General features: G+C 45.9%; 1 protein-coding gene across 4 annotated transcripts; it reads left to right on the forward strand.

The window, feature by feature from the left end:
• Positions 1 to 5,484: 5,484 nt before the first annotated feature.
• On the forward strand, positions 5,485 to 43,973 carry CCDC50 (coiled-coil domain containing 50). Of its 4 annotated transcripts, none has more exons than XM_083868653.1 (12): positions 5,485 to 5,610; positions 23,255 to 23,317; positions 24,646 to 24,775; positions 29,189 to 29,279; positions 31,983 to 32,100; positions 35,766 to 36,464; positions 37,915 to 38,021; positions 38,612 to 38,656; positions 39,206 to 39,310; positions 40,219 to 40,298; positions 41,350 to 41,447; positions 42,449 to 43,973. In XM_083868653.1, the coding sequence occupies exons 1-12, from the start codon at positions 5,562 to 5,564 to the stop codon at positions 42,466 to 42,468; spliced, it is 1,605 nt and encodes a 534-aa protein (XP_083724779.1). In that variant the 5' UTR covers positions 5,485 to 5,561; the 3' UTR covers positions 42,469 to 43,973. The 4 variants fall into 4 exon arrangements, with proteins under 4 accessions (XP_083724779.1, XP_083724782.1, XP_083724781.1 ...); XM_083868655.1 differs by lacking the exon at positions 5,485 to 5,610 and adding an exon at positions 10,203 to 10,303; XM_083868654.1 differs by lacking the exon at positions 5,485 to 5,610 and adding an exon at positions 22,314 to 22,378.
• The last annotated feature ends 26,491 nt before the right edge of the window (positions 43,974 to 70,464 follow it).

The raw sequence follows: 70,464 nt of genomic DNA on the forward strand, positions 1-70,464 counted from the left end.
CCTCACCACCCTGCAGCTTGGGAAGCAAGCTGGCATAAGTGATAACATAGGGATTTTTTTATTTTTATTATATATATATATATATATATATAAATCCAGAAGAATACAGGCAGCTGCAATCATATTAGATGACTTTTTTTAGGTAGATCTAGAAATTTTTTTCTGAGTCAAATATAGCAGTCATGGCTAGGCAAGAACTGCACTTACTTCAGCCCCCACCAAATTCCCTCTTACAAAATCAGTGTGTTGAGGTTTTATCCAGGTGACAGTGGCTGTTAATATCTGAGAATAACCAAGGTGCTCCATCACTAGCTGCCACATTTGTTTTGCTTTTTATGTCTCGATTGCCTGGGTTTGCAGGCAGGTCCCTGCAGTGCACTAAGTGAATAACTTCTTATTCTGGTGGGTTCTGTTCGTCTGACATAAGAGTAAGGAATGACACATTTAGCTACTTTTTCCTTCCCTCATCTAGTATGTAACACTTTCAATAATACTTTCCTCTAAGAGAGATTATTGGAGGGCATACTTCACTTCAGATTGCACGTGTTTACTCTCCAACATGACAGTCAAAAAGCCCTTGTTCTGTTGTGGCATGGCTCATGATTTTCCTAGTGCTCCTCGTTATGTTACATGTAAGCACAAGCTATGTTTCCTCTGCTCATTCTTTGCAATCACCCCATTCATTACCCCTGGTGAGCTTTATAATACCTTAATCCTCGCAGGCTTCTGCTCTCCTTGTTCTTCAGGGAGCCTGAATTCCCACAGGCACCATTGAGCTACCTACGGAAATTACACACCTGCTTCTTGGCGCTCTTTGCCAATGCTGTAATGTTTGCTTCCTCTCATCCACCCCTTCTGGCACAGGACTTCGAATCTCTCTTCAAGTGTCTTAGCTCAGAAATGCAGGGAGGTTGATGTCTGAAGTGTTATTTCTTTGCTCCTGTCTGTTTTTCCCCTGCATCACTACATCACCTGCCTCCCTCCCTGGGAGGCCCTGCAGCATCCTTGCCCTGGGCTGGGGACAGGTCCTGTTTGAGTCCCCAAACCTTGATTTTTATTTTTTACAGGGGGGAAATAATACACTCACATCCTTCAGGCTTACTGCAGATTGAATGGAGTCCTGCACTGCGTTTTACAGTTTTATACAGGAATTTGACTTTGGAGAGAAAAACCACAGCCCATGGGGTGGTTTTGTCTCTGCCACCCCCAGAAGGGTCAGTTCCCTGGCATCAGTCGCCACTGACATACAGGTTTTAGAAATGGCCTTATGCAGCACCTGATAGCATGAGAGACCCAGAGCCATTTTTCCCATCCCTTTGCATTAATCATTAATGGATGCACAAGTTCCTGCCTCTGTGTCTCTTTGGACAGCAGTCTCATCAGTTGGAAGTGAGCTTTGCCGTCATTAAGGAGACTTTAACAAAGGCTGGTTTGTCAAAAGTGAACATCTTGATGAGACTTAATTTATTTCACAGTTGTTGTTATGCTGTTGACCTAAAATGACAGCAAGAGACTTGGAGAGGTGCCCAGCTTATTTAAGAAGCAAGCACAAAACAGTCTCTCCCTGCCTGGAGAAATATCTTAGCAGCATAAAGCAATCGTAGCTCCTAGTCTTAATGCTCTGTCTGGCACCTCCTGCTCATCAAAGCTCACTGTGGCTTTTCTAAGGGCCAGTCCAGATTGTGATGCTTTTTTTTTTTTTTTTTTTTTTTTTTTCCTGTTTTTAAGTATCCCAGTTTTAAAGTTTTAAAGTATCCCAGCCTTTCCTTTGTGCATCCTCTCAGGAGTGTTTTCAGTACTGTGAAAGCTGGGAAAGTGTTGTGTGGTGTACCAGCATAAGAGTCTGGGTTTACTCCAGTGCATAGGGACAGATGCCTGGATGCAGGCAGCCAAATTGCCCAGTGCTGGAGCTCCCTGGTGTTTAATACTTGTGTGGTGGCACAGTCCAGCTGCAGTGCCATGTCTGAGCCTCTGCCCCAGCTGTCTGGTGGAGCACACCCCTCACAGATGTGCCTGGTATGTGTGGTCTGACATGGGGAGGGGCAGCTGCAAAGCAGAGCCAAACTGGGCACACAGTGCAAGGACAAGGGTCCAGATTTGCAGGCTGCAGCCAGGAGAAGTGCACAAAGACACAAGGAGAAAAATCACAGTGGGAGGTGATCTTTAGGCTTGGAGAAGCCTAAAGGGGAAGGCGCTGAGCCACCTCATTAGATTTTGAAGCCAGTCCTGATTTGAGCAGGGGGTTGAACTAGTTCCCTGCAAAATCTCTTCTGAATGAAATTACTCCATGAGAGAAGAGTTAAATCAGATCGAATTATGCTTTTTTCATGGGAAACAATATGGACTTTTCTTCCAACAGAAGGTCCTGTCAGAATAAGTACCTTCTTTTATAAAAGATTGGAGTGTCATTGTCTTGTTATCTTCAGTAAAAGAAGTGCTAACTTTTCCCAGCTTTTTTGGGATTCTACTACCCATTGCAACACAAACTACTTGTCAAGTAAGGGGCTGTACAATTTGCACAGGAAAAGCTGATGACAGTTTCTCAGAACAAACACCTTTCATGCTTTTTGCCTAGAAGCTGCAGCTTGTAGACACAAGTGAGAGTTTGGAGGGTTATTTGAGATCACCACACTGAGGAGCCCTTTGGGGGAGCCTAAGATGTGACTTTGCTGCAGTGCTAACATTACATCAGTAACTCATTCCCTGGTTGCTATTTAATTCCTTCTCATCCTCAGTCCTGCTGGGGTCATTTTTGGATCTTCTATAATCAAGTGATTCATGCCATCTCCCAATTTCAGAGACTTCATCTGAATAATCTCTCAAAACTCAAGCTAAAATGAGAGAGAAATCTGATGTCACAAAAGCAAAGAAAATACTTTGGTGTGTAATACTCTGCCTTAGGGAACAGGTTGACAGTGTTGACAGGGTTTTGCCTGTGTTACCCTTCCCAGGAGCCTGCTCCAGCCTTTTTGTGCTCTGACAACTGGAGAGGTTCCCTGCATTTCCAGCAGCAAGAACAAAGTGTCACTGACTTTGTGGTTCTGTAGTTTCCTTAGGTCCTAGCGGAGCTCACCATCCAATGGCTATCATTGAGCTTCAGCAGACCTTGCATGATAAATAAATATAGCTACAGGAAGGCATGAGGAGCCCATAATTTGTGTATTAGGAACCTGAAATCAGGAACTGCTCTGCTGTGGCTTTGAGCACTGAGTACCAGATCTCACTTTAGTGAAGTTATACACATCCAGGAAGACAGTTCACTCATAACAGCAGCCAAAGCCACATCAGCCCAACACGGAACCTCTTGAATGCAGTGCACATTTATGACTAATTTATGTTGCTGATTTTGGCCCTAGACAGACAACTTAATATGATATCAATTCATTACTGAAGACTAGAGCAAAGAGCTGTGCATGTGGAGTAAAGTGCATGACCATTGGGATGGACAGCTTTAAAGCTTTATTCATAAAAGTAGGATCATAAAGTGGATCTGTTGCATTGAAGCTGCTGTGTAAATGTGAATGCTCCAGGATTTCAGCTTCTGCTGCTCTGACTTGAATACTTTATAATGAGAGAAGGACTGGAGAAAACCATACTCTGGGTTTGGAAAGCTGTGACCTGTGTCAGATCAGTACTTTCATTGCCACTTCTCCTGTATAGTCCTGGTTGCTTGGCCTCTTCTTTTGTCCCTGTTTTTTTCCAATAAAAAATCTTATTAAGTGGTCAAAAAGCTTGGTTATGAAGAAGGTGAAAGATGTCCAGAGGAATACACTGAGTTCAGAAAAGCTCTAATTTAGGAGAAACTAGAAATGGATTTTAGACTTATCATTAGCTTGGAGCTGGCTGAAACCACAGGAATCATTTGCAAGAAGTCCAGTTGTACTGCTTGTGTGGATGGCAGAGGGATTAGAAGGAGGAGCTGGGCAGAGCTGGGACTGTGACAGGGGATAATCTATGTGAGCTGCCCCTTGGAGGAGCAAGACCCTGTGACTAATCCCCATCTGTGTGATCATATGGAGAACCTGTGGAGTGGGGCTCAGCTGTGCACAGCTCACCTCCCTGTAAGTGGTTACTACATCCCTCTAGGCAGGAGGCCCATCAGCTCTCAGTGTGCCAGCACACAGGAGAGGTGTACTAGGTGAGAAGGGATCACAAATACAGACAATTCCATGGCTTTTTCTGTGCAGGAGGCTAAGAAGTTAAAGGGAAGGTGAAGGCAGTCAGATTGAAGACAGTCTGTGCACACCCACACTGGGATTGGTGAAGTATCATTTGAAAGGGGCAGAATTCAGGACAGACAGTTCTTGAGTTTCAGGAAACAGGACTAGAAAATTCAGGAGTAGCATGAGGCTAACCTTCTGGAAATAATTTTTTGTCATCTTCTTTAATGTTTTTGCTTTTTAATGAAATTGAAATATTATTCCCTTTGATGTTTTTTTCTGACATCTGACATCCTACTCTATCTCCTTCTCAGCTCCCATCCCAGTCACCTCCAGTGCAGAGCTTCCCAGAGCCTGTTGGAGAGGAGGAAATGGGCTCAGTCTCTGTATCTGCCTGCCACCAGTGGCATGGAGACCATGGGCCACTGGAATAGACACTGGGAGCAACTCATTTCGAATGTGGCAATATCAACTTCTTCTTCTGCTTGCATATTTCTCAGCGTCATGCATTTATGATCAAACATAACAGCTGACACGAGTGACTGTGCTGAGCACAGCCCAGAGAAGCTCAGACATCCCTAAACCCCAAATCCTCTTTCTCTTATCTTCTCCCCTTTGCCCACGGAAAACCATCTCGTTCTGTTTCTCTTCTGCTGGCAAACCAAGGTGGGAGCAGCTGTGAGTCTTCCCGTCTCATCGAGAGCTGGCACCAACCCGTGTGCGGCGGAGCATTGCTGGGGTTCAAAGGCCTCTCACACTTCTCCGTGCCCGGGAATCTCTCGCCCGCACTTCCCTCCTCCAGAGGAGCCTGTCCCAGCCCTGTCACCGCCCCCGCCCGAGGGACAAGGTGCGGGCCCGTGACCGCTGGGCGGTGGCTCTGAGGTCCCACTGGGACACGTCTGCTGTTCCCAGCCGGCAGAACAGAGCGAGCAGGGGCTGGGATGGTCTGGGGATGGAGGGCAGAGGCAGCCGGGCAGAGCTCCAGGGGTGTCCGGGCGGTCTGACAGCCGCCCCGGCGGTGGGAGAGGATCCCCGGCCGCGGCCTCAGAGCGGCCGACACAACCACCGCCCCGCCAAACAATAAAACATTAATTAAAAACCCCACAAAAACCCCCCAAATGTACCAATAACTGCCCCGAGAAGCTGCCGGTCCCGCTGAGCCGTGCCCGAGCCCGGCGGGGAAGGGGAGGGGGCAGCACCCGGGACGCCCCCGGCCGCCTCCCCGGAAGGGGGGCGAGGGGCGGCGAGCGGCCCCGCTCCGCCCCGCCCGGCGCTTTCTGTCCGCTCTCCCGCGCCGTACGGCCCGGCCGCGCCGGCTCCATCCGCTCACAACTTTGTGCTGCGGGGCGCGGGCGGCACCGCCGCGCTGCCCTCAGTGGGCTGCCCTCGGCGGGCCCGGCCATGGCCGGCATCGGCATCGACCACTCCAAGCTGCCCAGGGTCAAGGAAGGTGCGGCTCGCCCCGCGCGGGGAGGAGGGGGCGCCGGACGGGACGGGGCGGTGTGGGGGGAATGGGAGCGAGGCAGGGGAGAAACTGTTGGTTTGGGGTGGGTTTTTTTTTAAAATACATTATTATTTTACGATTTCCAGGCGCCGCGGCGGTTCGCGGCGCTGGCGGTAGCCGGGCCAGCGGGAGGGGACGCTCCGTGCTCCGGCCCTGGCGCGGGGGCTCCCGGGGCTGTCCCGGTGCGGGGTGTCCGGCGGGGGGACGGGAGGCGGAGGCCGGCGGCGGCACTCGCTGGGCGGACTGAGAGCCGCGGGCGCTGTGCTGGCCCCGCTCCCGGCTCCCCTCCCCGGGCCAGCGGCGGGGGGCGGGCTGGCAGCGCCGCTTCTCCCCGGGAGAAGGCGAGGAGCGGCGCTGGGGGAGGGCGCAGCCCTTTGTCTGCGCCGGGGCCGAGGCCGCCGCCTCCGCCGCGCTCCCCCCGCTGGGCTGGGGGCACCGGGCTGGGGCCGCGATCCCGCGGGGGATCCAGCCAGGGCACCCTGCGGGAGATGGACGAGCAGGGATGTCTGTCTGTCTGTCCCCCTGTCTGTCCCTCGCAGTGAAGGCTCGGCCGGGTTCCGAGTCTCCGCTCGGAAAAATGGGAGCAGAACTACGAATGTCCGCAGATTTGGCTGTTTGAGGGGGTCTGGTATTTTTGAGGCCCCGGTTATAAACACTTAGGCGTGCCGGTTTTTATGGAGAGTGGCCTGCACTGAGCTCGGGAGCGCCGAGCAGCCGCTCCCGCCCCGCAGACCCCCCGTGCCCCCCTCGCGTTCGGGTCCCGCCGGCCTGGCCTGGGCTCAGGATTCACCTTCCCTTGGCCGGGCCGGGCTCGGCTCCTGTTAGCGGCTCTGCCTCACACGTGTGCCTTGGAGCCCGGTTAAACCTGCCCTGCAGCTGCCTTGGCTTTAGAAAGCTTTGTAGGAGATAGTTTCTTCTTCCTGACAGTGATTTGTGCTACAAACCAGTAGAAGCTCTGTCATAATAGAGTTAGTTTAGATTTACTCTCTAGTAATAGAGAGCAATGGTTTCCTGCCTGAAAGAAACAAAACTTCCTTAAACTTGTTTCCCTTGCCGCTGGTCATTTTTTTTTTTTTTTCAAATTTCAGTTCTTACAAAATAGCAGTTGTGAATTTGATGATTTAGCCAGCCAAGAGTGGAAAACATGTTTCTGTGCAGACAGCTGGAGATTCCTTTTGACCCCCTGTCATCCTTTAATACTTCACTTGGTGTTACTGGAACAAAAGCTGAAGTTTTAGGAGTTAATGTTTGTCCTTTTAAGTCATTAGCAAAACTGTTATTGGCCATTTTAGTGTGGTCAGGATCTCATCCTTAGACTCTGTCCATACATGCTTGGCTACTCAAGAAAATGAATCCAATTAACCTTTCCAGTGGGTTGGTTAAAGTGAATTAAATCCCTGTGTAGATGCTTATATTCACAATTTAAATAAGCTGGATTTGATTTGCCCTTATTAATTTTTTTGAATTGAACTAACTGGACTGAGCTAAGGTTGCTTACATTCTGAATGAAAGTACATTTACAGCGTTATAGTGTAACTCAACCAGTCCATGGGAAATGTGCACCGATGGTATAGTGCGGATTAAGCTTCAAGGGTGTCCTGTTACTACGATCTGTTGTTACTTGATAGCAATGGGATTAAAGTAGTGTCCCAGAGCAACGTGCAAAGTACATGAGGTTTGAGCCATGTTCTGCAAAGCCTCAGGCATGTGTCACGCTTTTAGTTTAATGCAATCATTTGTTTTTGTTTTGGAAAGTGTTGAGAGTGAGCTATGATTTGGATTAGGTCTTTTCGTACTCTGTGTCAATGACAGCCAAGTTAAGAAATGCATTGCCTGCCATTCCGAGGGAAGTATTTATTGTTCCTGATAGAGAAATCACTGTTGATCCTTCTGGAAAAAGCGTTCCCTTTCTTTGTCCGGGGTAAAGGTAGGCTTAGTCATTCATTAACAATGAAGAACTGCATTTTGGTTTGAGTACTTTGTTCTTCACCAGCTCTGCTTTGGGAGAGGAGGTGTGGTGTGTGGATTCTCCCTGTCTGCAGGTAGCCAGGACTGCTGAGAGACAGTGTCATCCTCTCTTCTGGAGTGATCTCAAAAGCTCTTCTGAAAGTGGGATCATTTCAGTGCAGCAATGGCAGTGAAAATCTGGTCACTGTAGCCAGGTGCTGCAGGAAGTCTTGCTTCTTGTGTTTACTTTCCTCTTTTATCTCTAAAGGCATTTATATCAGCCAAAGGCCTGATATGGGTGGCATTTTGCTGGTAAAACCACTTCAGCTGGTCCAGTTTATTTTGTGGGCAGGGGTTTACTGATGTAAAATACACCCTCAAAACACATTTTTCCTAATTTAAACTACACCTTGCTGCTGCAGCCTGATGATACAGACCCATTTTTCCATGAGTAGTAAGTGGATCTGACCTCTGTGATCAGTAAACCTCTTGTAAGTTACTAGTTGAAGGTTTTGGTGTTAGTTGCAATCTGTGGCCTGTGCTTCTCTGCCTGCATTTCTGTTTGTCTCCCAAGTGTCTCTGACATATTTGCTTTTCATAAAACAGCCTTTGCTGTTTGCTCTTTTGACCTGCCTCAGGAGATTGCTCAGCTTTGTGTGTGTAGATCTTTTTTACTAGAGGTCTCATTTATGAGCCTTTTTGTGATAATCCTAGAAACGTTATTCTGATTAGCTACTTATAAAGCCAATAAAACTGTCTTGGGCTCTGCTTGATCTCTGACTTCCTCTCATCTCTGGTGACCTGATGCATTACTAAAAACTGTGTTTGGGAAGGGCCCCACCCTCTTTTGGCTGCCTGCTGGGAGTGAGCCCTTGGACTTGAGAGGCATTTCTGGCTGTGCAGGCAGGCTGAGCTGCACGGGAGGTGTTTTGGTGTGCAAACCATACCCCTTTCTGGAGGATATACCTGTGGTCCTGTCTGCTGTTGCCTTTCCAAAGGTCTGAGGCAAAGTCTTTGTGGAGGGAATGCCTGTCTGCTCAGGCTGAGGCTCAGTCTCTCATCCACTGCAGTCTCCAAGAGCCATCAGTTGTTGGCAGCAGGAGAAAAAACCCAGCTTTGGGCATTCTCCCAGGGGCTCCTCATCTTCCTGCCAGTTTGAATCCTCTGTGAGGATAGAGAAAAGGGAGAGGTGGGATGGGGGGGACTCTAAACTCTGCCCCAGCAGTGTGCAGCTCTGGAGAACTGTGGAAATTTGCAGTGGGTGAAGTGTTTTTATTGAATTTTATTTTTAGTAGTATTGTAAAGAAGTGCAAATGTCTGGGCTGATGATTAGAACTGACCCTGCCACTGCTGTCTGAAGCTCCAGCCTTGACAAAGGCTGATTGTGGCACCTGTGCTAGGAGAGACACAGCAATGCTCACACTATGCTTTCTACTCTTTGTTAAGCACCTGATTTGACTTTTGGGAGCTCCTGAGCTGTACATTCAAATGCTGCTGGTTGTAACCTGCTGCCTGAGAGGCCAGGATCCCAAACGTAGTAATAAAAGATACAGCTCTGACTGCAACCTTGGGGAAACAGGAAGAGTTTGAATATTTTCTGTCTTGGCAAAGCATTCTCTGGGCCAGGCAGTCTGGCTGGCTCTCTTTTGCCTTAGCATAAATTGAATAGAAGTTAGCTGTTAGCATCAGTCTTCCTCTTCCTCCCAGCTACAGACCTTTCTGCTGACCTCTGCAGTTTAACATGACCTGTGCTGAGACTCTTGCAATAAAAACCTCCTGGCTGCTGACCCTCCGAGTGACTGGGGAGGGGCCTGAGCTCTGAGGTGTAATGTGTCAGGCTCCCATAGAGCAGACTGAGGCTTTTGGCTTATAATGAGGACTTTGGTGCTCAGCAACTTGACAGTGGACAAGAGAAGTTTGATGTCTGTCAGAGGTGGAAGAGGATTGAGGAAGTGTGGATGGCTGGCCTGGTGTCTGATGAGGAAAGATTCTGCTTGGGGGTTTTTCAGGGGAAAGGTTTTGAGGGATGAACTGTCAGCTGTATTAATCTGAAGGAAGCATTGGCCTTTAACTGGATTAATATAATCAGGGCAACAATTCTGAGAGCAGCTGAGGGTCAACTGGGTCATTGTGAAGCCACCTGCCCCATGCCCTTAGGCTCCAGCTGGGATTTTTCCTTGCAGCATCATGATTTTCTGCTTTGTGACTTCCTTTTTTAAGGGCTCTGAGAAATTCAGGCAAGATGAATGATTTGAGGGCAGTGGGGAGGTGGAGAGTGATGGGATATAGACACAGGTCACTGGTTCACATCCAGCTCTTCTGGGCGATAGGAGATCTGTTTTTCCAGTGTGCATGAATTCAGTAGCTGAGGCTGTAGCACTCATTTCACTTCTGGGTAAAGCTGGGTGAAAGTTTCATTATGCATTCAGTGGTTCTGGGTCTGCTGTGCTTGGCAGAGATGAGCAGGATTAGCATATTTCATGCTCTTGGCTCTGAAAGGTAACTGAGCAAGCAGGTCTGCCTCCTTCCATCCCTAAATCTTTAACACTTGTCCTCTCTGAGCTGCTGTGGAGGTTGTACTGAGGCAAAAAAATTGCTTGAAAAGCACTCTTTGGCAGAAAGACACTCCAAGACTCCTGTTGATGCTTTTTGCAGAGATGTTTCCTTGGCTCCTGACAGATTTTTGGATGGGGTAAGAGGGGATGCAGCCTATTTTTGCACTGATTCCTGGGGATGCAGGGATAGCAGCAGGGAGGTTTTCTCCCATTACATCGTCCGTCACCCGTAGCTGGTCTCCGAGTAATGCTCCCAGCTGAGCTGTGTGTTTACGGTCACCACGGGCCTCTGTTTAATCTTTCATTTCCTGTGGCCATGGGAAATGTCGGAGGATGCCAGGCAGAAGTTGGAGATGGCTGATCCAAGGAGCAGGAAAGGCTGATTCTGCTCTCTCTGGTGCAAGAAAAGCCCCACTTGGAAAAGCAATGGGATATGGCTTGAGGCTGTGTGAAACTTCTGTTTTGCTGGAATAGGCTTTCTTTTTCTTGCTCAGAGTCATCCAGTTCACATGAATGTGCTGATTTGTAGGACAAAGTAACAAGTTCCCTGCCTGCTTCCTTCTCCCCTTTCCAGAGTGTCCCCAGCTGGTTCCTGCTCCTTCACTGCTGCTCCTGTGTAGTGCTGGTTTGAAGGCTGAAGGACTGAGGAAGGAGGTTGGTCTGTTGGTGAAACTGCCTTAAAACTTGAGAAGCTTTAGGTCCATTTTCTGGCATGGCACTCGCTGCTGGTTTGACCTTCAGCTGTTGTCCGAAAGGTGATAACGACAGCTGCTGTTGTGTGCTGGTTGGCTGCATTGCAGGGAGCAAAGGGCATGTTTGCTGGACATTTCCAGCGGGAAGGCTGCTGTCTCCCTGGAGGCTGACGTGTGTCAGCGATGCTCTCTGTTCACCTTGCAGCACTGGCTTTTCCACAGAACATGTACAGGACTTTGTGAAGGTCCCTTGACACTTCATTTATACTTCCTTTATAACGAGTAGAAATTGGAGCCTTCCTGCTGTTTTCATTCTCAGTACTTGAAAAGATACCACACAGCTCACTGAGTGCTGTGTGGCCTTGACACTGTATGGCTGCTGGGAGAGGCTTTTAGCAGGGCTGGAAAGAGAACGAGAGAGTGCAGCATTAGGCTGTCTATGTAAGGGATGCAAAGCAGTGCTGTTGTGAACCTTGCCTTGAGCAAAGGGGATCAGTTAGGCCTTAGTGCTCATAAAATTTACCCTGTAACCCCAGGCACTCTGTGAATTAAGCTTGCCAGAAGTGTTACTCTTCCTAGGGAGAAAGGTGTAGATGAAAGCCTGCTCAGAGCCTAGCACAGCCCATCTACACCTGCCCAATTATTTTGTGTCAGGCTCCTGAAGCTCAACTGATGATTATTTTATTTGCACAGCAACCCATGATGTCACTGACACGATGGTCTGTCAGCCAAACTAAAATAGTGAGATCTTTTTGTCTTCAGCCTGAGTTGGTAGAGGTTTGGTTTGTGTGCTCTTGGTAGCTCTGCCCTGCATTAGGTGCTCTTCAGGACAGAAAGTCAAAGTGGGATTGTAAGTGAGTCACTTTTTTTCACTTCTCTTTTCAAAAGAGGTGTAACAAACCATGTGCAGTAAAACTGAGTTCCTGTATGCATTTTTGTTCATCCTTTCCGGAGCCCTTTTGCTGAACCAGAACTTGGTAGCTAGAGGTAGCTCTAAGGGGAAGTGTTCTGTGGGCTCAGTATGTGGTGTTCAGTAAGTGATGACAAAGGGGAAAAGGACGTAAGTGAGGTAATATTTGAAAACACTGAGACACAGACGTTCCATAAGGACACTGACAGGAGTGACATGAGAAGTAATGTGGCGAAAGGGAGGAAGGAAGTTTATGCAAGCAGGAATATTTCCTGGCAGTGAGAAGGCAGGGGTTTTAATTCCTTTCTGCATTATATGTGTAGCGTTGGCTCTTTACATCCAGACAGGACAAGAAACTGGAGAATGCTCTGGCTGGAAATGCTCCTTGCAGAGAGGGACTGTTGCCACTGACTTGGCACATGGGTTGGGGTAGTGCTGCTCTGGCTCAGGACAGCCTCTCCTGATGTGGGTGGAAAGCTTCACCTCTGCACAGCACAATGACTTTGCACTGCAAAAGCAGCTGGATATAGTAAGCATTGCTTGTAGCATCCTGGTGCAAAGAAATGGCCTCTCCCTCTGCTCTGGTGTTGGTTTTATTATTGGGGTCCTGGGTGGTGGGATGGGAAGGATTTATGTCCTAGATTCACCAGCAGTTCCTGGAGCCTTTGGCAGTGCTGCTGGGGTGAGGTGGTGGAGCACAGCACAGAGAAGGCCTGGGAATGTTCCAAGGCACCAGGGTGTTGGCTGTTTTCATGGCAGGCAGAGAGCTCTGCCATTCTCAGGGCTGTGCTCTCCTGCAGGCCATCTGGTTGGCGCCAGGTTTCCAAAGGAAGTTGATACTGGGAAGAGGCTGGGCTCTCCTGACCTTAATTGCAGTGCTGGAAAGACTGAATCCTTGACTAGGGCTGCACAGCCCTGCCTGAATTCCACACATCCCCAATGCAAGGTGGAAAAAGCAGGTTTGTCTCCAGCTCAGTGCTCAGCTACCTGGTATTCAGGCAGCTGCCATTGCCCACAGCAGCAACTCTGGCTCTGTAACAGGTGAACTTGGTCCTGATTTAACTGTTCTTTTTTTTTTTACTTTTCCTTTTTTTTAAGAAGCTGTGAGTATGCAGTATCACCTGAAGCCGATACAGTTCTCAAAGCAAAAAATGTTACCTTTACTGACCTGGGGCTCATTTAGTGCTCTCTGAGAGGAGAAAAGGCTGCCAGCCTGCTTCTTCCTCATGCTTTGCAATGCGTGTGAGCTGTAGGCTCAGATGCAACACAGCAGTTTGCTTCAGAATGATGCAGGAAGCTCTGCCTCCCTGTCCATCTGGCCTCAGAAGCCAGGGACTTATTCTTACCCTTCTTTGCCAGCATTTTAAATCTGTAGTTGCACTTATGGCAGTGTGCCAACACAAGGCTGTGACAGGAAAGGGGACATGTATTGTTAGTGCTGCAGCTTTTCTGATTTGTGACTTGTAGATGGATGTGGAATTTTGACTGATCTGGGGCCAGCTTTGGTACTTTGTGTTCCCCAGAGCTGACTAATAAACCTGGACAACTTAAACACAGGAAGCAAAGGGGGAGTGGGGAGAGTACCCATGAGGAGCTGGCAGAGCAAAGGGAAAGGGTTTTGAAACAAACCAACAACCTCGGTTAGTTAGGTAAAGGATAGTTGTTCTTGCAGAGCAGCTTTGCAGTGCTGGCAGCAGCTGAACGGGTGGCAGACAGGCGTCTTTGCTTGCATCCTAGCAGCCACCTTTCTAGGGAAAGGGAAGCTGATGGCAATCTGTGCAAGAATTGGAGCTGACTGCAGGATTAGTTCAGATACCTTCAGCTTCGAATGCAGCAGCTGGCAGGGTTTCCATCAAGGCTGGGAGGCTGCCCAGAGGCCCATCCTGCTGGAGCTTTGCTTCTTCTGGTATCTGATCTGGAGGAAAAAAACCTGGCTGGTTTGAATGTGCACTGACACTGTGGTGTGCCCTTTCAGCTGCAGCTCTGGTTTAGCTACAAGGCATGGAGCAGTCTCAGGGCTGGTTCTAGTCATCCAAAGCCTAAAGAGAAAGTGACATCTCTGGGGACTTATTTTGCTTATTTTTTTCCAGACGTTCTTGTTTCTCTATACAACTGCAGGTCACTGTCATGTAAAACCACACTGTGGGGCTTAGAGAGGAACTTGAACCCTTTTTTGGCACTTGGTGGTTTCTGTGTGGGTGTGAGGTTTCCAGCAGTCAGCCTTTTGTAAGCAGTCACCAAACTGAGTCAGGGCATGAAGCTGTACCAGAGGGGCATTCAAACCTCCCTTTTTGCATCCTGTCTTCCTTGTATTTTGCTAGATTATCTTCCAGGATTAAGCTGGAGGAGAACCCTGTGAGAGCTGACACTTTGCATTAACTCTGCTCTCAGCTGCCTCTTTGGAGCTGCTGTGTGAGGTTATTCACCACAGCCCAAGGGCTGAGAAATGCTGGTGAAGTTTCTGCAATCCAGGGTGCCATGGCTCCTGAAAGCCACCCTGAACCACAAAGTGGGCCTGCCAGCTCTCTCTGCAGAGAAACTGCTGAAGTGAACAAGGGGTTTAGCTGTGCATTCATCAGAGAAAGGAAGTTTTGCCTATCTGGGAAACTCAGTGTGTCCTTCTGAAAGTTTTGTGTGGTGTAAAATTGGCTAAAATGCTGAAATAAAAGCTGAATTAAACAGCTAAAACAACAGAATACAGTGATACCATTGGAGATGGGTGTGGGGTAAGGGAGTGTACATGCAGCGCAGATCTCTTGAGATGGAAGCTCCATGCCCCAGCAGTTTTCTGAGTGGGTGGCTGTTTTGAGTTGCACTTGATGAGGCTGTTTTTCTGTTCCCCCTCTTTTACACCAGTTTAAATGAGTGCTGTTTGGCTTAAAGCTAAAGGTGCCATGTCATTCTGTCTGCAAAAGAAACCAAAAATCCTTCCAGGAAAAAGGCATCATACGATCCGCGGGGCACAGCTGAAGGTGTGTCTTTGAGCTCAAATGGTGCTCATGGGGCCTGTATGGACTAGGGATTTTGACCTCTGTAGGTGAAGGCAACTCCTGCCCTGCTCTGCAGTGATGTGTATGGTAGTTTGCCCTTGGGCTAAGTGAGGGTAAAGCACAGCTGTTGGAGTCAAGTGTTGTTTGTTTTGCTGTGGTCCATGTTTGGGAGGCAGTGGTTAAAACTGACTTCTAGAAAAACTTCTTCTTGCCTTTATTGTTGGTTGTTCGTTTTGCACATGTGGTATTAGCTGAGTCAATTGAAGCTGTGTCAAATGCTGGAGAGGATGAACTACACAAACTTGTTCTTGCTGATGATTGAGATTAACTTCTTCCATACACAGATTCAGTTACATCTCAGATGTTGTGAGGGGGGTATTTGGCTGCCTGAGGTCTTTTTGACTGTGATGTCAAACCAGCCAAGGCATCCTTGACAAGTACACCTACCTTGAAGTTGTACACCTGATGTTACTCAGTCCACAGTGCAGTGGCTGAGCTCACTTGTGATGTTTTGGGTGTAGGCAGTCCTGGACAGGTGGTTGGACATGGGGCAATCAAGAAACTCTATGGAGATGAGTGTTCTGAGCCTTGGAGGTAATGAATGACTTGCAGTGATTAACACATATTGTATTATCTATCCGCTTTCTGCTTTAAAGTGTTAACATATTCTGTGTGTTGAACCCCTGCAATAGAAAGCAGCAGCTGTAACAGCAATGTTGGCTGTAGGACTTGGCAGTGTTGGACAGTTCTTGTGACTCAGGGTACTCTGTGTCTGGGGGCCCAAGTGGACATGGCTGAAAAGGGTGAATTTTCAAAGCATGGGTGTCATTACTTCTTAAGGCTCAATGCCATTTTTAGGTACATCTGAGAGCCTTGGCACAGAGTGGCTGGAAAGCTGCCCAGTGGAAAAGGGCCTGGGGGTGCTGGTCAGCAGCCTGCTAAATATGGGCCAGTGTGTGCCCAGGTGGCCAAGAAGGCCAGTGCCATCCTGGCCTGGATCTGCAATGCTGTGGCCAGTGATGGCCAGAGAAAGGCAGTGAAGCTGGGAAGGGTCTGGAGCACAAGTCCTTGAGGAGCTGGGGGGGTTTAGCCTGGAGGAGTCTAAAGGGAGACCTTATTGCTCTTTACAAGTCCCTGGCAGGAGGTTGCAGCCACGTGGCCATTGACCTCTTCTTCCAAGTATCAAGTGGTGGGACAAGTGGAATTGGCCCAAGTTCTGTCAGGGAAAGTTTATATTGGATGTTAAAAAAAAACATCTTCAGCACAAGGATGATCAGTGGTTGAAACAGGAAAATATTTGGGTCACCATTCTAGGAGATAGTAAAAAGATGTGTACATGTGGCACTGAGGGATATACTTTAGTGGTGAGCTTGGCAGTGCCAGGTGAGTGGTTGTACTTGATGGCTTCATGTTTTTGTTTTTTTTTTTAAACCTGAGTTATTCTAGGATTTTGTGATTGAAATGCTCCAACTTAGCATTTTCTTCTGGAAGTCAAAGGGATGGTCTTTAGATGGTCTTTAATATTCTTGACCTATGAGTTGTGTTTTAAGCTTTGGGAATGAGAAGATTTGCTCTTATTTGGAAACACTGTAGGTGAAACCAGATAGGGTGGAATTATCCAGTGATGAAAAACATGGCAGCCGTCTCTAGAAAAGCAGAATGATAAATCTTACCAAATTTGTGTCTGGGTCTTGCTCGAAGGATAAACTTTCGAGGTGCTTTGTGGTATTTTTCCACTATCTTGAGTATCTCCAGCTTCCTGTTTACACTGCAAGCACATCACCTTCTGCTTTGAGGTGTTCAGCAAATACTCTCTCAGCTTTTGAACTGGTCTGGTACAGTGTGCAGGCTTCTTCCACTTCTGTAAGAACTGGGATTGCCAAACAGAACTGAGATTGCCTTGGAGAAGGTATTTCGTGAATGTTGATGATTTCTGTCCCAAGGCAGGTTAAAAAAATATAATGAAGTTCTGTGGGTTAGATTCCAAAATGCATAAAAGTCTTCCTTTTTAAAGCATTGTTAGGCAGGTGAGAGCTGGTGAATTTAGGACATAAATCCTTCCTATCCCACCACCCAGCACCCCAATAACAAAACCAACACCAGAGCAGAGGGAGAGGCCATTTCTTTGCACCAGGATGCTACAAGCAATGCTTACTATGTCCACAGAGAGAATGGTGCAGACAGAGCACAAAAGTCTCATGGCCTTGACCTCAAAGCATTTAGCTTAGACCAGAGAGGATAACCTCCTCCCCAAATCCCAAGATGTTCTTAGCTTTCAGGCCAAGGCTGCTAGTAAAAAAAACATGGTGATTTGGTGATTTATATATTTTTAATTGTTATTAATTTGCATGTTTACACTTTTCAGAATTAGGCTGAGACCCCTCACTTTGGTTTCCCCTGTAGTCACCCAGTCTCCTTGTGCTGCCTCATAGCTCCCAGCTGTGTGTGATGCTCTGGTGCTGTGGCTGAGAAGCAGAAATTGTTCCCTTTCTCAGGCTGTCCAGACCTGCCCTCTGTCTGGGATCCACCTTCTCCCTGCATGATTTTCTGATTTTCTTGGTGTGATGGGGCCTGGTGAGCAAGGCCCTAGGAATGTCATCTGTGTAACTACAGCAGCCAGACATGTCCTAGCCAGCCTCTGTCAGCACCCACGTGTGGTAGCAGGAGCTCGGGTGTCTCCTGGTGTGATGGAAGAGGCAGGGCAGAAATGGGAATTGCTGAGGCTGGGCCATATATCTCAGAGCAGATTTGCTGGAAAGGAAAGGTCCCATTTGCACGTTTCATCTGGGAGCTGCCCTCAGGGCAGCCCCTCACCTCCAGCTGGGTGGCTGCTTGGTCAGGTTGTCTTTGTTTCCAGGACATAATTTGCAGATTTTAGAGACTTACCTGGCTTGGAGTGGCCTGACGAGTCCCTGCTGGTAAGAGTCTCTAAGAGGTCCCAACTTCCTTTCTAATCTGCAGGAATTTACATAACTCAGGCGTCCTCCTGAGACTGCTGGCTTGTGAAAGGCTGCATTTGCTGCTTGCCATTAATTTATCAACTCTGTAGACCCTAAAAATGATCTTTAGCTGATGACACTGCTTTTTCATGTTACTTTTGTCTTGCTTCTCCCTCCTGTCCTTCAGATCAGGATTCAAGAACTGCAGATGCTCTAAACTATGACTCAGCCCTAGTTTATTTTGTGAATTACCCAGCACACAATGCTGACGGGAAAATGCAGGGAGTGGAGGGGGGTGGGGAGCAAGAGATGGTTTTTAAGACCCAAAAGGGAATGCTTGGAACATGAATCTGTAGTCCTTAGGTCACTGAACTGGCCTCTATCCTGGACACGTTATATGGGCCATGTGAACCAAGGGAGACCTGCAGTGGGTGTCCAAACATGATCTAAGACTTCAGGCAGGAGTGAGGGAGGTGTTTTGCTGTGAACCTTGCTTGAAAAGCCAGTGGGGGCTGACCTCTTGCTGAGATTGTGTGTTCCACAGCACCCATTGTTGGGTGTTACCTACCTCCTTGTCACACACCTGAGTATCACTAACAACATCTAAGGCTGCCTTTGCTCCTCTGTTGTGGTTACCTCGATCTATTTGAAGCAGTTTGGGGTGTTAGAAATGCTGAGCTGTGGAGCTGAGGTAATTCTAGAGAAAATTAGTGAGGTGGGTGGCAGAATATAAAATGAGCTGTTGTACCTAGGGACTTTCTTATCTCAGCCGTAAAGGTGAGGCTGCAAGCCATGCTTCCGAGAGCCTCAGATGCACCTATGCCCAAAAAAGCATATTTCCAGTGAGACCTACCAGAGGAGAAGACCAATCCATGGAGCTTGCAGAGGGGCTCTCAAGGATTCTTCAAGACATGAGAGCTCCTTCCTCCATGCATGGATTTTTGATCCTAGCAGTATTAAGGGTGATGCTTCTGCCCTCATCCTCCTCAGCTGGCACCTCTGCTGGCCATAGCAGCCACTGGGATTCCTGGGCAGGCATTTCTTTATCGACAGGTGTGCCAGAGTGAATTCCTGGTCTGCTCCCTGCTGTGCCAAGGCAGATTGGCTTAATCAGAATATGGTAAACCTGTTGTGAATATTTCATGCTTCTCTGGACTTGCCAATTGTAGCTGCTCTGATTGCACCCCCGCTGCTTGTTTGACTGCCTGGTGGCTCCCAGCCGGGGCCCAGGGATGGGAAGTCAAGTTAATTTGCAACAGCGAAGGTAATATTAATCTCACCTTTCATTTTTTAGACAAACAGGGAGCGAGGAAATGGATTTCTTTTCCCTTAAATATGAAGCCTCTCAGAGAGGAGAAATTGAGTCTGTTGTCATTGGGGCCATCCTATTTCTCAGCACAAACCCAAGTGCACATAATACTTAGTAATGATTGTGCTGTACCCTGCTGAGACTGGGCAGGGAATGAGAACTAGTGCTGATGAAACTTCATTTCAGACCATGCCTGGCTAGTCCACATCTCCAATTATTTCATAGTTGCCTCATTGTTGGATGTGAGTCTTCAGGGATTGCTTTCCTTGCCCTCACTTGCAGCTGCTGTCATGCTTGGCTCGGTGCCATGGGTACTCGATCTGGTTGTGAGGGAATGCTCTGCACTGCCATCAGCCCCAAATCTGCTAGGGAGGTGCAGGTGTCCCCATCCTTTGCCACCTGGCTCTCTGACAGTGCTTCCTTGTGTTTGTAATGGGATGTTCTCATCTTCCTTAGCACGTTGTTCTCGGGCTGATGGGACTTGAGAATAATGTGCTCAGATGAGCTGGAGGCAGCCAGCCCAGCCAAGTTTCTGACAGTGACAAAAGGTCTTGTGCTGCCTGTCCTGCCAGCAGCCACAGCAGCACAAAGAGAGAGCTGTGTGCTCGAGCTGTCTGTTTGGGTTTGTAACAGGGGTGTGTGTGCAGCCAAATGGCTTCTTCAGCAATGCTCAAATAATTCCAAATGTGTGAACAAACCCAAGGCTTGCTGCTGCCCCACCAGTTTGCTCCATGCTGTGTCCTCTGTGAGATGGGAACACCAAGGAACCTGGACACTGAGGAGCTTCCAATGTGCATACCACTGGTACCTTCCAGCTTCTGTACTGGACCTTGGTGGGTTAATATCCCTGGTTTAAGACCCAGCCTCTTTATTCATGTCTAAGCCTTGCAATGTGGTGGCTCATCCCAGGGCAGTGTCCCCACTTGCTTTGTTGGTGTTGTGGGGATGTGGGACAGGTGGTGGCAGGGCACAGCCTCAGGTCTGGGTGCTGTGGCCGTGGCACTAGATCTGGGTGGCTTTGGGTCAGGAGCTGGAAGTTGCACCAGGGAAGGTGGTACTCTGGCCCTATATGTGCTCCTTGGCCCAGGAACTGCACTTCAAAACAACCTTAACAGGAGCCTTTGTCCCTGTTTTACATCAGTGACATCCAGGAGCTTTCAGTGGTAGCCTGCAAGAACTGAGAATTTGAGGAGTTTGTTTTGCTTGTTTGTTTGGAGAGCCATGGACAACTGCCATCACTTCTCTGGAGGAACAGCTAGAAGAAGCAGGCCTGTCTATGCAACAGAAGTCTGTATGAACTTTACCTTTTTATTTTGAGCCCATGCTTTCTTTAGGAAGTCTTTAGTGGCCTGTCAATCTGAAAGGGTTAAACAGTCATTGTAGGGATAAAGCTCAGTGATAGAGATGAGACTGTTCTGGGGTTGGTGCAAGACTGCCGAAAGACAAGGAGCAGCGTCCTACCATGGCCCTCCCACTTTCTTGCCCATGTGCCAAGCATGTGTCTGTAGTGTGTGTTTTTCCAAACAGAGGAGTGTGTCTGGGTGTGGGTAGAATGGTGTAAAATAGAAACAAAAACAAAGCTGAAGTCCTCCAATGCTCATGTTCCTCTCTGGGGAGGATGGAGTGAAGGTCTGCCAGCGCCATTAGCGCCATGACTGACTGACAAGACAGAGCTCTTGAATACCACAGGGATCAGGCAGTGTGTGAGCCTGTGCAGGATGGATTTGGGAAGGGCTACGATGTACTTCTATAAGCATTTCTTGTAGCAGTGATCCTTACCAAAAAAAAAAAAAAAAAGTGTAGCTCTGAAATATTCCTCCTTGCTCCTGTGCTGCCTGCCTTGTCTTGCTGGTACAGATGTTCAGGCAGCTGTGCTGTGGGCTTGCTCAGAGACCTGTTGCAGTTAAAAATAATATGTCCCTCCCATCCTCCCATTCTCTGTTTTTGTTTATTTGGGTTTTTTTTGTTGTATGTTTGTTTTTAAGAAGAGCAAGTGCTGCTTTTTAAATACATGGCAGTAATAACAGCCCTAGATTTGGGCAGACTGGCTCCGTGCTGAGGTGTCTGTGATTAGCTCTGAACTCATGGTAAGGCTCAAACCTCTCAGTTGGAAGTGTCCTTCCAGCAAGCCAGATAATGCTTCTTGTGAGCAGAAGGTGGTTGTTCCACTGTCATTCTAGGAAGCTGAAGTAGTGTTAGGGGTCACTGAATTAGTCTCTAGGGCAAGACTCCCTTGCCCTATCCTGTATAAAGCATGTGTTGGTGACCACCAAGCACTCTGGGTTTGTCACCTGTGAATAGCACTGCTGCCCGTGACTCAGCTGTGGCTTTTCCAGATCTGTGGCTCAAGGCAATGTTTCTTTCTTTGTACAGAAATGGTCACTGGAAGCATTTCAAGGCTATTGAGTTTCGTATCATCTTTCCTTTTTTCAAAGAAGTTGCACTGAAAAAAAGCAACAACAAAACCTTAATTACACCATCCAGATTTGTTCATGCTTAAAGTGGGCCACTGTGGGATCCTGTAACTGTGACCTTTGTCCTCATCTCCACCCTGCTGCGTGTCACTGTCCTTCCCTGAAGTGTTGCTCTCGCTCTTAGGAGCTTTTGTCATCTTGAAACACCCTTCAATGCAGACTGAACCAAAAATTCCATTGAATATGATAAAGCATTATCTGATCTCTTGGTACAGACAACTAGAAACTCTTCAAGATGTTTTGTGAAGATGTGGAGTAATGTCTTGATGCTTCTCTAGTGGAGTGTGTGCATCTGTGAGAAAAGGGAAGGCTTGTGGGATTGTGTCTCAGGAAAACGCAGCTACTGTCTCATTTCCTTTGTGGTGGTGGAAATGTTTTATCTTTTCTGTCTCTGAGTCCTTTCACAAACAGAATCCTCATAAATTCCCCTTGTACTTTTGATGCATCTAGGGGTTTTGGGGTTATTTTCAGTCTATCTTTTAGGCTGTGCCTGTGTTCTGCTAAAGAGAAATCTTGGTCTTCCCAGAGGTTCTGCCGATGAAGTACAGCAGGAGGAGTTAGTACTTCCCTCTGTGGCTTCAGAAGCACCTTGTAGTTCTTTGCTTTGTGATGTGTTTCAAGTGGGACATATTCCCCTCTGTGGGTGCTGTTAAGCTTCTTAGCTTGTCACGTTGAGGGAAAATAAGTGACAGACCTCTCTAGTGTAAATTTTTTTGTGCCACTGCCTTAAACTCCCCTTGAAGCAGGCAGAAACCCCAGGTCTGGCAGATGTGTGAAAAGGGGCCCCATCCTGACGTCTCAGGGGACAGGTCATTGTCTGTCTTTGGTTCACAGGGAAGCTGATGTGAACCTGCCACCAAAAGGCTGAGCCTGATGCTGTGTGTCTGTCCCTGTCCCAGTACGTATGTGGCTTATGTTTTGTTGCCTTACTGCCTATCATAACAAGTTAAAAATACACTCTGGTGTTTTTCTACAGTGTAGGTAGAGCATTCCTTTGCAAGTTCAAGTGGGAAAGTGATAGGTATTGGCAAAAATCTGCTGCTTTTTATCTGGTGCCAAAGTGAGTTTGTCTGTTTCCCATTTCACTTGTCTCAAGGTTATTTTCAGCATCTTTTGAAGAAGCTGTTCTTATCCCTGCCCATAATGCTGTGGTTGATCCCATATCTGGGTTCTAGGTGCAAATCCAACATCTGCACTTCAAACATTCAGTGAAGCTTACAAGAAACAACTGAAAATGATGCCTGAGTTGGTAGAAATGCCTTGCAGTGAGAGCCATGAAGCTCAGTCTGCTCAGCTTTGGAGAGGTGCCAGCGTGCACATACCCTTTGTACCATGAAAATACTGTTCTCAGACTCTTTAACCTGGCACAGAAAGTCACAGTAAACACAAATGCTTGCACTTGGTTTTAGATGAATGCAGTTGGTGTGGGCATTGATATAAATACATAATATATATTCTGTTTGAATGGAAGGCAGAGTTTTGTACTGAAGGTCTGTTCCAGTGGTAGCATGGACAGTTCTGTTCTTGAAGTGGAGGTCAAGGGGAGAGTGGAAAAGGAATTTTATGCCAACAAGGACAAAGAAATAAACTCACACAAAAATAGACATGATGGCAGGAGTGGGGAAAAACACAAGTCCAGACCTTGGCTGGTAGAAAGTGTGTCAGAGGTCCATATGTCTCTGTGCTCCCCTGACTCCCATAGCTCATTTGATGCTTTTTTGTTTGGTTTTATTTTTTCAGATGCTAATTCTCTTTACTTTGTTTCCCTGTTCAGTATGTCGAGACTTCGCTATTCTGGAAGATCATACCTTGGCCCATAATTTACAGGAACAAGAGAGTAAGTAGCAATGCTCTTCAGAGCAAACTGAAACAAGCTTGTCCCAACAGATATCTGCCTTTATTTGATTTTGCTAAGAAAAATGCTTCCTGCTTTTATTTAATTTTTTCCTTTTAATGGAATACAGTTTGTTATTGCTGTCTTCACTATCCTGTAACCCTACACTTTGCTCTGCTCCAGCTCACATTGTACCCCAGAGATAGTTGTATTTCATATTTCAATTTTGTGCTCTCCTTTAGAGTTGAGTTTGTTTATGCCATTTATGATAAAATTGCATGTGGGAGTGCACTTGGGGTTTTGTTGCTGGGCAAGGTTTTTAGAAATGACTAACAATTCTGGAAGCTTCAAATTTTATAGTCTCACCTGAAGTACAACCAGAAGAGGTCTGTTTGTTTACTTATTTCAGAATTGCCAGTGTCTGCCTTTTGAAAGGAGCCTTCCTTTTCAGACATTTTGAGGTAGGGCAGCTGTACACTAGAAGGATTTATAAAAGAGGAAAAAAAAGTACAGCCAGGGACTTCAAAGTGACTGGTACTTTTTTTTTTTTTTTTTTTTTTACATGGTTATCTGTTACTTTGGGTATGTTTACATTGCAGTTTCAGGTGTGGTGGCCTCTCTAGTCAGCCTCTCACCAATTTGGTATCTGCCAGTACCAGGTGCTAATGCCATTCCTGCTGCTCCACCAAGGGTGCAGCTGCTCGTGCCCTTAGTGCTGGAACCTGAGACCACTGAGTCAAAGACTACTCTGGGCTGCAGCTCATGTAGCCATTTTTTCTGGTAGGCAATATCCATGTATGGTAAAGGACTCACTGGAGTACTAAGTTGCTCTGTTGCTAAATATAAAGGTAGGGAGATTTTTTGGAACTGATTCTGCTGAGAGTGAGAGGAGTTTTCTTCTGTAGAGGTTCTTGAGAAAAAAATTAGAGAAGTATCCATTATAAGTGGTTTAAGTTCAGATCATCCTCACTGGCTTCTGGTGGTTCCTCCCAGACCCACTTCATTCATTTAGGGTGATTTTTCTGTGGTCAGAAAATGAGATTCAAATCCTAAAAACTATTCCCTATAAATCTGGATGTGTTAAGATATGCAGAACTTGTTTTGGTAACAGACACATACACAGCCCCCTCAGTGCTGAAAAGAGGCAATCTCAAGCTGCTAGCATAATTTCAGTTCAGGACTTTCCCACCTCTAGAGAGATTTCTTGGTGTTTCCCTGCCAAGATCTCTCTTCCTTTCTGGGCTGGAGTCTCCCTCCCACTTGGTTTATCTTGTTCACACAGTGAAGTTCTGCAGCCTGATTTGAAGGTTCTTGCCTGTGTTTATTTCCAGTTGAGCATCACTTGGCCACAAATGTTCAGCGTAATCGTCTGGTGCAACATGACTTGCAGATGGCCAAGCAACTGCAAGAAGAGGAGGATAAGAAAGCCCGTGCTCAAATCCAGAAACACCAAAAAGACTTGTGAGTTTTTGCTGGGGATCTTGGGATGGGAATGCTAATCCCATTTGGTCAGAGCACTAATATCAGCTGCTTTGAGTTGACAGTGTGTGGGGTTCATCACCCTTTTGCTTTTGTTTCTTTTTTACTTTGGCTATCCATTGCTGTAAAAGTATTGATACCAGGCTCTGGCACAGAGTAATGAGAGCAGGGTGGGAGCTGGTGTTCCTGGACCCCATCCTGCCTTCCATACTGTTGCCTGTTGATGAGGAGGAGCCTTCCCATTGTACTGCTTGTTGTCAAAATGGAGTAACTTGGCCACTTGGGTTGGCCTTGTCCTTGGCTGAAGTTTGAGAGTGAAGGAACCTTGTCACAGAAATACCCAGTGCTACAGGGGAATCTCCCTCATGTGGAAATTGCAGATATTGGTGTGTTTGCCCTGTGCTTGATGAATGCTTTTGAGGAGCTGGGTGTGATGCTTTTTGGTGTCCTGCTGTGCTTGCAGCTATTCAGTGTGAAATGACCTGGGAAGGGGAATTGCTGCCCCAGGGTGGCTCAATGGGGATGGGTAATGAGGGTCAGGCCTTCTCTTGCAGTCATTGACTTCTGCAGCAACTGTGGGAGAGTTTGATGAGTGATCCAGTTTGTTCTGCAGGTTTGCCCAGTCCCCACTCACCACATCTTAACCCTGTGGTCTGTGGTTTGGCTCCCTGTGTGCCATGGCTCTCAGCTCTGAACTGGTGTAGGAGTAAAATATGGCAGCACAGGGCAAAACAAATTGTGCTTTCCAATCCAGAGTGGCCTTGCAGAGCACTCGATATAACAGATGGTTTGTGTGACAGGGCTCAGCCAGATCCCACTCCTGAGGGGTGTCTGGATGGGAGTCCCTGCAAATACAAGGTCTGCAAGCAGGAAGCATCTCCCAGCAGCTGTGCTGCCTCCTGGGTTTTTTTGGGCTCTGGGATGACACCCACCAGGTTCAGTTGGTGATGGATCACAGAGCCTGGGTGGCTCATCTGACAGCAGAAAGGCTCTGTGTTGCAGATGTGGGAGATGCAGGACTGGCTTCAAAGCAGCAGCTCATGAAAGCTTTGAAGCTGAGGCGTGACAGATCAGCCCCTGTTTTCAATGTTCCCAGCACATTGGGACAGACCTTATGTACATATGTCTCTCTCAAGTCTGCTTTTTTTCAATAGTTTTGTCTTTATTACCAATTAGAGATGTGAGTGAGTAAATGACAACATAAAAATTGATTTTGTATGGCAGACATGATTCCGTTTGCTGGGAGCTGCAAACAATTTTCTTGTTGTAGGACTCTGTAAAATGGGATTTATGAACTTTGTCAGCCAAAGCACAGGCAGAACTGCTGATGTAAAATGTTGTGTCAGCAGCAGTTCTGCGTCTGAGAGCAGGAGCTCTTCTGCAAGAATAGTAAAAGGAGTTGGAGACATCCTTTTGTAATTGGATCTTTTTCTTCCTTAATTCTTTGTACATTCCCACTGTCTCTTCCGTGTCCAAGAGTAGCATGCTCTGGCAACAAAATAATCCCTGTTGTTGCTTTCTGTGTCATCTAGGACAGTTTGACACTACAAGGTGATGGGAGGAGTAAGAAGGCAGAGCTAAGGGATCTTTAGAAACAGAAATTAAAAAAGCTCTTCAAATTTATTTTCTTTCTTCTCTCTTTCAAATCCTAACTTCTCTCAGAAAGACTTAGTAAAGGTAAATGAGAGAATAGAAACATTTCTTTTTAAGAATTCAGGGAAGTATCAAACCTGATTTTTGTGCTTCTTTAAAAGCATCTCTCACATCTAGCTGAGCAGCCTGCACACTGCTAAGCATAGTAGCAAGATTACTAAAATAAAATAGTGTGAAAATATGTTCTTTCCCTGTTTTGCTCCCAATGCTGTGATAGTTCTGTTGCACTGATGTGAACAGTTCCTTTGAACAGTTCCCTTAAAGATTCCCTTTCTTTCTCTTCATCAGGCAACAACTAGTAGCTGCAGTCACTGTGAATGGGAGGGAGCTTTCTGATCACACAAACTTTTAGGTTTTTTCTCTCTTTATAAACTGATGTCAAGTTTTCCCAACATTCATAACACTCCTGGCTGCCTAGGAGTGAAGGACACACGAGTGGGATGTTCAGGAATGGTGATGTTTATGTTGTTCTGGCTGATTTCTGGGGTCTGATGGGCGCTGGAGCTCACACTAAGGAAACTGAAGGACGAGAAGAGCTGTCAAAGCTCTTGAACCTATTTTCTTATGTTCGCACAAGTTAATACATTAGTTTATGTTGACTAACTAATCAAATCTCAGTATTTAATTACTGCTGAGCAATAAACCCCCAAATCTAATTGTCTGTGGCTCTTCAGTTCTTAGGAATTGATGTGGGATATTCCAAGATGTGTCATCAGAAAGAAGAAAATGCTTTTGTGTTTGCAATGCTTCTGGTGTTCATTTCTGCTAACAGAGAGGCAATGACCTTGTTGCCTTGGCTGTGAAAGATGATTAGTTGTTTTCCTGTCCTGTTTGTCTGCAATAGGATGTATTTTAAGCATTTAGCAAGTCAGTTTGTGCTGATGAACTTGGCACATTAGCCCTGCTCACAGGTGCCAGGGGAACTGGAGACGTGCAATGCCTCAATGTGTCTGACCTTTGTAACTTATTTTCTACCTGCTTTCATGTCCTCAGAGCCTGGGGTTGTAAAGGATCCACTGCCAGGCTCACTGACAGCCTGCTCCCTAGGATTTGCTTATTCAGCCATTGTTTTGCTGGGAGCTGTGGTTCTCTGCTGGTGCCAGGTTTGCCGAGGTCCCTTTTTAAAAAGCAGGTCCAAGAACTAGATGTGTGAACTCCTGTGGCTTTGAGTCAAATCAAACACACACAGACACATGAAAAAATGACCACCAGGTTTTGTTACCTGGATGAAAGAAACCGATAAAATGTTTAACCTATTGATAACTCCAGCCCAATTGCAGGTCTGCTTCCAAAGAGCTGTTGACAGAAATCATATTCTTTTCCTTCCTGCTGTGTGTGCCTTTTTGTTGCCTATGACAAATGTGATGTTTTTTAGTGACATCTGTCCCCTAAACCCTCTTGTTGCAGTGTCCTTCCTCTCCACCCTTGCCACATATCCACCCTTTCTGCTTCTCTCCTTAATTTTCTGTAAAGAAAGGCTTTGTTGTACCACTGGCTGCTCCAGTCATGCCACATTTCTTGGTTTTGCAACAGAAAGTGTTTGTCTGCACTTAAAAGTGTTTTAACTTCCTCTTCTCATGTCCTAGATTCTCTTCTAGTCTTTTGCCTCCAGATTCACTAGGTCATTTATGCCCAGATACTTGCTCAAACCTAGAACTAGGTTCTCCAGCCCACACAGCACAGCTTTGACACAGCTCAGTCTGCTTCAGTTATTTGCTTGTCTTCCACTCTTGGTAGTCTTGTCATCACCCATCTGATCAGTGTATTCTTCAAAAGATTATATCTAATAAGGCAGGCTCTGCTCGTTGCTGCTCCCAGTTCTCCTCCTGTGTCTTGCCTTTCAGTAGTTGGGATTGTGGGGTTGACTTTTCTGACCTTTTTAGAGCTGCTCTTTAGCTCAATCTCAACAATGCTGAAAGAGAGAGCTTTTAGTCTTTCTTTTCAAATCCTCCAGCCCATTTCTGAATTGCACTGAGGAATCCTTGGCCATTGTTCCAGCCTGTTTGCTGGACATAAGAGCATGCTGCTGAGTGTGGCACTGTTCTTGCAGATGCTTTTTAGCCTTCCTGGTCTGTCTGCACAGCCAAACCTCTCATGTCTCAGTTGCTCTGATCTCTCTCTGTCCCCAGTTAATGCAATCTTGTGTTCCTGCATCCTTACTGGCACGTGGCAGTGGCTTAACCTCTCTTGTTTTGAGTCATGTTGCTCCCTTGCCTCTTGGCACTGCTTTTGTGTCTTGTCCCACCTCAGTGGCATTTCTCATTCATTACTGAACTGCCACCTCCAGCCTCCACTTGGCCTATGTACCATATTCCTGCACTTCCTTCTTGGCTTACACATGAAAGCCACTTCCCAGAAATGCCTGGAAACCTTGCCCCTGAACCCCTCCTTTGATACCACATGTGCAAAAACTCAGCAGAATTAGGTTGTTTGCAGACTCCTGAGCACTACCTTGGCCTGCCCTATTTTGTGGTACTTGTCTCCTTTCTTAGCAATCTGCCCATAAATCTCTTTTACTTTGTACTCTGTGGATGTTTTGGGAAGTATGTTCTAAATTTGGCCACCAGTAAGTACAGGGAGTCCTGGTCCCTGGTGAGGATTCATAGCTCCTCACTAACACTGAGTAACAATTCTTTTATGTAAATCAGATGGATTTTTTTTTTAGCTCTTTTATCCCTTTCTCCAGGCTGACTGATGCCTGTGACTTCAGCTGCCTATAATCCCTATCTTCTTGCCTTCTAGGGAACGACAGGACTGTGAGATTGCTCAGGAAATCCAAGTGAAGCTCGCCTTTGAAGCGGAGGAGCGCCGCAGGCAAGAGGAAAAAGACGAGGTAACCTTTAAAGCTGCAGGGATGGCAGGGCTATTTGTAGCAGCCCTTTCAGGGCAGACATTTCTTAGCCAGTAGCTACAGGAGTTGGCTTGCATGGTGGCAGTCCTTGACTTGACAGATCTCTGCACAGAAATTTTGGGGAGTCCTGTTACAGGAATAAGATATAGTCATAGTCCTCACACTCAGGGGTCAGAAGAGTTGTTGATGCCAGTGGCCTTGCTAATAAAGAGGGCAAGTAATAGGTAAGTCTTGCTGACGTGTTTATTGCCCTGCTGTAGGAAGTTGTAGTTGTTAATACACTCTGAGACCTGCTTGCTCCTCAAATGCAAGAAGACAGGTACTGCTCTTAGGAGAATCCTGGGCCATGATTTCTTTGTCTTTGATGCAAAGATTTCAGCAGGACTCTTAGCCCAGCCATCTGTTTCTGGCTTCTCCATTCTTCAGTTTAGTCTTTCACAGCCTGAGCACCCTGTTACAGTTTCTTGCTAGCAGATTGCTGTTGTGACTTCAGAATATTTCTCTGCTGCTTTTGCTTGAGAGTGGGTGGTGTGGTTTGTTCATAGTGTACAAAGGATTTTGCTTGTTGGTCGCCTCAGTGGACCAGCCTGTCAGACTGAGTTTTCAAGAAACCCACAGAGTAGAGGAACATCTATGAGAGCCTGGAGTGTGTCTGCATTTTTGATTTCTGGTGGTTTCCTGAGAAGCCTGACTTGTCTCAAGATGTTCAAGAGGCACCTGGTGGCATTCTCTGTATAGGAAGAGCTTGAACACAAGGGTGTATTTCCTGGAAGAGCCAGGAATCTGCCCTTACCTGACAGATGCATTGGGGTTTTTGCAAGACTTCATTTTCTTCTTCTACCATTAATTCCAAGCAAGTACTGAAGGGCTTCCCAGACAGATGGGAAGGGCTTGGCTTCCAAGTGGAGCTTGGTAACAGGGTGGGAGGAACACTTTGGCTACAGGACTTATGCTTAAGAGAGAGATAGTAATATGTCATATTTTTATCAGGAAGGTGAAGGAGATGCAAAACTAATGTTGGCTTGTGGAATTGCACCTTTCCTTCCTGCTTTATGTAGAGAACTGCAGGGATATCAGCAGTCTGACAACAGGTCCTTGCAGCCTGTCAAACCTGCCTGCTGACCATCTTGTGCAGTTGGGAGCAGACTTCAGCTGACTCTGCCTTAAAGCAAGGGGAAGTCATAAATATTCTATCTCTTCCTGCTGGTACGTGGGAAGTTCCCAAATGTGGCTGAAATGTAGCTGAGGACTGAGGCAGATCCTTTTGTAGTGCAGGGTTTTTAAATGAAGCACTAAGCCTGCCTGCCCTGCCCGCTTATGAATCCTGTTTGTAAGAAGTGGTTTGTGTGGATTTGCAAGTCCTGAGCTGTCTCAGTCCTAGAGATAATGTGCTTTAGCTCATATATTTATAGACTTACTGCACTTGCTAGAAAGGTTAACCTTGTCAGGGGAAGGAGTTTGTAGAGCTTTATAATGTTTTGTTTTGGTTTGTTGTTGTTGTTTTGTTTAGGGGCTTTTTCTTTTTTCTTTTTTCCTTTTTTTTTTTTTTTTTTGGAAGGAGCCTGTGGCTTCCCCAGATTTTCCACAAAGTTGGTTTCAGAGCAGATCTTACCTGAATCCTGAAATAATAGTTTATATTTCAGCAGCCATCCAATGTCCTCCTGTGCTGGCTTGGCTCTGGAGAGTGTTGACTCTTAGTTTGCATTTCAGCCATGCCTTTCCTGCCCACAGTGTCCACTTTGCATGCATGGCTTTGTAAAGGTCCTGAGGATTAGGAAGGCTTAAATGCATAGCATCCAAAGGGGCAGCATGCCCTGCTGGTATGTCCCAGCCTTGCTCCCTAGCTCCAGACTGGCTTCACTGACTCACAAACTCCTGGGCCTCAGAAGAGCGAGCCCCAGGGAGCTGTTTGCAGTTCATGGGCCTTGATGATCCATTAGTCATCTCAAAGGAAAACCAATTAGGAAAATGGAGTGCTCTTCTCTTTGGCATATCTACCAAAACTGTGACAGGAGACAAATGGCTGCAGTCCCCCCTGTGCTCCTGCCTTGTGCCTAGTTTGCTCTTCCTAATGTCCTTTCGATTTTCTTTTGCTTCAAGTCTCTGTCTGTCAAACTGATGCATTTCTCTGCCTGGCATCCTGTAGTCCCTGAAAATTACGGCTGCTGTGAGGTGAGTTTGCAGGTTGCTCTGGGAACTCCTTCCAGTCAGAAGTGCCTTTAGCTGGACAGTTTTTGCATCTGTGTTTTTCTTTCTCTGGCAGAGTGCAGAGGGGAGATCCAGCCTGTCCCTGTGAGTGGGTGTGCACTTCTGTGGCTTCCAAATCCTTGCTGAAAGCCTGAGGTTGCACATGCAGCTCTGTCTGCCTTGCTTTGGCCATTAGGGCTTAGCAGGCTTGTGTGCAGGAGGAGCAGGGACCTGTGAGTTTGCCATGGTGTTGGAATCTCAGCCCTGGGCCTGGCTGAGGTTGAATACTAGTTGCTGACATGATCCCTTGTGTCACTCATTAATTTGAAAGCCTCATCCAGCCCAGGGGTTGAATTTGAGTAACTGTTATTGCCGTGTCTGAAAAATTAAACTTGTTTTTTGGTAAGGGTTGTAATAACTGTATAAAGAATTTGACTAAAAGAATCTGTGGATACTTTTTAGTGGTGATTCAATGTCTGTTTTTTTCCATCTCTGCAGGATATTGCCCGTCTACTTCAACAGAAAGAACTGCAGGAAGAAAAAAAGCGCAAGAAGCACTACCCAGAGTCCCAGGGACACACAGGCTATGAAGAGAGCTATTATGCAGAAAATGGAGGTATGTTTCTGCAAGATGAAAGGTCAGGATCATGGCAGTGTAGGTGGACCTGGTGGTCTGACAACTGTTTAGGAAACTCCCCTTATCCTACAGTCCTGCATTTAGCACTGTAGCATTACATCAGTTTCCAGGGTCAGAATCAGGAAGTATTCAGTATTTATAATCAGGAAGTATTCAGTTAAAAAAAAAAAACCAAAAAAAAAAACAAAACCAACAAAAGACAAAACCAAACAAACACCAGAGAAGACAATTTAATAGTTTTTATTGTTCTTGAAGGTGGCCTAAATGACAGGGATAGGGAGTGTGGTGTGTGTATGTACAAGTACAGCCACATATGTGTGTTTTAAAAGTGCTTGTGGAAAAAGGCAGTGGCTGATGAGGCAGTTACTGCTGTGTGACACCAAGGGTGTGGGGGAGAAATGCTGGTGAAATTCCATACTTGCATTTGAAGAGAGACAGTTCCATGTGCTCATTTGTGTTGCTGGCACGGCTACATGAAGGAATAAATGCTGCATCATGGAGATGTGTTTCAGAAATAGCTCCTTGCAGGTATGTACTCAAGCTGTAAAATTAGCACAACTGCCTTGAATGACTTACTGAAGAACAAGGTCATCTCTACATCTACAGAATGTCTCTGCTGTGATTATCATCTGGGACTGTACGGTGTGGAAATGATTTGATCCACAGTGCTCTATTGCTTCCTTTTGGTCATCTGCTGTGATTGAATCCAGACCTTCTTGAAAATGGGAGGAGAGAATCAGGGTGTGTTTAATTATGGAGCAATCTGGGGATGGCTTTGCTGTGCACTGGTGGTGGTTCCTCTGTTCTTTCTTCAAAAATGTGATGGGGAAGATGGGTTGCTTTTGATTAACAGATTGTGAAGATGAAGATCAGACCTCATTTCTCAACATTAATGTCATTGGCAGTTTTTAAAGTCTTTTTATTTGAACTTACACGAAGTACTTTAGTTTCAATTTGGAAGAAATTCAGAGATAGCCAAGAAAGCACAAAGTTCAAAAGTGCAAAACAGTAACCAAGTGGAAACTTCATGATCACAAGTCCTGCTACATGCACAGAGCTGGGAAAAATGACCTTGGAGTCTTATGTCCCACACTTCAGGTTTTCAGAATTAAATGGGAGAAGTCTGAAAAAATGCAGCATAGGTAACAGTGTGCATGCAGAGATGGTAGGACAGGATGGATTTTTTTTAACAAATCAGCTGACAAAGGCTGTGAGTTCCTGAAGAAGGACTGTGGTGTGGATTTGAAGAGCAGGATATCTTGTGGGTCCAAGTTTTCTTACTGCAATAATACATAATTTTGAAGGTGAGGTAGGAGGTGTTTGCCTGACCACTCCTAGAAGTGCTGCTCTTGATCTGTGCTCCTTAAAAGCTACAAAGGACTGGAGTGGATTTTATGCCTGGATCATCTAGCTTGTTCTGGGGACTCTTAATTACTTGAGCACCATTTGATTAGGCTTTAGCAGCCTTGGTTTGTATTGTCCTCATTAGTTGTGAATTGAAACAAATAAAAAGCCCTTGCTTTTTAAACTTCTTTTGTTTTGGTGAGGTTGGGGTGTGGTTTTGGGGCTTTTTTTGTTGTTGTTTGAGACTGAGGTAAAATTTATCCAGGAGGAATGTGGATTAGGCCTATTGCTCCAAAGCATTCTGAGCTCTTTAAAAGTGGAAAAATAAACATGAGAAAAGGCAGAGTTCCTCCCAGAAGTGTCTGTGCCATGAAAAACATTTTTTGTGTACACTCAGTCACTTGCTGCTTCAGAGATTAACACCAGGGCGTGTGGAGTGTTTACATGGCCCCTCTAGAAGGTGCCACAGAACCAGCACCTGCTGGTGAGTTAATTACCCTGAGATACCCCAAAAGCAAATCATCTGTTGGGTTGTCTGGCATGGTTGTGTTACCTGCAGCAATCCTTTCCCAGCACAGCCAGGCTTTGCTCTTTCATGTTCTCCTGCTCTCTGCGCTTGTATTTATTGAGCTTTCCTCAATGATAAAATTGAATTAATTTTTGGACCCTTGTGAGTATTGTTCAAAAACTGACTCTTGCTTTCAGGCTCTGGTCTCTGTTGTTCAGTAAGTCACTTGGATTGTTTGATTGGGTATTTGTTTTCTGTAAATCATATGAATGCTCTAAAAATGAACAGAAAAAATCCAACCAGCTAAAGAGCAACCACAGCAGTTTTCCTGATATAGTTCATGGACTTCTAAAAATACACCTGTTCTGGATAAAAGTCACACAGACTTGTTTTGAAGGTGGATTTTCTGTAGGCTCTATTTTTGCTGGCTCTGAAAAAGTTTTTTCTGAATAGAAGGACTCCAAGGGAACATTCAGTTTTGGTGTGAGGTTTGTTTTTCTCCCTCTGAAATCTAGGTAGATTGTAAATGAGACAGAGCTATTCATTAAAACAGAATGCAATTCATGGGCAGTGAAATCTATTTTAAATATTTTGAGATACTATAAAACAAACTCTGGACAGTTGAGGAGAGGAAAGTCTACTGCTGCAGGCGTTTTTTGGTGGGAGTTGTGTGTGTAGTTCTGTTTCAAATCAATCTTTGCTTCAAGGCATTTTTTTCATGTTGAAAAGCTGCTGTAGAGAGATAATAGTTCACTCAGTGCAATGATTTTTCTTAGCAAATAGGTTAGTTGAAAAAATAAATCAATTAGTAGATTATATGCAGGCAGACTGCTGCAACCTCCTAGCTGTTTCAGGCTTGTTACTGGAACTAAAAGCAGAGAAATTTCTACCTGCTTTCTGGGAAGCAAAGAGGAAACAACCCCACCAAAATGCCATGTAAGCAGCTTTTCTAGCTACAATACTGAGGTCAGGATCCTGGGTTTGGTGCAGTCTTCTTTTGACCTAAAATTTCTGTCCATAACCATCTTTGCATTCAGAGCTGAAACTTCTTTTTAGACAATGATTAGGTGCAGGCCTGAAACTTGTGAGTTTGCAAAAGATATGCAGGAGCCTGTGGTGGAGGATGTTTGGATGCTGCAGCTATCCTGTTCTTGCATTTAAAGAAAAAAAATCCTATCCTACTTCCTTTCTGCTTTATGTGGGTCTTTCACCCAGCTAGGTGAGACTGCTTTTTCTGATGAAAAACCTTGTGCCTGAAGCCAGGGCAAGCCACCTGTGCTTATAAACCAAGGTCCAACCTGAGCACTCTGCTTGGCTCCTCCTGGCCTTATGCCCCTTGTTGTCTCCCAGCCTTTCCTGCATCTTGTGCCCTTCTTTCCAAACCTTTCCCAGGTGGTTTCAGGATCCTGCAGCAGTGATGTGTCATCAGGAGATGAGCTGCTCTCTTGGCTGTTTTTCAGCCCCAGTGGCATCATTAAAAGTCATTTGTCTCCATATTGACATGTCCTTGTCTAGGAAGTGCTCAGACACTTCTAGGTTGGACCTGTGCTTCCTGCTCCAACCTTGTTGACTCCTGTGCTGCCCTGCTATCCAGGCTGCCATTTCACTGTGTCCCCTCTGCATCCTGCAAGCCTTACCTGTCCCTGTTATTATTCTTTCTTTCATCATGCTTTGCCTGCATTTTCAGCAGCTTGCATCAAGCTCCTTCAGCTCCCTGCTGTGAGTCTGGCCTCGAACCCCCATTAACCCCAGCACCACTAACCTCCTCCTTGTTTGTCCCCCCATTGCTCAGAGCAGACCTGGGGTGACCCCAGAGAGCAGATTTGTGAACCTCCCAGAGCATACAGTCATGGCAGGTGCAGGCACCAGCAGAGAGAGCACCGAGGACCCCCCTCACCTCTGCCCGGCAGTGCCTCCAGACATGGGCACCCCACCTCACAGAGCCATCGGAGGTCTCCTCAGCTGAGGGAGGCCAGCCATGGCCATCAGCAGGAGCAGAAGACAGCCAGCCAGGGAAGGTCCAGGAGACATCCCAGCCTTGACCTGGAAAGAGAGACTGAGCACCGTGCCTATGATCACAGCAATAGCTGGGAGCTGCAGGAGAGGAGGACAGCTGGCAGGCAAAAGGAGAGGAGACCTCTCAGCCTTGACCTGGAGTCAGAGCATGGATTCACAGAAGCACGGCACAGCAGAAAGCCACCAAAGCAAGAAAAGCCACCAAGAGACAAGCACCTTCCCCTCCTTGAGATGGAGCTGGAGGCGGAGCAGGAGAGCTGGCATCGGCATGGCAGATCTGAGAAACACAGATCGCACCATCAGGGCCACTCGTCACACAGGGCGGCCCATGATGAGAAGCTCTATGATACTGAACCTAGAGATGACTATAGGAGGGGTGAGGCAAGAGCCTACAAAAGGGCAGGACACAGGAGACACTCCCCCTCCCCTCATGCTGTGAGCCAGGGGAAGGTTGGAGACTGCCAGCGAGACCCAGGTAACCAAGTGATGGGGAAGGTGCGCATTTGTGTGGGGATGGACCTTTGTGTGCCCCATACTGATTTCTGAGATACGTTTGCCTTCCTTGAAGATGCTTCTCTCCAGTATCTACCTGCAGTGTGTACACAGGGAATCTTGCCTAGATTTTTCCCTGATTCAGCAGGATTCTTATCCATTAATGTTCTTGCTCTATGTTCTGATGTTCCATGGTGTTGGAGAGGATGAGTAAGAAGGTATTGTTGGAAGTGATGCCCTTGATATCCTTTTGTTTAAGAAAACAAATTTCTCACCCCCCCACCAAGAAAACCAGCAAGCCATCCCCAAAGAAAGACCCCCAAAAAACTCCAACCAACACCTAGCTTTTCTTTTTGTGATACGTTTGTGTGGTGACCTTCTTGTACAGGAGAAAAAAAGTAACAAAACTCTGAATGTTATGTTATGTTATGGTTGTATTTTGTGGAGTTGAGATGCAACTGTGAGGACACTTTGCTTAAGCTCTAAAAAACCCAGCAATTTTCATCCACTTCTTATTAAAAACCCTGCTGGCAACTTAATTAGTTCACTTTGGACAAAGTTCACTAGTGGCACTGGGCATCCAGCTGGGTTCTATTTGTAAGATGCTTGCTGAACAAGCACTTGGGGATTGGAGACTTTAAAGATCCAGGTCCATCTTTCTACTTTTAAAGCCACAGTGGAAGTAGGGATGACCTAGTGAAAGTAGGAGTTTAGAGACTTGGATCTATGTCTGTCAAAGTGTGGGGCAGCTTATGCTTTAAGCCATCTAACTGATCTTCACGTGAATAAGGTGAGGAGGATAATGTGTGTCTGGAGATACCGGGACAATTATTCTTCTTCCCCATGATATGAATGCTTTCCTTAGGGAAATAGGAAGTGTCAATTAGGTTTAAAATAACAGAACTCTATACTCAAAACAAGAACTGAACTTCAAAAATGATTGGTTGTCTGTTTTTTCATTGAATTGTAAAGTTCATTGGTTATCCCAAGGAAGAAATTGTCTGAAAACTCATGTGAACCTGTCCCAGGTAATCCTTGCAGCCCATGCTGCTTTAGCAGTGTGTTCAGACTCTGCTGTGCTCATACCAAATGTTGGGCTGCTCTCTGCTGCCCAGTTTTGTATCAATGCAGAGAGTGACAAATTACATTTCCTTTGCTAGCATTGCTGTCACCAAAGGCTGCTTCAAGGGACATGGCCTGTTCTGCAGTGGAGTTGTATTTGTTATCTAAGACAGTATGTGTCAGATACTGCTGTGTATATAGAGAAACCTCAGCTAAAGGTGCTCTCACACCAGTGGTGTGGCAGGTTACACTGTAGTGATCTCTGGTTCTCTTCAGTGGGGGGTTTACAGGTGACTGAGGAGATGGTGGGGATCTCCTTACCAAAGAATTTGGAGAATGGTTGAGTTGATTGTTTTCTCCCAATTCTGTAGGGACTAATTTGAGAGGGATGAAACAAGCCATGTACGATGGACCCCGACTGGAACAGGAGTTGTCTGATGCAGAGATTGCTCGGAAGCTGCAGGAGGAAGAGCTCCTGGTGAGTAGAGAGGATGCATTGGTCAACTGGAAGGAACTAAGGCAACCAGCATGGACAACTTTAACTTGTAAATCTTTAATATATGAGAGTGACTGTAAGACCTAAGGTCTTGCTCCTGTGCATTCTGCTAATTACATTTGTCTTCCACACACACAAGTATGGAGTGATAGCTGGCTTCCAACTAATAAGCCCTATTTTTTTAAATAAACATCCCAAAATTAGACTAGTGAAGCAGAGTGATATTAAATGGATGTTTCCAGGCAGGTGAAGATGGCATGTAGACAGTTTGAACATCTCACAAGTGAGACAGGCCATTTCCCATCTTTGAGAGAGAAGGCATCAGAGTGGGAAATGCATTGTGGTGTGGCCTGGCAGATACATGAGGGCAAAATTCAACTGAAAAGCTGAAATGGCAGATTGGAGTTGGCCTGTGAGGTGAGTATTGGGGTAGGTCAGTATATTTGGAGAGGATGATGGGTATTTGTATGGGCACTTACTTGCCCATTAACCAGTAGGTTAATGAGTATTATTAATTCAGAGATGTTAATTTTTTACTCTGTTTTTCCTTCACCACTTTTTTTTCCCCTCAGGCTAATGAAGCAGATCAAAAGGCAGCTCAGGTAGCCCAAGATGAGGTGAGCAACAAGTCAAATACTTGTGGAATTCCTTTACTTGCAGAAGCTGCTAAACAGCCTTTGTTTCCTCTGAGCCTCTAGTTGTTAATTTCTATCCTTGTAGAGGAAGCTTGGGGCTCCAGTGGGCTTTTCTCCCAGATGGATTTCGTGTATATTTTCTGCCTGGCCAAGCAGGGAGTTGCACTGCCTGTTATAACCATGGCAAGGGCAGGAAGTTCATGGTTCTTTAAGGCCATTTTTTGTAACTGAGCCCCATGGGAGACTATCCAAGATGCTGTGAGATGAACCACCAACCCCTTTAAGGAGAAGGGATAGAGGGTAGAAAGGTTCTGCATTTGCAGAACCTTTCTGGTAGATCAGGGAGTTACTGGACATGATGCATGTCACCAGTCTTTAATTTTGCCCTGTCCCTTGATTTCTGATCACAGATGTATGAAATCCTGGATTTGCACCCTTCCCATTCAACAGCTGTCCATGGGAAAGGGTTTGAATAACTCAAACTCACAAGAGAAGTAAAATTGTCTGACGGAGTCTGTGTTTCCCTTCTAGGAAATTGCTCGGCTCTTGATGGCTGAGGAGAAAAAGGCTTTAAGAAAAGAGAAAGAAAGAGAAAAATCTTCCTTTGAAAGGAGGAGGCATGATCAAGACTGGAAGGTAAGCCAGGCTTCAAGAGGCACCACAGATAAGGTGCTATAAAGTTATTCCAGTTTCCAAAGGGGAGGTGAGTGTGGTGAGAGTAAAAGCTGGTGATACATCGAAAGGGTCTTGCTGTCTGTTATTCAGCTGCTTCCTGAGCCTTTTGGAGCCACCTCCTTGGTTAGATGCTTTTGGCTTCAGCCTCAAGCAAGGTAATCCTTGGGCTCCAGCCTTGGAGGATGGCACTGGATGTCACAGCACCTTGTGGCCTCCCTGAAGCACTGTCAGTCCCTGCTGCAGGACCTTTCCTTTGCTGAAACCCTGACTGCAGCAATAAAAGCAAGAGTTGGTTCTGTTTGTGTAAGGGCAATGCAGCTGCTTCAGTTGTCATCACTCTGCCTCATAACTGGCTGTGTAATGAAAGTCCCAAGTCTGTTGTGCCTGATTTTTGTAGGAGTAACAGCAGAGAGGCTTGGCTGGCCAGCATGGAAGGAGATAGGAAACAGATTTTATGGTCAGCAATGCTAAGGTGCTAAAGGGGATGTGGTGTTAATCTTGGTGGCAGCTCTGGTATTTTCAGCCTCCTTACCGAGTTTCAGTGCTTGCAGGAGGACAGCTGCCTGCAGCTGGTCCTTCCTGCTCAGCTCAGCCTCGTGGACAGTCATTACACCCAGACTGTTCAACCTCAGCTTCGGAACAGTCCCTTACTGCTGTCACATCTTAGCTTAAAAATTGAGTTTGGCTCAGCAAGGATGGGGTTTGTTTACTGAAAACGAGTCCTGATGCTGCCATTTGCATGTCTGGCTGTAGTTAATTTTGTGTGTAAACCAAGCACAAAAGGACTGGGTGGAATTGTGGCAGTCCCAGTGTACAGGCTGGTGTCTTGCAAGGCGCACAGATGAGCTGATTTCCCTTCTTCCCATCAGCCTGATGCAGGCGAGTCCACGCGCTCAAGGTCAAGAGAAGGGCCCGAAACTCAACGACACAGAAGTGACAGGCCTTCAAGGTGAGCTTCGACTGGCTGGCAGGAATGGGGAATGCAGTTGGGAAGCTGCTGGGAAGCTGAGTCTTTGAGAGGAGGAGTGGGATGAGCAGCCTGACAAGGGGCTCAGTGGTGATGTGGGGCACGGAGCTCATGAGGTGTTTGGTGACGTGCATCACTCATTGTGCTCGTGGCACTTGTCCATCTTGGTCCCCGTGCCCAGTGCTGACAGAGATTGATGAGCTTGTGCAGTGACATTTGTTAAATGCCAGAGAAACATTGAGAGGGTTAAACAGCTTCTGGGGATGTGAAACCAAATGTCATCCCTGGGCAGGAAGGAGTAATCACCATGGCATTTGCACAGCTGCTCCTTTGGTCCTTGCTCTCAATTAAGCCCTGTACACAGCTCCCACTGCTGCATGTGAACACCATCCTGTAAGCAAGAGCATTGTGTTTTGGGGTGTATCATACTAAACTGGGAACACCATCCTGTAAGCAAGAGCATTGTGTTTTGGGGTGTATCATACTAAACTGGGAACATGCTGTAGCCCAGTGCTACTTCTGAATCCCTTGACACTCTGGCTCAATGCTCTTCATGAGGTACTAAATCCTGGAAATAACCCCAGTGGCTTTGATTTCCATTCCAGAAAGGAACCTAGAAATTCTTGTTGAACTTGCAAAAGAAACAACAAATGGAATGTGCAGGTGAAGACTGAGAGAGATCATATTAAAATACTCTGGGGGTAAAACTATGCAAGCATTAACCACTTTAAAACACTGCCCTTTTGAGTGAAGTTTGCAGCAAACTTCACAATGGAAATTCTTAATTTCCTGACAACTTAAACCATTGTTAAATGAAAGAGGTCCATGGCAAGCAGTAAATACTCTGCTTTTCTCACTGCAGAAACAGTACTGGGCTGTGCTTAGAGGAGCTGTTCTGCAGGCGGAAGGTTTGGGCCAGGCAGGGTTTGCATCAAACTGACAGTAACAGACCAGACAGCTGAGATGTCACTCTTGTTGCACTGTTATGCCTTTGAGTTATTCCCCAACACTCCTTTTACACTGTGCTTGGCAGGTCACAGCCTCTCCTGGATGACTTTGACCGCTCTCGGTATTACACGAGCCAGCCCAGCCCCCTGCGCCAGATCCCCAAACCTGAGCACTCTCCTAAAGGTAGGCCTGACCCCGGGCTGCCCAGCCACCTGGGTTATTGTCAGCTGTTTTCCTCACACAAAGGAGGAGCCTGCAGGGGGCAGAGTGATTGCAAGTGATGCAAATGGAGAAGGGGAATAGGAATTAATGCCCCAGCAGATAGGTGATGCTGGGCAATGTTTGGGTTGGACTTGCTGAGCACGTTGCAGGGTGAGAAACTAAAAAACTGCATTGGTTTGCTTGGAATTTGTCAAGGTGCTGTCTACATGTCCTCTGTGATCTCTTAATGATGAATGACTGTAAATCCAGGTAGCAAATGACAGAGAAATGACATGAAGACAACGTTATGATGGATTTTAGGTAACTCATTACTCTCAAACAATCCAATACAAGACAGAACCTCACCTGTCTGATGAACAGATGGGATGATGAGACAGAAATTTGTCCTGAGAGCAGGCTGGTTTTATTCCTGTAGCATCTCAGCACTGCTTTGGTGGTTTGTTTCCTGAAACCACTTGGCACAGAGCAGTGTGGGTAGGGTCACCCCTGCAGTTGTTTTAAATCTGAATGCCCATTGTCTGAGTTATCTGTTGAGCCTCTGGGAAAGGAAGGGGGCCATCTGAGTTTAACTGCAATCTCAGATTTCTTCCAGCTTCACTAGGGAGACTTAAATGTGGACACTTTCCTTTCCAAAATTCAGTTTGATAAACTTATGTTCTGTTGTCATCAAGCAAGCAGGAAAGTTGATGGCCCTTTATAGGGTCTGTTTGCTTTAGTGGGACTGTGCAATGGTGCTGCAGCACCATTCACACCCTGGAAGAAATGCACAACTGCCTGTGTTGTGGATCTGTCCTTCCTTTTGTGTGAGCCATGTAACATATAGCTCCCATTTTGGCCTTTGACTTTACCAGTGCCCTAGAAGTCAGACAGACAAGAGGGCAGGACAGGTAAAATATGACTGTAGGTAGTAATTTTTTTCACCAGGATCTACCCTCACAGACTGTTTTCGTTTTGTTTTCCAGGTTCCCGTAGGAAGCAGTAAACTGTGCTAGCCTTTGCTTTGGTACTGACTCTTCTGTAGCAAACATTACTGGAATTGCCAGGCAACTTTCTCGATTCCTGACCTGATGGGAGGTCCACCCTCCACTCCCAGGATCATCTCTTCTAAGTGTCATCATATTAAGGAAAATTCTTTGTTTCAATTTCTTACTCATCTGTGATGACTTGAGCAGTGCAGTATAATCTAGCTGCCACTGAGCTGTGCAAATCAACCAGCTGGCTCAACAGCTCCCTCATACATTCTTTTGAGGCTTTCTTTTTATTTTTAAGTTTGGCTGGAGCTTTGACAAAGAGAACAAATTGAGATGCATGTACAATGGAGGAAAATTGAAGAAATTAGTTGGGTTATGGCAATGCAGGAGAACATCAAGAGTACAAGTCCTTTCTGCATTAGGGTAACTTAGCAAAGAGAGCTCTAAGAGGAACTGTGTTTCTTCCTGTGTTGGATAGGACAGCTGAACCAACCTGGCAGTCCTATGAGCTTGCAGGAAGGAGAGAGCATTGTCAAACATATACCAGCAAAAGCCAAACCCTGAGACTGATGAGGCAGAAATTGCCTATGAAATAGAATTTTTAACTGCTGTATTTGTATTTCTTTCTATGGTTTCCAACAATCTGAATAGAGTGTGGATCAGCATTTAGCTCCAGGATATAGGATAAACAGTTAAAAGGAAAGAGAATTTCAACTGAAATTAGACCTCGTGTGCATGACTTTTAAGAGTTGCCAGGGAGTTCATGAAGCTGTGAGTTGTGGTTTGGAAAGACTCATACAAACAGATCTATGTGTCTGAAGAGACTTCTGGTTACCTGTTTTGATCTTCAGTGTGGTAGAAGCCAAGGAATTTCACTGAAGCCAAGTAGGATCTCCTGTAACTCCCAGCTCAGTTGTTGATGCACTTGAGTAGAGTAACTTGTTTCTGAACTTGGATATGTCTTGTAAACAAGGTGCTGATGGGGAGGATGGGCTGTATGGGCATTGAGCATCAAATTCAAAATCTACAATTACAGGCAACCTGAACCAGATGTAGAATGCTGAACAGTCCACATGATGTCTGTGCTGATTCCTTTTCCTCTCCACTGCTCTATCCAGCACCCCAGGCAAGCTCCAGTCGGGAATAAAAAAATCATTGCTCTCTAGGGCACATTAGGGTCTGCAGGTTTGTTGTATATATAGACTTTCTCATGTAGTAATTCCCTCCACTCTTTGAAAATATTTTTTCTCTTACACAAAAAAGTAGCCTTTTCCCTTGGCCTCCTTCTCATTTAAATTCTTTTGTCTTTTTAATATTTTTTTTGCCATTATTTTCAGGCGTGTTTTTATACTACAAAGCTGAACATCTGGACACTGTCTTGGAGTCTGTTCAGCCAGGGCAGGCTGGTTATTCAGGGCCAGCCCAGTTCATGGTAGAGAGCTTGGCTGCCTTGCCCTTGCAGGCAGCACTAACTTCAGTGCCAGCACTGAGTCTGTCCCACCACTCTCTGTTGTCTCTGGCTCTGCAGAGGAGGGGAGACACCTTTGCCTGGGGCATGGAAACATGGGCTTGTCCTCACCACTGATTTGCCTGGGAAAGGGGCCTTGGCAGCTCTCTGAAGCTTTGTGAGGAGGGAGCACCTCTAGGAAATAGGAAGAGAGCATGGCTGTCTGCTGTTCCTCTAGTGCACAACTGAAGCCCCCAGGCAGCTGTGAGGCTTTAACCTTGGCTGTTGTCCTTGGTTAGAACATTTACTGGGGCAAATCACTGGGAAGGCAACGCAACTCCTTTTTCACAGAAGTTGCAGGGGCACGAGCCCATGTCTTGCTTTGACCAACAACTCAAGAGACTCCCATCTCCTACCCCCACTGGCCCATTAGCAGCAGTTCAGTACCTGTGAAGAGCCACATAACCCCAATAGGTCTCTGCTCCAGGGATACCCTAACCAAAAGCCTTGCCGTGTAGGAATTTGTGTATGGGCAGAATCCTGCTACCTGTATACCCTTGCTTCCAGACTGTGGCTTACCTGCCTGCATGGGCTCCTAAGTGACTTGCAAGGTCTTGCTTGCTGCTGCTTCTCAGGAAATATCCCAGTGAGCACTAGGTTTTACTGTCCTTGCCTTGTACCCTCTTCTCATTGTGTCTCTGTCTATTCAGAAGTGTTCATGTTGTTTAAAAGAATTCAGAAAAAAAACCAACATAGATGCTATCTTTTTCTTTCTTATTTGATCACTTGGCCCAGTGTGGCAACCTCATCCACCAAGGTTTTGGTTTTTTTGTAAGAATTAATTTTTGTATTTCATGTAACAGTCAAAATTTCTGCTGCTGAAAATGCCTTTTTTTCTTCTGGGCTTTTTCCTTCCATTGCCATCAGAGTAATTATTGATGTGAAAGGGATGCCTGCTGGGTTTGTAAGAATTAATACTTCCTACAAACACCCTAGTCCAGGCACTGCTTCTTTTGCCACCTGGTGCACTTGTGAAAATGAGATGGAGAAAAGGTCTGCCAAATCAAAAGGAGGTTGAGCTTTGTACTGGCTGTGCTTGCCAAAAACTGATCACTCTCTGCAAAAGGCAGGGGGAAATCACCTGCTAGGAACTAGGCCCTCCATGGGCCTCTGTATCTGGCTGTGATGGACTTTCTTGCACTGCAGTTGGCTGGTGTAGCTTTTTTCGTAACCTAGTCAGAGAAGTCATGAAGACCCTGAGCCCTCTGACATTTGAAGAATTTATTAATTCAGGAGGGATGCTTGGGAGCATCCAGGTTTGGTGTCAATTTAGTGAGCAGAAATGTGAGGGAAAACTCTGGCAGATTTAGCTTGGAAGCTGAGTAAAGTCTGAAGAACACCTCAGTGCCTCCTCTGTGGAGCTGTAAGATCTCCTTAGTGGCCAGTCAAGCTCTCTGGCCAAGACACCAAGAGACAAGAGCCTGAGAAGCAGTTCCTGCTTCCCTGGGTGCCTTTCGGGGTGCTGAATGCTTTATGGGCTGTTTTGCCCTGTATCCTCCCTTAGCCCTCATCCTTTTTTCTTTCTCCCTACCTTTATTCATTTGCTGTCCCTTGTAAGTGTTTCTCCTGTTTTATTACTGCATAGTGCATGTGAAGAGGGGGTTCCTAAGGTTTTTCTAGAAGGGGGAGAGAAATGCTAGGAATGGCAGCTGAGGAAAGCAGGTGGTAAATGGGATAAGAACAGAGCAATTGTTCATCTTCTACATGTTGGGGTCCTCATGCTGCCATACAGGTTAGAGACCTGAGGCAGAGGTTGCAACTGGACTTGCCTATTTAGTGACTGCTTTTGAAAAGGGTTTCCATGGCCCCACTGAAGTCAACAAGAGTTAAGATTGTGTATGAATAAGGAGCCACTTGCCTTGGGGCCCAACAGCCACAGTTCTGCTGAGACTCAAGAAGATGCAGCTTGTGTAGGTGAGATGCAAATCAGCACCTTGTACGTGTGTTCCTGGAAAGAGGCAGCATGGAGCTGATCTTTTTTAAAACCACAGAGCAATATTTCTTTCCTATGACGGGAAAATGTTTAAGTATCTTGATTTTTTTACTTGTTTACTCTTGCCAAGTTTCAGTAGCTTTGCCGATGGGTTTGCTCTGGATTTAGTAGTATTAATTGGAGCCCTTGCTGGGACCCCTGCCCAGGTTGTTCTGGTCCTGCATCCCTTTCTGACTGTGCATTAACAAGGCATCCAGCACCACGTGGAAAATTCATCTCCTTGAAATCCTGGCACTTCCTGACCTTCCTAGTAGGCTCATCTCAGCAGCAAGAGCTGTCACCACCTCCTCACCTCCGTCCAAAGCACAATGGTCTGCAGAAGAGAGGTCGGGTGACCTGGAGGGATCGTGCCTTACACGCAGGGACACTCGATGTCTTCAGCAGGCTGACCTGAGTCACCTTGCTATCAAACACTGTCTTAATGTGGACTGTACAGCCTCCTGCAGTAAGAAGCAGTTGTCGTCACAGGGATCGATCCAACAGGTTGATTTCATCTTTTTTTTAAAAAAAAAAACTTCATGGTTTGAACTTGGTGGGGTGAGGAAATATCAACTCTTAAGGGATAGATGAATTCTCATCGCTGAATTTCTCCTTTTGGGAAAGAAGGATAGAAGTTACAGATGCTGCAGTCTGCCTCTCTCTATATAAAAGGGATCTTGTATGTACAGTATTTTTATATCTCTGCATTCCCACCTATCAGGATTTGAATCAGGATTGATAATGTTCTCTACTTATGGAAAAAAATGGGTTGTTATTTTTACAGTGCTAGACCTCTGTGTGTTTATTTTGTGCCAAATTACAGCCACTGTTACATTCTAGCATTTTCATTCAGTTTATTGCTGTTCATCAATATGTATATTATATATTTTTATTATCAAGGTTTTTATTTTAATTCATATTATCATGTATGCAAACTAACTGTGGATTGCTAATTTATATATATATATAAAGGGGAGCACTTGGAGACAGTGTGAGGATTCCCCTACTTAGTTTACACTCTTGTAATTGAGCACAGCCAGTCCATGAAACCCACTGCTTCCTTCACAGAGCAATCTCCTGTGTGTTTGTCCCCTGAGCAGACAGCTCCTGCTGTCCCTCCTGGCAGCAGTGACACTGCAGGACTGTGTGGGATGCAATAGGAACAGGAGCACAACTCCCAGCATGGTCTGATGGGTGCCTGAGCTTGGTGCTGTCCTGTGCCAGGGCAGGTGCTGCAGCAGGAGTGCCTAGCAGGGTGGAGCTGTCTGAGGTTTGCTCTTTGCCTTTCCCCAGCCAGTGGACAGTTGGTTTAGCCCCACTCTCCCGAGGTGTTCAGGGCTTAGTTTTGCAGTTGTTTTGGGAGGTGGGTGTGGGACACAGTCCCTTGCATGGAGCACACCGTGGGCAGCTTGTCTTCTTTTTGTTGCACAGGACAGACATAAATAACCCTGCAGAGATCCCAGTTTGCTGCACTCCTGCACGTTTGTGTCTGTGCAGCACTGCTGGGGAGGTAACTGGCTGTGCTGCACACAGGTGCCACTTGGACTGCCCTGCCCAGGACAGGCAGTTTCATGTTCAGGGGCTGCCCAAGCCTCAGCTTCTGGGCTGGAGATACTATCAGCCACCTCCTCCCTATCAGTAGCACAGGGCAAGGCTTAGCTGGGTAGTTTGGGCTCTTCAGGAGAGTCCCAGAGAGGACAGTGGCACACACAAATGAGTATTTTCTACTTCATGGTAAACAAGTTCCACTGTATCAGTGTTCACTCTAAGTAGACGCCATGGTCTGTCTCCAGCTGCATCTGTGCACTGCAATATAGTTAATTGCCTCAGATAAATAACTGCAGTTGTCTCATTTAGCTCTTCAGGGTAAACTTTCAGCCTGTTGAATCTAAATATTAGCCATGCAATGAGGTGGATTAGTTAGAAGGCTTAAATTCCTCAGAGCTGCAAGTGTAACCTGCATTGTAACAGCTAATCCTTAAATATGAATTGCACACTGACAATAATCTGTCTATGCAAGCCTATTCTTGGTTTTATTTTGACTGTTCACTCTATAATTTTACCAGGTTTGGCATAGAACTTCTGGATGACATTTAACCAAAGTATCATGTCTGTGTGTATGTGTGTGTGTGTGTGTGTCGCATGTTTTGCTTCATACTCATCGAATGTAAAGGGAACATTGCCTTGCCCCATTTTGTTAAATAAACAGCTGTATTTTGTTATTCACTGCTTCCTTCTGTCCCTCTGTGTGCTTTTCTGAAAACCTAAGTGGATTACACAAAAGCAGGGGAAAATAAGACTTTGTTCCACCCTTTGTTCCTGAAACTTAGCTGCTTCTACCAACAATTATGTTCTTCCACTGTAATAGATGTAGCAAACAAACAAATTTGTATTTAATTTGATTATTTTGTTGACAGACAGATGGAAAAAAGGCAATGTAATATCTTGGAAAAGATCTGGACTGTTTCATTTCCTGAGACTGTGATACTGAAAAATAAAGCAGTATGATTATTTGCAAGGGATAGGATGCTCTTTCTTATTTCATTACCATAGCTTTTAAGTTTGCAAAAAAAGCCTGCTTGAAGATTCCTTCAGACAACATGTACTTACAGTGGTGAGGCAGAATGCAAGGAGGACAAATGGCAAATGTCCTGGGCCTGACTGCTGTCTTCAAAGGCATCAGCTGAGGATGCAGCCACATGCAGCTCCAACATGAGCAGACCTGATCTCACTGTCATGTCACAAACTCAGCTTGTGACTGAACATGCTGAAATAAAGAGGAGGTTACAAAATATAAATTCTGGATCTTGCATCCAGGCTCCAGGCCTTTCTTAAATGCTTATTTACTCATTTCTCTCTGCTTGCCAAGACTAAGCGTTGCACAGGGGAGCAAAGAGCCCTTTGGCACCCCAGCACAGGGTGCACCAGGCTTTCCCTCCATGGGCCAGGGGCTTGGGCTGCACAAGTGGGTGCTCTGACTCCAGCAGGGTTCACTTTTGGGCTAGATTATGGTCTGTGTCACACCACTACCAAGTGCCTTGATGTCATCTTTACCCTCCACCAGCTGCATCCCTTGGGTATTAGCAGTGAGTGGAAGTAGGAGTCAGCAGAACACACATGGCTGGCAGGGGAACAGCTTGGTTGTGAAAACGGGACTCTTGGGAGTGCCAAGAGCTCTGCCATCTTACAGCCTATTGCAGCCTCTTGTCTGGAGTGATTGGGTCAGTCTGTTCTCTCTGAAAGGCTTCTTTCATGCCAGCCTTGGCACTTGTTGAAGCACTTGGCTGTGGTGGGAGCAAGGCCAGCTGGAGCCCTGAGAAACATCTTCCACCTGGTGCAGTGATGTGCACACCGAACTTGGTGTGGGGACCACAAAAAGAGCACTGAAGAGCCTCTGAGGACCTTCTTCTCAGAAAACTTTGGTCTCTGAGTTTCCAAGTTGCAGCTCTCAGGCTGTTGGTGTGCCATGGTGAGTAGATTCATTGGTGATGGATCAAGGTTTCCCATGTGTCCTCCATCTGTGGAAAAAGCCAGTGGAGATTGCTGTAAGTCACCGTAGCTGGGTGCCCCGCAGCCTGACTGCCCCTTTGGCTGCTTCATACTGCCCTGCAGGGTGGGAGGTGCAGGTGGCAGCTGCCCTCTCCTGCCCTGTGTGCATGTCCAGATCCTCATCTCCCACTCAGCTCCATGCTGGCAGGGGTTCCCTACCTGGAACTGATGCTCCTTTTGTCCAGAAGGCAAATCATGGCTGCAGAGACCCAGAACCTAAAGCACGTGAGGTATCTGAGGCACAAATGACTCCCTGTAGTACACATGGTAGGTATGTACCATTCCCAATTTATTTTCCAGAGACCTGGTGGGTTACAACATGGCTGCAGGTGGAGAACATCCCTCTGCCATGTGAAACCCTGGTTCACCCCTGAAACTTTTCCTTCTCAATTTCAGAATTGAGCAAAGCTAGTTCTTAGATTCTTTGCACCATCCTGCTAGCAACAAATGGCAGCTCCTGGCACCAGTCAGTTATCTCAGGCCTCAGGTACACATGTCCATCACTCTCATTTCTTTCAGAGACAGTGATCCTGGAACAGTGCCCTGAGTCAATCCTGAATCACTCTGGCCAGAATTCCTGTCACAGTTAATGACAAAAATTAGATTTACTAAGTGAGACTTGGGATCAAGCTGCAAACCAAGTTTAAAAGAAGCACAGAACTTGAGTCTGGCAGCTGGGTATTTGCTGGATGTCAATTCTTCCCTGACCCCAGAGAGCCCTAGACAAGCACCCAAGCAGCTCTGCCAAAACCTGCTCCTGTTTCATGTTGTTGCTGGTGAGCAGCAGCTCTGAGTACTGACACCAGTTTTCACAGTCTCCTTTCCCTTGGCACTACTTTTGCTTAGTAATAGCTCCCATGCTGCCCTTTCCCCCCCAACAGATCCTGACTCCCCTCAGTGACTCACCTCGTGGCCTTTCAAAGCCAGGCTTCAAACACAGGCACAGAGAGCCCCTGGCTGGCTCTGAGGGCTACAAGTCATGCTACAGGATTTCTATTTCTGTGTAAATAGCGTCAGGCCACGTCACAGGACAAGTTTTTCCTGGCTATTTTAGATTTGATTGGTTTCTCATTTTACTGAAAGCATGGTGGACATAATGCAGAGTTTTATTGAGAGCCGGAGGACTCATGTGTGTCTCACAGGTGGGGTTTGTACCCAGGTGAGCAGAAGTGCCCTGGGCTGAGCTTGGAGCTGCGACAGGTTCTGCCCCAGGAGCGCTCTACGCTGCTACCTTCCTCCCCTCTTCATCCTCCCCAGGTGCAGGCAGTGTCCAGAGAGTGGTGACATGTCTATGCATGTGTGTGACACCAGAGGGTGCTTGGGGAGTGTGAGCTTTGTCCTGGCAAAACTGAAAAGGAGCTTCAACGAGTGCTGGCACAACAGCTGGAGGTTTCCCAAGGGGAGGTGGAGTTTAGGGGGAGGATGAGATGCCCACATACTCAAGGTCTATTCCCACCACTGGCACTGGCTGCCAGCTGCCACACAGCACATTATCCCAAAAAGTTCTCTCAGCCTTCCAAGGGACACATGAACTCCTCTCAAGCACCTCGCTTGTGTATTTATATTTACTTGTAAACTGCTCACAACTGATGAAACACTGAAAGCCAGCCTGAAGGTGCCTGTTAATGTCCAGGAACATCCCTCCCATCAAGCATGCAGGCAGGTCTGGAGGGAGGAAGGGATTCCTTGCAGTCCCTTCTCCTCCAAAGGTGAAGGAAAGCACCAAGAACAAGGGTTTCTCAGTGACTTTTCTAGGCTGCTGGCAAACCTGGACACACTGTCCAGTCCTACTGGAAAAATCCCCATCTTTAGGCAGTGAGTCCTGTGCACAGGCAGGACTGTCACTGTGGCCACAGGAAACCTGGAAGAGTCACTGCAGAGCATCCCACAGGAGCAGAGGGATGCTTTGCTGCCACACCTGAGGCAGAGAAGACCCACAGCTGCTCCAGTGTGGCCACGGCTGCAGATCTGATAGAGCTGTGTCCTGTTAACACCCCCAGGGGATAACAGTGACAGGAGCAGCAGTGCAGGCCTCTGGGGTGGGCTTCTGTTTGCTAAAAAACCTGGAATGGCCTAACAGTAACAGAAAACCAGGTTCTTCTGCTACTTGCTCCACCTGGAGGGTAACCCAGCTCTCCTGATGTCAGGAGTTAAACCAGCTGTCCTAAAGTGCACATCAATGCCAGCTTGTCTCATCCACAAGGACGCTGAAACAGCCAGTCAAAGCTGACCCTCCTGGCTCTGCAGGTCCCTGTTTTCTGCTTTTAGCTGTGGAAATAGCAGAGCCCTTGTGGGCCCAGGCTGACAGTGGTGGCTCCTGTTGGAAGCAGGTAAACCAAGAAGGGGTGGTTTTCTTTTCTGTGGGACACAGTGGTAGCTGGTCTTGGGAAGGAGTCTGCTTGAAGTCAAGATGTTCTGCTTGACAAGAGCCCAGCAACAGCTGTAATTTAGAAGTCACTTTGTGAGTCAGTCCCAAAGGGGGAAGCTGTGTGAGCAGAGCTCAGGGCTGCAGCATTCCAACCCAGCCTGGCAGCAAGGCAAGCATTAAAATACTGTGTGGCACTAAAGTGCTTTTGCCTTCAGATAAAACTCCACCTAAAACTCCCAAACTCCCATGGAAATGCTTTGATACCTGCACCCCACACTTACTGGGTGTATTAACAGCCTTTACATTTCTCACATGAGTGAACTGGACTCAGTTTTAGTGCCAGCCATGGTGTGCAGTCCAGTCCTTCCTAGTAAGAATTCTTCTTCTCCCTTAACAAGGAATGGGAGAAAACCATGGCAGTTTACCTACAAATCCAGATCTCCCTTGAGAAATTAAGAGCTAATTAAAAACAAGGTCTGAAAATTAACTTGGATTAATAAAGATAAATTTTAAAAATTTTTGAGAGGGGGAAAAAAAAAAGGATCACGAAGGTGGAAAAATGCCTTATTCTGAAATTCTTAAAAAGAATTATTTAATAAAATATTTTTTAAGAAAAAATCTTTATTCTTAAAAGCTTTATTATCGATTTTAAGTTATTATTTTTTCCTTCAGGCCCGCGATGCTCCAGCAGCATCCAGTTTTATCCCAGGGCTCTCTCTAGTGGCCAGAAAGGCAAGGCTGAGCAGGCGCTCAGCGGAGGCAGCGCTGCCCCTGCCCCGAGGGACACGCACCTGCACCCAGGGACATACCTGTATGTCCACGCAGGGACACACACCTGTATGTGCACCCAGGGACACACACCTGTATGTGCACCCAGGGACACACCTGTATGTGCACACAGGGACACACACCTGTATGTGCACCCAGGGATACACACCTCACCCAGGGACACACACCTCACCCAGGGACACACCTGTATGTGCACACAGGGACACACACCTGTTTGTGCACACAGGGGCTGCCATTTCGGGTGCTGACAGCCCCCAGCACATGGCAGAGAAGCCACAGGCTCCCCTCTCAAGGATGTGCCTCCTGATGGGAGCAGGGAAATGCAGCCCACACCTCTGGGGTGTGCAGAGAGAGGAATGAACCCGGAACAGACCGATGGTGCTTTAGTCCTGCAAAGTCCTCAGGGTAAAAAAAAAACAGTGCAAGGGGCTGTGTTGGATGGAGGCACTTGAAACCCTCCAGAAGTCGAACACTTCTGGCCAAGCATGCCTTTAATAGATGAGTGGGGGCAGTTATTCACTACAGAGCTGTGTCAGGCTGGGCACAGACAGAGTTCAGCTGGAGCTGTCACTCCGCCTTGCTCCTTTCAACACACTGCAGCTGGGAACTGACAGCAGAGAGGATTCCTCCTCTAGGCTGACTAGCAGTCTTTGCAGTCCTACATTCCTTTATATTTTTTTACATATATCATTTGTCAGTCTAGGTGGTAGTAGCCATTGGCACTTAAATTATTGAGAGCTTGCAGGGTGGTATTTAGGCAATTTTCCTATTTACAATATTGCACATCTTCTGTTTATTTCATTATAGAAACTGCAGCAAAATGTAGATTTCAATAATGTTGAATATATGGCAAAGCCAAACACCAAAAAACTTTAAAAAATAGCAGAATTGAAGTAATAGAAGCTTCTTTGCCAGTACACAATGTAATCCAAGGAAGATCAGGGGCAGTACTTTTCCCTGGGCTCTTGCCTCAGGCCCTGGGCAAGCTCACTGTGTGATGAGCTGTGGTAGAGCTGCCGTGACCTCAGACTTGTGGTGGCAGCCACAGGAATGCTGTTCACCACCAATACAACACATCAGCTACTAGGACATTATGAAAAACACCCCCCAAAAATAAAAGACAATTTGACAAGTTTTAAAGCATTACATGAAGTCAAAACTCCCCAAAGAACAGGGAATTCTGCTTGACAAATAACACAGCCACTCACACCCAGCTCCAGCTGGGAGCCAGAGTCTCCACCACCTTCCCCATAAGCTCTTAATGCCCTGAAGCAAATGACTCCTCCCTTTTATTACCAGCCCTTCCCGGCTTGCTCTTTTGGGAATAAGCTTTTTCACACTTGTGGAAGATTCTTTCCCATCCTTCTGATGGATTTAAACTTTTCTCTCCTTTTATTGTGAAGCGTTTTGGTTTACTCTTCAGAGGATTAAAATGGACTCTTACATGCTAAAATCAATTCCCCAGCTTACCTCCTCATTTTTGCTGTAACTTTTGGTGTGAAATGCTTCAGCCTGTATGGTTCAAAGGCAGTAAATGGCTTTCTTGGGCATGCAGTACTTTCTGTTTTGAAGAATCTTTTCCTACTCTGGTGTGAATCCCAGAGAAACCTGTGGCTGCTGCTTCCAAGCTTGCAGTGACATTTGGATGTGTGGCCTCTGTAAGGCTGCTCTGGATACCCATGTGTCAAGAAACCTGTCTGAAAACTTGGCCTGGCAGCCTCCCCTCCAAAGGGAACAGGAGTGGGTGGCTTCTGCAGTGCAGGAGGGTCTGGGTGGGGTATGGACTGGTACATGGCTGCTGTAGTAACCTTCTAGTAAGTATTTTAAATGTCTTACTGAGCTACCATAACCTGTGGAAGAGAGATATTCTGTAGCAAAACTACCACTTAGTGCTGTGAACAACAGGAAAAAGCACTGAAGGAAACCTTTTTCTTGCTAAACTATTACCTATTTGCTGAGCATGGAGGCAGGAAGAGCATTGCTGCTGTGCAGAACACTGGGAAATTCCCTTCAAAATACTCATCCCACTGTGCTGGTGCTGTACCAACCTGAAACAAAAAAGAAATCCTTACCCCAGACTGCTTGAGGTGCACATGTAAGGGAGAGGCAGTCTAGCTCTAGAATAACATCTTAATAACCCCAATTTTTAAGATCTTATTCTAGAGCTAGACTGCTATAGATGTTTTGATTTCATTTGTTGTCTTCAATGGCTCTTCAGGAACACAGCGGCATCTATATGCCAGGGTCCTGTGGCACATCACTGTTCTGCATCTAGTTTGTCTTTAGGTTTTTTTGTATGTCAGTTTTTATCCTGTACAGCTTAATTGGGTTCTGTGTTACTGAAAGCTGCTTACTACTTAAAGAGCATTGGAGAGTTGCACTGAAATATTCATGTCCAGTGCATTACTTCATTAAGGAAATGATCTAAAATGAATGGAGATTGAATTATGCCCAAAATGCCTATAAAACTGGATGCTGACTGATTACTTAATGGTTCTCCTGGTACGTGATGCATTAGAGGTCTCTGTTGCCTTTAATTTTTCATGGGCTGAGCTCAGTCTTGCAGCAACTCCAGACTGCTGTTTAATGGCATTTCCTTGTAACTAAGCATATTTCTCTTTTTTTTTTTTCTTTTTTTCTTGACATACATGGTGTTTTCATGATATATGAATTGAAGTGTCAAACTACGTTTTGTGCTTGAGAACGTATTTGGGGTCACTAAAGGGATTATTCCTGTTTCAGTGCTCAGAAGCCAACCTGTTCTGAAAATACTGCAGCATCTCAGGAGAGCCCTTGTGATGTGTTTTGCCTTTAGCCATGTAGAGGTAGCTGTCTCAAAAGTACTTTGGCTGTGGTAAGAAAATGGTTCTGTGGTTATAAGTCAAAGAGTTTAAGCTGGTGCTAATCATTCAAAAGCATATTTGGAAAGCAAAGACTTTTTTCTAAACCTTTGTTTTCAGGGCTTATAGAAAGCTCAATTTGGTCTTCAATAACAGAGAATAAGTTCTTCCAGCTGTGATCAGGCAATGCCAGCAGCAATATAAACGTTACAGAATGCAAAGGAACACTGTTATAGGTCTGTGAGGCACTGCTGTCCTCCATTCCAAGCATATTGCATATTCTTCTCTCCTCCTGAGCCTTCCTTCCATTTATTTCATGCCTCAGGATAGTGACTGTGCTTCCATGGTAGAAATGCTCCAGGGTGGAGATGTGTGGGCTGGGCAGGGCTCAGACTGAACCTGAGCACAGCAGAGCCTGCAATGGTGAGCTGGGACCTGGCAGGTCTGCCTTGTTTGTAACACTGCAGCATCTTCTGCAGCATCATTCCTGCTTCTCAGGACCTGTGCAGTGCCTGTTTCAATACCTGGGAGGGATTTATTCACCCACAGACAGTGTTGGCCTGGCCTTCTGTGGGGCAGGAGTCCTTCGAACCTTCACTACCACAAAGGAAAATATCCAGGATTTAACAAAAATGCCTTTTTATAACGGAAGTTTCAGCTCTGTTTCCCTTTTGGCCTGTCTCTTAATCTGTCTCATGCACTAGGGAAATCCAATCCTTGCAAAGTTAATTTTATTAATTGATCCTTATTGGATTATCTTTCAAATCAAATGAGCTTTAGCTGGGTGAGCTGGAAATAAAGAACATGCAGGGATTTAAAAGCAATTCAATTCATTAGTATCCCTCTGCTGGTAAAAAGTAGCTCCTGAAGAGCCCAATTTCTTGAAACACCGGGGATTCCTCTACAGGAAGGACAGTTGTAGCAGAAAATGGGAAATCTGGGGCCATCTTCCAGTTCCGTGGAAGTGCAGTGTTGGCAAGGTTGAGGGTAGCAGTGAGAGGTGCCTGGTGCCAAACAAGGTGTATGAAACACATTGCCAACACCAGACCTCTCATGGGGAAATCTGGGGTTTCAGGAGCATGACTTAGAAGTTCAGTGTCTTGAAACACTTTGGACTATTCACCAGGAAATGTATGTGGGATGTGCCTGGCTCAGGCTGCCATCAGCTCCCATGGCCCGAGGAGATGCAGACACCCTGCAGGCAGCACCCTCTGCTTCAGCACAGCAATGCTCTGCATCCAAAGAGTAGGTGGCTGGCAAGCTGAAGAGCTGGGCTTTATTCTGTCTGCTCACTGAGAGGCAAAGCCATGTCTCCACTGAGCCAGGAGAGTGTGCTGGCTACACAGGTTTGCTCTGACAACACTCTGCTCTCCAGGCCCTGCTGCTCAGGAAGTGCTGCTTTTGGATGAATTGAGCTCCCAGACCAAGGAAAGTGCTGCAAGGGGGAGCCTTGGGAAGAGGGGAGCCCTGGATCCATCCTGCTTCTGCAGAGATTCAGGCACTGCAGTGTCACTGGATTAACTCCTGAAATATTCATGCTGTAGGGAGCCAAGCTCAGCACCCACTGGATGTGTAGTCCTGGGCCAGCCTCCCCTTCAGCACATGGATGGAGTTGATGCATGTGGGGATTCCAAGGATCTTCTGGGAGCTGTGTCCCTCTGCATGATGGCAAGCAGTGAGCCTGGGGGCCAAATGCAGCAGCCAGACAACAAACAACAATGTGAATAAATAATGGGAGGGGGATGAAGGGAAATCAGGATTGCTGTGGAGTGGGGCATGAGGGGAAAATGCAAAGGAAGGAAAGAGAGCATTTTTATCGTGTTTCTTCTAGAAGAAACTGGGGGGTTTGCTTTGCCTTCCTGGGGAAAAGGGAATATCTTACTTAAAATACTCCCTGCCTCACAATGCAATGAAAACCCAAAACAAATCTGACTCCTGACAGCGTGAAGTTTTTAGCACAGTAAATAAAACAACATGTTTTCTCAAAGTCAAAGAAAGGACCTGTGGTTTGTGACGAAAGTTATTAATAAAAAGTGTTCTCTTGGGCAGTGAATTCAGAGGCTGCCTCATCAGACAGTTATTACCAGCCCAGCACCACCATTCCTGAGACAATTGAAATTTAGACTCCTGACAAAAAATTGATTTTGAAGATTAATTGTCCCCTGTAGCACAGTTTTAGACCATCTGAAACACAGAGAGGACAATTGTCCTTTGGGTTTAATAGAGCTGTCTGTTTGATATCCACAGAGCTGGAGCAGCTCTCTGCAGTTCTGTCCTGACTTACAGACAATTGGGGGCAGTTTCAGAGAGGTGTCACAGCCAGAAGAGGGAACACACATGGGTGATGTCTATCCCAGCTGGACTCCTGGAACCTGTGCTGAACTGAGGGAAATGGCAAACAAACTTTGTACTTTAAAAGTGGAATTTCCTCATACAGCTGTGACTGCAGCAATGTCAGCTCTTACAAACTGCACAGCTTTTAAACCTGAATTGGGAAGACAAATCCAGCTGGAAAGGGTTTATCTGGATGCCATTTTCAAACATGTATGAAAGGGCACTGCTGGGAGCCCAGGGGAGCTCTGGTCTCCCCAGAGAGGACATTTAAAGTGCAATAAAACAAGCTTGGCTCTGTCAAACACAGTTATTGTCTAGCTACTGTGGAGGTGTTGGTTAGGGCTGGAGAAACTCTCCTCTGTGGAAATTCTTTTGGGATATGCCTTTTTCCTTGCCTGGCTTTCTGTGGTTTGAGCTGAAACTTTGTCAGTGCTCCTCTACCCTTTGAACCTACAATAGGTGAGCTTTAGTGAAATTGGGCAGAGGCATCTTAGGCACTGCTATGGGTGCTCAGCAAGAGAATCCACACAGGTGCTTGTGAAGGAAAATAGGTTTGGCATGTTCTGCTGCTCAGGAAGCAATGCAAATTTGATTCTCCCCAGAGCCAGGCAGCTGAATTTGAACTGGGTATTAAACCTCCACAGGGAACAGTGGGAGAAGTGAAGGTGTGTCTTAGGGGGAAATTTGTCATGATTTAATGTTTCAAGACTGCAAGAGCTGCTGGTTCAAATGAGTGCCTGAACCTCAGTGTGAACACTGGTCTCTTGGCAGGTTTAATCCAGGTTTTCTATAGCAATCCCATCACACATATTTTCCTTCTCACACTGGCAAGCTTACAGCAGCAGGGAGGCTGAGAGCTGCCCCAGCCACGTCCTTGGTGGGTCCTGGTGAACAGTTTCTTCTCTGCTCTGTGGCTGGGGACAGGTTTCCTCATGCCTTCAGCCTGGCCTCACTATTCAAGTGTCCATAGTCTCTGTCCCAGGACTCCTCCTTCTTTTCCTTCTAGGAAATTGAAAACTTGAGGGGTTATTTGTTCCAAGCAGGAGGGACTGGTTGTGCATCTAATTAAGATGTTTCCTGGGGAAGCTGAAGACCTAGGGGCATGAGCATGGTCTCAGCTCTTTTGCAGACTATGATGGGAATTGCTTGGGAGTGAGAAAGCAAAAGTCTCTTCTGAAACAGCACTGCAGGAAGCAGAGACTCTGTTGTGGTGTTTAAGAGTTGAAGCACAGGAAACCTGTGAGGCTGCCTTGCAAAAGCTGTGACTGTCCTTCACCCCTGACACCTGCACACAAAACTTGTCCCATAATTCCTCATCCTCTCAGCTTGTGGTATGAGAGGAGCCCCCTCTAAATCAATGATTTAATACAAAAGTTAGTAAGTTGGTTCTTACTACTAAATAGTAGCCAATTTACTTTATACAAGGAGAAGGCGAGCAAGGGCAGACTCCAGGAAATAAATTTGCACAACTTGTTTACTGTGATGCCTCTCTTGCCTGAGCACAGGCCCCAGTGCCAGGGTCTCTCTTAGCAGGTTTTTGTGTTGAGGGGCTTTGTCACACACCCTGCAGGGGCAGTGTCTGTGTGAACTGGTGGATGTGTACATTAAGTCTTCAGGGATCACCTAGTTTCTTTTTTGCGCTATTTGTTTTTGTGATTTTTTTTTTGTTTGTTTGTTTGTTTTATTATTATTATTTTTATTTTGTGGGGTTTGGGGTTGGTTTTTGGGGGGTTCCTTTGGGGTTTTTTTGCTTGTTTTTACTAGGCTGATAATCAAAAGAGAGAAAGGAAGAATAAAATGGAATAATGTTGAGTAAAAACATGGAGAAAATAATCCTTGCTGGGTTGTGAATGGCCCAGCTTTGCTTAAGCTTAGATGTTCTACTCTCCTCCCAAATCTTCCTCAGCAAGCCTGCAGTCTGCTCAGTGTGTGCAACTGGATTCTTTGGCCACTTGATGTCCCTGTGGGTTGTGGAGAGCTGTGGGTAAATAAATAGAGGTCATGCTGGAGCTGGATGGAAGCAGCAGCAGTGATGGGTTCGCTCCTCAGAGATGAACCTTTGATAGAGCCCTGTGCCATTCCCCTTCCCTTGTTTCTGTAAATTCCCTTGCTTCTGTTAATGAGCTTCAGATTTCAAAGACAATTGGAAAACCAGGAAGATTTGGTTAGCCAGTTTCCATGGGGGGCTGATGAGGCTCTGCACCCATCAGTGCTGTAGGTCTGGAACCTGCTGCAGAAATTTGGGATAGGGAGTCTTGGCCAGCCCCATCTCTGTCTGCTTCCTCTCAGAAATGCAGTGGCAAAAGGGGGCCAAGATGCCAGACTGTTGCAGTGTCTCCCTACAGAAGATAAGGCTTAGCAAATACGAGGCCAAAACCCTCCCCATTGCCTGGTGGGATCTCACATGTGGGAATTGCTGTGTGCTGCCACAACCAGGAAACCCAGCTCTGTGTGGAGTGGGACATAAGGACACCTGGGATGTTCCTGTGGCTTTGCAGGTGTTCCAGTCTGTCCTCTGGGGCTGATCACCCTGTGACACTGGCACAGACTGAGATTTCAGGTGGGACAGAAATGCTCCTTCCAGTCTGACACCATCACAGTCCTAATAACATTTGCCACAAGTCTTTTGTTTATGCCTTATTAAAATCTAGATTAGCTTTTGCTGGAGCCAGACTGTGACATCCCTGTGCCTTTGGCTGTGGAGACATGGATGGCCCTGAGATTGCTTTGGGCACTTTGTAGATAAACTGAATGTGGTTATAGCCATGGTTCCACATGGAGATGCCTCAGGAGAAGTTTCCCATGCTTGTTTCTGCCCATGGTGATAAACTTCACTGTGATAGTAGCTGGAGGATCCAGCTCTCCTGTGTTAAATGCTTTTAAGTGTGTGCACAGCTGGCTCTTCCTTCAAATCCTGAGGAATTTGAAGCTTGTTGTCTGTAAAGCCAGATCTGCCAGATACAGGCTTTTCCTCATGGTGATCCAGCAGGACTGTTGCTGTTCCCTAGGAATGTACAGAACCTTTTTAGGCACAATTAAAAGAAGTTCAATGACTTTTCTTTTCCAACTCAGTAAGAAGTTCTGAGATATTTTTTTTTCTCAAACAAGCACTTTTAGCTCACTGTATGGGTTTTTGGTTTGGGCCATTTATAAAGCTTTTGCCTGCAGTGTATCCATCACTTTTCCCAGAGCCACTTCAGAGGGAGGAGAGCTTTGTGTTGGAAAGATGGACTGGGAAAGTGTTCATCTCCAGCAGAACAGCTTCCAGAGCCACTTCCCAGCCTCGGGGTACTTGAGCAAAATTACACACAGGGCTCACACTACAATTTGCTGTTACTTGTGTGGGGAGATAAACTTGAAACATCTCAATCTATCTGCTAAACTGCAATTTATGAGCTACAAATGGCTGAGTCTTAGAGGGGAATAACAGATTTAAACGGAAACTCTGCCATTCTGTCCCCGGAGGCAGAGAGAGACCAGTCAAAAATACCTGTCTTGAGTGGAGCATATGGATTTATAGAGGTGACAAACCCTCTCAGGAGGTGTCAGCAGTGCCATGGGCTCTGTGCTGCACATCAAAGCAGTTGGGGCTTAGAAGTGATGGGCTTAAAGTGAGTGGCAAAGGCTTGATGAGGAAACAGTCTGGGAAATACAGAGAAATAGCAAAGGGTTCTCTGTTCACATACTCTGTTCCTGTACAGCTCACAGGAGAAAAAGGGGGACTTTGTTTATTAAACATCTTTCTGTGTCTTATTAATTCCATTCATCTGAGGATAGAGCAGCTCCCTCCAGAATGGTTGCTATTGCTTGCCTGGAATTCAGTCAGGGTCTGTCCATGAAATAACGTTCTGGTTGAAACTCCTTGTTCAGTCAGTAATTTATGCAATTGCTAGGAGACTGCTTAAATGGCTAAATGACTTCTATTAACATAACTTTAATTCTGTACTTTTAACAGAAATAATTTATGCTTCCTGTTTCTTCAGGACCCATTATTAGACTTCAAGTCCAACTTCTGGGGAGAGATCAAGGCTTTGTCTTTTCACCAGTGACTGCCTCAAGTTTTCTTTGAGGCTTGAAGCTGCTTGGATTTTCTCAGTAGCCTGACTGGGAATATGGAACAGGTCTTGGCAGGTCTCAGTTCCTAAAGCCTCTTATCTTCTCCCAGGGAAGTGTTTGTCAGGACTTAGTTACACAGATAATTATGGTCAGGTTGGTTTCCCTGAGTGGATGCTCTTGCTTGCAAACTTAATCAGTGCTTCTAGTAAATGTCTGAGGTTTTGACTGCACTTATCTACTGAAGAATAAAGAAATTCTACTGATGCTTGGTGCAACAGCTTCTCTAATAGCTGCTGTGGTCTCTCTCATTAAGGCTGATAGCTGTGATTTCCTGCAATAGCTGCACCAGCTGGTGCCCTGCCATATCTCCATTTTTTTCCCAATTAGAAACTGAGCCAGTTCCCCATGGCAGATCATGGCCTGCCAGTGGGATCTAGATAGGAGGAGAAAGTGCTCTAAAAATTTAGGACAGAAAGCACCATAGAGGAGATTTAGCAAGAAGTGCCTATTAATTATAAAGGTGGTATAAATTCCTAATCTACAAACTGTTTTATTGATGGTGACCATCATTAATACAAAACACCCAGCTAAATGTTGCATGAGGCATGGAGCAACAGATGGGAGATTCAGTTCTTGCTTTGTGTTAAACAAAACCACAAGAGCACACAACAGACAGGGTGGGGAAATTCCTGAAAACTTGCTTCTTCTGTCATCTCAGAGGAGAGAATTTTAATTGAAAATAGGCAGCATATGTGGAAGAATCCAGTTGGAGTCCTTCAGCTGGATTACTTTGTAGTGCAAAAGGGGGAAAAGTCTATCTCCAATTATGACAATATATTTTGCCAGCCTGCACTGATGGAGTGTTGCCAGGGAAACTCTCCAATCATCAAAGAACATGTTAGTGTTAATGTGATTTTTGTAGGTCTCCTAAGAGAATGGCTTATGTCCTTCCAGGAGAAAGGCACTGCTGAATAAATCATCCAGCATTCCTTACCAGTGAGACCCTCCTAAATCTACTGAACAAATGAGGATTATTCTCCTGAAAGGAGACATGGTTCCCCTATGAGGAGCACACCAGGCATGCTGGCAGCAGCTTGGAGGCATGTGCTTACATGGATTTTTTCTTGGGGAATGCCCAGAGAGCCCCTCAGGTTAGCAGGGTGGCTGGTGGGACAGCAGAAACATCATGCAAGCAGGTCATTAGCCCTTCTGGGGGATAATGAAACCCAGTGGCAGACAATTCTGGAAATGAAGCTCTCTGTGCTGCTTTGTTCTTCAGCATCTGGCTATTGAGCTTTCTGCTTTCTCTGCCCCTGCCACCCAAAGGCTTTCCTCTTCCTTGGTACTGCAGCAGAACTGTATCCAGACAAGCTGCAGAAGCTTCTCCTAAGCTGTGGAGAGCTGTGCCTGAAGCAGCATCCAGAATCTCTCCCTAAGACTGCAATGAGCTGCCTTTTTCTGCAGCAGGCAGGAGGCACCCATGGGTGTGAGGCTGCCAGTTGCTGGAGTTTATAACTAACCAAACCTTTCCAGAGGCAGGTTCCTTTGGATCTGGGCTTTTGAGGGAGACCACAGCAGCCCAGAAACTGCTTAAATAGACTGTTCCATCTTGTGGGAATTAGGGTTGGGAGGTTCCTCCTGACTTCAGGGGTTAATAGGTATATGATTAGTTTAGGATTTTGGGTGCTGGTTATGGAGCTCACCTGCATGGGACACATGATACCAGAGTGCCACCAGCAGCACCCACCATGGCAGGACCCCTCACTGTGCTGGTTTTCCCTCTTATTCAGTGCCTTATGTGAAGGTGGGAAGAAATTTGGGCTCCTGTGCATTCAGTCCTTGGGTCTGCTGGGGACACAGCACAGCCCAGGTGCTGAGCAGCCTGGCACAGGTAGGCTCTCGTAACCATCATATTTCATTAAGTTTTCAGGAGGTGAAGGGGGAAGCACATTGCTTGCCCTGTTTTGGTTGAAAGACTCACCTTGAGGTCAGGCAGACTGTTTTATTCTATGTTTGCAGACAGCCAAATTAATTTCTAGATTTCTAGGGCTGTTTAGCTGGAGCATAAGGTTTACCAGTGTGTTGTCCTGGAAAGCTCCTCTAATACACAACCTACATCAATTATCCTGCCCTGCATCAACTACACTGTCTAAAGAAGTCTTCCCTGGGTGACTTGCTTTGTTCTGCCCCTTCTCTTCAGCTTTGTATAAAATGAACTACCTTGGCAAAAGTCAAAGAAACACAATCTTTCTGGCTGTCTGCCCACAAATATTCCCTGCTTATCCTTGAGTGTTGGGGGGGGGTGGGTTGTGAAAGCACGTGGGGAAGCTTTGGCTGCCTCTGGCTCCTGGGTCCATCATTCCCTGAGATGATGCTGCAGAGCAGACTCTCAGCTCTGGGGCTGTGTGGGATTGGATGGGTTTGGGGCTGTGGGGACTGAGCTGTCTCTGCACAGCCCAGGGAGCAGTGGAGGTAACTCTGACCAAGCTGCCTTCTCCCTGCCAGTGGCAGATTGTGCTAGAAAGCTCTAAGTGCTCTTTTTCTTCATTCATGCTGCCAGGCAGGTCTCCAAATACACAGACAGTGCCCAGGAGTTGAAATCATGGAGACAAGGAAGGAGGAGAGGGAATAAGTGTGTAGGGGTTGCAGCCAGAAGATTGGAGCATTGGTGATTTCTGCCCTGAAGCCAGAGTGGAGCTGGCAGCACCAGTGCTCAGCTCAGGGATTTGCTGGGTGCCATGGAAATGGGTGGGAGCATTAGAAAAGTTTGTGTTCTACATTTAGCTGGAGACCACTGGGACTCAGCAAGCCAACACTGGGAACTCTTCAAACCCTGTTCCTGCCCTTGGGCCATGCTGTCCCTCCTGCTGCTTATCCAGTAACTCTGGATGATTTTGGCTAGTCATGTTATGTGGCACTGTCCCAGTGGAGACAGAACTGGAGAATTTGGCCCATTTTACTTTTAACAACTCATTAACCAGATTTCAACTAATGTGTGGCTAGTTTCTCATTGCAGATAACACTGATGACAGACCATGCTTGATTTTAATAGGTGTTCATTAAATGTTAGATATAATGTCCTGTATCTCTTCATCTCCTCATGCTCCTTTTCTTTCCCAAAGCACAGTTCATGTTTAGATTGTTTTTTACATTTTTTAGAGCTCTCTGCAAAGATTAACTAATTAATCCTCTCAGCCCACTATACATACGCTTTAATTAATGAGCACTCATTTACTTAACTCACACTGTCTCATTAAATATAAATTGAATATATGTTTGGGAACTTTAACTGGAAATATTAGTGAAGATTTATTCAAAGAATGAATGCAAAATATGTTAATAGTAGCTGGAGGCAGCACAATTCAAATACTAAGGTATTTAGTGAAAAATATGTTGTGGTGTCAGTGAGTGTCAGTGAGTAGAGTCAGACAATTAGCTGTTCCTACAAGATGCATATGCTGCTGTGACCTTGAAGCCATCATTCACTCCCTGTTGTTACCATAGTAATCCTGATAATTTGCTTCCCATAATGTCTGTCTATACACTTTGTTCTGTTGGTCGAATTTTTCAGGCTTGCAGGAGCTGGGCTGGCAGCTTGCTGTGAGTTACTCAGAGCTGGAGTGTGCTGACACAGACATGTACATGCTAATTCTTAGACTTGCTGTGGACACTGGGGTGGCCTTCTGCATTGTCATCCACCCATCAGAGCAGCCTTGAAACTGGTGAGTGTCATGAAAGCCTCGACAGCTCTGTCTGGAGGCTGCTATTGGCAGGAGGAGTGAAACAGAATGTGTCACAACTTCCCATTACCCAACATCACTCCTGGAGAGGACAGGGCGTTTACTGCTGCATGCTGACCAAACTCTGCTTGGAATAACTGCCCTGTCACAGCTCCCTGCAGTTATTTAGGGCCAGACTGCCTTGGGTGTCACTGAGAGTTAGAGCCACAGTGCTCCTGGGGATTTGGGCTGTTTTGCCCAGGTATAATTCTCTTGGCTCTGTCTCATCTGGTTGCATCCTCAAGCACTGAGCAGTTTAAGTGCTGCCTGCCACCCAGGAGGCAATCACAGCTCAGTGATGACTGAAGTGTTTTCCTATGAATAAATCTGAAAATCAGAAGAGGAAGAGTTGAAGGTTTTTATAGAGTTATGACTGTCATTTATGTTGCAGACATGTAGTTAGAGATGAAGTATTATTTGGACACCTTAGATTTGGATTAAGTCTCCTAAATCCCATAGTAGTTACAGAAAATTATTGTTTGAAGTCTCATGGATTATTTAACTTCTTCCATTTTCTCATTAGTTGGAGAAATAGTAGGCCAGAATTTTGACTTGTTGCCAAGAGGCATCTCCAAATGTAACTGAACTGTTCCTCAATATGAAATTGAGAGGTTTTTCTCCTAAGTTTTGTTGCCAAATGGTAAAAGTGTTTTATTTTCCTTTGTTTTTAATGCCTCATGAAGAGCTCACTCTTTGTGTGAGAGAGACCCAGTGATGAGTGGTGAGGGATGGAGTTCCTGCTCATCCCACACAGATGACTTGTTCTTCTAGAAAGAGCAGCATCAGGCCCACTTCAGTTTTGATAAGGTTTGTACATGCCATTGCAAATCTGAATGTGCTTTTAATGAGTAAGAACTTTCCATGCACAAAAAAACCTCATAGTGATGCCTGATCCTATAACTAGGAATGTGTTTCCTTAAAAGTTTTTTGTTAGCTTGTTGTCCCAAAGACATATCAGGGATCTGGGAGCTTTCCTGGGTCTCCTTCTTCTTGTGACTTCCTGTATCAATAAAATTCTTGCAAGCTGAATGTAAACTCCTTATGCAATATCTGACACCTCCAGGAAGGCTTTCCCTGTGTGTTCGACTGAGTCTTTGCAATCACTGTTCTTGGTGACACACAGAAGAGGGCAAAGCTCTTCAATTTTAGGGCAAGTGGGACTTAGGAGGAGCAGAAATTTGTTCTGTTGCTCAAGCCAGCAGATTTGTGTGAGAACACACATAAAGAGCATTTTGTATGGCACAGCAACACTTCAAACCCAGCTTCACTCTGAACTGTAATGAGGAGCTTGTGGCATGACAACAAGGTTGGTACTGGAACAAGAAGCATGATTGCATTTTGGAAAAAACATTGTAAGCACTGTTTTCCATTGAAGTTTATACTTCTTTCTCGTCTGTTTTTACCAGAATACTGAAAGCATTCAGTAACATTATTTCCTAACCTTGTTTTTCCTCCCAGCAATCTTTTGTCTTGTTCAAAAAAATCTTATAAGGGTGTAAGAATAAACATACTGGATCCAGCCTAGTGTCTCATTTACAGCAGCATACAGGCAAGTATAGTGATAATTCTCTAAACAGTCTTACTTCCAGCAGTTTGTGGTGCAGGCCTTTTGTACAGCAAAGGCAGTGTCTGTCTTTGTGCTTTATTCTTCAGAGAAATGTTCCAATTTTTGGCCTGTGTCAACTTCTTTCATCCACAACATTCAGAACAACGAGCTCCTTGGCTGCAATACACATTTATGGAGAACTGCTTCCTTAAGATTGTTTTGAAGCTGTTCTTATGGTTTTGTCTGATAGCCCTTAGTTCTGATTTGGAGGCAGTGCATGAGCAGCCTGTACCTGTTCCCTGTCTCCATGCAACTCCTGATTTTATGGATACTTTTATACTTGCCTTAGCTGTTTCTTTTTAGGATTGAAGAAACCTAATCTTTTTAGACGGGAACCATTTCAGCTATCTTTAACTGCTTTTTCAGGATGAAGGTACAGGTATGTAGAGCTGTCATTCAAATAAACTCACTGGCTTGTCCTTAACCTGTGGGAACAGGTTTACTGAAGTCAGTGCCATTCTCAGAGAATGAAGCTCTGGATAATAGGGAGTCAGACTATTCAGACCAGTCTGAAAGCATATGAATAAGGTGACCTTGCAGGATTCTTTTTGGTTTTTTGGTGCTGTTTTTGTGCCTGATAAGTATGGGAGAAAAGAGCAAAAATAGTTTTCCTATTTTAAGATTTTTCTGGTAGATTGCAAGTGTGCAACACCACAGCTATAAGTAAAGGAAAAGGCTACTTAGAACAGTGAAAAGAATGTAGGAGGGGATTGATTACACTGTGCTGTTCAGAATGATAATATGGGTTTGGAAGAGATTTGGAATGTGTTAAGATGTTAGTCAAGTCTTACTGATGCTTTTTAATTTTCATTTGGATAGCTAAGGGTAATTTATTTTGTTCCAACTGGGAAGATGTCTAGTGAAAAGAATAAAAAGTTGAATTAAAAACCTCTTAAGGCAGTTGCAAAGAGAATAAGCATTGCCTGAGAGGATGTGCATTGTCAGCCAGCTCTAAGACAGTTGTTGCCTGTCCTGTGATCCGAGAATCCTAGAACTGTTTGGATTGAAAGGGACCTGAAAGAACATCTTGTTCCAACTCCCCCTACTCAAGGCAAGGACTTCTTCCACTAGACCAGGTTGTTCTAAGCCCCCCAGTCTAACTGGTCCTGCAAGGGATGGGACATCTACAACTTCTCTGGGCAACCTGTGCCAGTGTCTCACTACCTTCACATTAAAAAAAACCCCTTGGATATTGTGTTTTGAACTCTTTCCTTGTGACCCATCAGTTCATCACAAAATTTCCTATACCAGACATTATTCAATTATCTTGAATAAAGCTCCTCCAGTGCTGCCCTGAGGGCTCTTGTCTCTTTCTGGGCAGCTATGACAGCTCAGAGTCCTCAGGAGAACATGAAAAGGGATTTCTTGGAGTCTTGGCTCTTAATAGCTTATTTCTTAAGTGACAGCATTTTTTTTTTCCTTGTGACCTTTATTAGAAAACAGTGAGGGGGAAACAAGAGTGCTTAGTGTGCTCTGGTCCTTGGAATTCTGCTGGGTGCTGCTCTCTGGGACACTGTGAGACCCTGACTGCACCAGTCAGGCTGCCTGTGTGTGTGTCCATAAAGCACCAGTGACAAGGACTCTTTAGCACTTGTACCAAAAGCCTCTGGAAAGATGGACTCAGTGAACGAGGTGTGATGTAAAATCCTCTGGATTTGTCTGGATAAAGGCAGGTTCTATTTTGTGATTGTCTTCCCTGACAGCTGGTGCTTTTTTCCTGGGCTTTGCCAAGGAATGAGAAGACCAGGGGAAGTTTGATAGCTTCACCAAGACATGGGTGGGAGGAGAAAAATGTTACAGCCCAAGACTCTGCCTAGCACAGAAAACACTGGGATTGATGACCATGGACTGTGCTTGCATGTGAGTTTTCAATATCCTCCAGAGTCATGAATTTTGTTGGGAGCAGTTTAAAAGAGAGATGGAAGACAAAATTTCATGTGGCTTTCGTTCCAGTTCTATTCTTATTTTTTCCCCTTATAGTTCCATTTGCCTCATTTAATGCTTTTGTTTCTTGCCAGAATTCTAAGATCAATATTTGCAAGAAGGATTTTATGTGGGATCAGCTAGAAGAAAAATGCACAATCGTTAGTGTGTGTGTGTATGCAAAAGTTTAAGACCATTCTTGGCCAGCTGCAGAACAGAGACACCAAGTCAATGTCTGCAAAGAGTTTGCATGAATAAATTTCAGAATTACTTCAGTATGATCCTCAGAAAAGCCTCATCTCTTGGTTTCCTCCAGGAAAATCTGGCCCCCAGTCTGAATTTGGCAACTCTCTTCTTGGAATGAAGACATACAATATTAAACCCCCTTACTCGCTTCAAGCTGTAGTATAAATGTAAAATGCTTGAATAATCCATTTGAAGCTGCTACTTAGGTCTTTCTGGAGCCAATTTTGTAGCCTTCAGAAATACCTGGGCTGAATTTACCTGAGAAAAAAATTACTTTCTGCTTACCTAAATCCACCCCCACACTCCTGCCACAGTTTTCACTGGTTACAGGAGTCTGCTATACTTCAAAGCCTTCCCCAATTTGCAGTGTTGCTCTGGGTTGTTAAGCACACAGGACCTTGTCCTTCTCAGTGTTAGCACCACTAGTATCTTGATGAGTTCAGAGATAAACTCCTCCATAAAGCCTGTCTGCTGCTTCTCCATTCACCTCTTTATTTTTCAGTGGGGAAAAGAACTATTTTAGTTCTTTTCATTTCAATAAAAAAAAAGCAATATTGCTTTTTTAATGGATCTGGGTTTTTCCTCTCTGCAAAACCCTCTTGGGAGAACGTGGTTAGGGAGAGATGACTTAACTGTTTTTCTGTTTTGCGGGAGATATACCGGAGGTGAATGGAGAAGATTCCAATTAAAATGCCTTTTTTTCCTTGCTCTGTCTTTGGCAAAGTATGTAGAAGGAAGATGAGAAACTGTTCCGTTTCAACAAGGCAAGTACTAACAATAGAAGTCACAGGAGTTAGAGAAAATTGGGTTGGAAAGGCCATAAGTCTGTGCCTTTCTTTCTGTTTAAAGACAGGATTGACTCACCTTGCTGTGCCTCTGACAGATCCTTTTCTAAACTCTTCATGTAAGATTTTTATGCCTGGAGCATCCAGATTTCTCATGCACAAGAATTTCCATTTGCCTTCTCAATTTTTTTCTTTGGTTAAAAATTAAGAATATTTTTGGAATTTCCCCTACTGCAGTCCAAGCCCATCCCTT

Source organism: Zosterops lateralis (genome assembly GCF_965231275.1).
Source record: "Zosterops lateralis genome assembly, chromosome: 10".
Taxonomy (NCBI): Eukaryota; Metazoa; Chordata; class Aves; order Passeriformes; family Zosteropidae; genus Zosterops; species Zosterops lateralis.

Excerpts from the sequence above, each read along its gene's own strand:
- CCDC50 (XM_083868653.1), top strand. The coding sequence starts at position 5,562 with ATGGCCGGCATCGGCATCGACCACTCCAAGCTGCCCAGGGTCAAGGAA. Across the intron at positions 36,465-37,914 it reads AGACTGCCAGCGAGACCCAG|GGACTAATTTGAGAGGGATG; the intron begins GTAACCAAGTGA and ends CCAATTCTGTAG. Across the intron at positions 40,299-41,349 it reads AGAAGTGACAGGCCTTCAAG|GTCACAGCCTCTCCTGGATG; the intron begins GTGAGCTTCGAC and ends TGTGCTTGGCAG.